Source organism: Silene latifolia, chromosome 9 (genome assembly GCF_048544455.1).
Source record: "Silene latifolia isolate original U9 population chromosome 9, ASM4854445v1, whole genome shotgun sequence".
NCBI classification, from domain to species: Eukaryota; Viridiplantae; Streptophyta; class Magnoliopsida; order Caryophyllales; family Caryophyllaceae; genus Silene; species Silene latifolia.
Window position 1 is genome coordinate 17,828,414 of NC_133534.1, and position 71,158 is coordinate 17,899,571.

At 41.1% G+C, this 71,158-nt stretch overlaps 5 protein-coding genes across 5 annotated transcripts; 2 read left to right on the forward strand and 3 right to left on the reverse strand.

The window, feature by feature from the left end:
* The first annotated feature begins 35,872 nt into the window (after window positions 1–35,872).
* Window positions 35,873–39,964, forward strand: LOC141599275 (protein transport protein Sec61 subunit gamma-1). Its single transcript, XM_074419250.1, has 3 exons — window positions 35,873–36,072; window positions 36,188–36,307; window positions 39,729–39,964. Exons 1-2 carry the CDS (start codon window positions 35,979–35,981, stop codon window positions 36,301–36,303), a joined length of 210 nt encoding a protein of 69 aa, XP_074275351.1. The 5' UTR covers window positions 35,873–35,978; the 3' UTR covers window positions 36,304–36,307; window positions 39,729–39,964.
* Window positions 39,965–40,175: 211 nt separating this feature from the next.
* Window positions 40,176–41,963, reverse strand: LOC141599273 (snRNA-activating protein complex subunit-like). Its single transcript, XM_074419249.1, has 5 exons — window positions 41,871–41,963; window positions 41,292–41,447; window positions 40,953–41,210; window positions 40,632–40,832; window positions 40,176–40,542 (listed from the first exon to the last, which is right to left on the reverse strand). Exons 2-4 carry the CDS (start codon window positions 41,322–41,324, stop codon window positions 40,704–40,706), a joined length of 420 nt encoding a protein of 139 aa, XP_074275350.1. The 5' UTR covers window positions 41,325–41,447; window positions 41,871–41,963; the 3' UTR covers window positions 40,176–40,542; window positions 40,632–40,703.
* On the reverse strand, window positions 41,871–46,686 carry LOC141599272 (uncharacterized). The gene is made up of 8 exons (XM_074419247.1): window positions 46,551–46,686; window positions 44,213–44,596; window positions 44,038–44,104; window positions 43,873–43,925; window positions 42,923–43,103; window positions 42,420–42,507; window positions 42,222–42,306; window positions 41,871–41,965 (listed from the first exon to the last, which is right to left on the reverse strand). The coding sequence occupies exons 2-7, from the start codon at window positions 44,410–44,412 to the stop codon at window positions 42,278–42,280; spliced, it is 618 nt and encodes a 205-aa protein (XP_074275348.1). The 5' UTR covers window positions 44,413–44,596; window positions 46,551–46,686; the 3' UTR covers window positions 41,871–41,965; window positions 42,222–42,277.
* A 1,221-nt stretch (window positions 46,687–47,907) lies between these two features.
* Window positions 47,908–52,508, reverse strand: LOC141599276 (mitochondrial import receptor subunit TOM20-like). The gene is made up of 6 exons (XM_074419251.1): window positions 52,237–52,508; window positions 52,058–52,136; window positions 51,187–51,356; window positions 51,042–51,089; window positions 49,595–49,675; window positions 47,908–48,350 (listed from the first exon to the last, which is right to left on the reverse strand). Exons 1-6 carry the CDS (start codon window positions 52,336–52,338, stop codon window positions 48,222–48,224), a joined length of 609 nt encoding a protein of 202 aa, XP_074275352.1. The 5' UTR covers window positions 52,339–52,508; the 3' UTR covers window positions 47,908–48,221.
* A 9,901-nt stretch (window positions 52,509–62,409) lies between these two features.
* Window positions 62,410–65,223, forward strand: LOC141600662 (uncharacterized). Its single transcript, XM_074420906.1, has 5 exons — window positions 62,410–62,527; window positions 62,621–63,261; window positions 63,393–63,653; window positions 63,751–64,292; window positions 64,494–65,223. Exons 1-5 carry the CDS (start codon window positions 62,410–62,412, stop codon window positions 65,221–65,223), a joined length of 2,292 nt encoding a protein of 763 aa, XP_074277007.1.
* Window positions 65,224–71,158: the final 5,935 nt, after the last annotated feature.

Here is a 71,158-nt window from a genome sequence, read left to right on the forward strand (position 1 = left end):
AAATCCCGAAAGATCGTCATTGATTATCTTGCTTTGCAGGCATGGGTGTACTCCTACTTCCCGAGCCTCGCGCCCAAGAGGACGGAGCCGCTGGAGAAGGCCTATCCCGTGGTGAGGGATTGGGTGATGTGCCGGACGAAGAGCAAGCATTCTTCTCACAACGTCTACCGGCGGGACGTGAACGCTCTTCAGCTGAGCAGCGTAAGCATTTCATATATATTAACTTGCTTCTTATATTGTCTTTTAATTGATCATAGGAATGATCCTTGTTTATCCTGTCACAGTGGGTGCCCAGACCTTGGGTGGAGTACGCTGGAGCGCCTCCTTTTGTGGCTGAGGTCCTTCGACCTAGGAGCTCGAGCCGGCTGTTGTTGAGGACGCCGATGGGTCATGTATGGTACTTGGGCGAGCGCTTGGCTCGTCAGAGCTCTCAGGATGCGTTAACGGTTCCCATCGACCCTCCGAGGACGATGTTCAGGGAGCCTACTGAGGCGGAGAGGGAGGCGGACTTGGCTGGTGCCAGTGGTGACGACCTTCTTCTCCTTGGCGAGGACTACTCGGCGTTCCTTTACGGGAGGTTGGCGTATTGTCCAGTAGTGGTGCGTATCTTTGTTTTGTTTTGATTTCATTTTCTTTTGAGAGCTGTGATGAATGATCATCGGTGGATGAGAACCATTTGTCTTTGTAGGAGGTCGAGGTGGCGGGCATCGAGCCCCCAGAGTAACCCGAGACCCTCGAGTACACTGACACGACCGGGAGGACGACGATCTCTGAGCTGTGTGACTTTGACGTAGCTGTGATGGATCCTAGCCTAGACGACTGGCAGCATCTGATTCGGAGGGTGAGCCTCTAACTTGTATAATTTTTGTGTAAGAAGACATTTGATTGAGTTTGTTCAATTATTGAGAACTTCTTTTTGAAAATGCAGGTTGCGCCGTCTCGGTTCGTGGCGTTGTGGAGGGTGGCCAACCGGCTGCGAGCTACTGCCGTCGAGGCACTTGTCGGCGGTCGAGGTCGTCAGGTATGAACCTCACGCCTAGTTCATTTTTGATTTTTGACTTTTCCGATTTTGCTTGAAACAATTGACATGAGCCAATTTATTGTTTACAGGGTGACCGCGAGTCGGAGCGAGAGTTGGCCCAGTCTCGGGAGGAGACGGCTCGCTTGTTGAGGGAGCTCGAGTTTCGGGATGCCGAGATTGCCGCTCTTACGACGAGGGTTGCAGAGTTGGAGGGCGTCCAGCAGTAGTTTTGTGTAGCTTTTGTCGTATTTTGCTCATTTGTATATTGATTTTGAACACACATTTTTTGGGCTTTGTTTGGGGCTCGAGCCCCCAGTTTGTACATTTCCTTCATTTGGTATATATACGATGGCCTGAGCGCCTTTGCTGCTGGATTGTGTTGCTTGTGCCTGCAGGTTAGTTTTGAACCGGTTTGGTAGGTGACGGTTTACGCCGTCATGCTGCCGAAGATTACATAGAAAACATGCAAGACACACATTCATATACACATACGGCCTTAAATTAGCGCAAAATGAGAGACTCAAGAGAATGCAAAAATGCAAAAATTTTGCCGGAAATGACCGGACGGTAGGGAGGGTTACCCCCTAAAAAAAAGAAAAAAAAGGAAATTTATAAGTTAGAAATGTAGAAATGAATTTAAGAAATTGAAATAAACGAATTAAAATGAAAATTATTTCCTAAAAACGAAAATGAAATTTATATAGAAAAATGAAAATGAAATGTATTTCCTAAAAAAATGAAAGTGTGCACATGTGGTAAAATGGCGAAATGTCGATGTCGTCTCGAAATGCGTGCCCACGGAATTTAGGAAACTTGAAACATGGTAATCTTCCCGTATTTACCAAAATAATAACCCGTAGGAATAGGAAATTATTCGTCATGGGATTAGGAAAGATCCAACACGGAAAATCACAGAAGTGCTGAGGAAGAGGTGTAGCATGAGCTGCGTCCCTTTGAAGAAGCGCAGCGGGTGCTGCGCCTGTTCCCAAGCTGCCTTGTTCTGACGGATTTTTGGAAACATCAATTAGTATAAATAGAAACGTCGATAGAGCTTTTATTCACATAAATCTTCCGTCTCTTCTTCGTCTAAATACATAAAATTCTCAAAATAATTTCTTCATCATGAATACTTTGGAGATCCGTTTGAAGGAATGGACCAACGAGTTTTCAAATATAGAGAAGCCTGATATGGGCTCTTATAATTTTGGGTCGTTGTTGAGTTTGAAACTCATCAAGGTTGTGAAACCGTTCTTGGATGCTTGCCTTGACTACTGGGACCCGAACTACCATGTTTTTGCGTTCCCTGGGGGTGATATTTGCCCCTTTCCTGAAGAAATTGCTGCTATTGGTGGATGGAACCCCGAACATTTACCTGCTATTCCCTCTACTTCTCAAGGGTATAAAAGCGAATTTAGAGATTTGCTCGGATTGACTAGACTTGAGGTTGACCGTCTAGTTACCTCAAAAGGCATGAGAATGTTGGACTTCATAGATCGATTTATCAACAGGGCCGACCCCACCGTTTCTCATGTTGCTAGGCGGAGGGCATTTGGCTTTTGCTTGTTGCATGTGTATGTCTTCCAAGGGCATGTCGATGAAGACTTGAGAGGTGATCCCTGTCTTCTGGGCCTTGTTGAGCAGATGGAGCTGAGCAGGAGCCCAGCTTGCTTATGATTAGGAGAGATTATTTTGGGCTTGGATAATAGGAAATCCAATCACGATCTGCCATACTTGGGGAGTCCCGTCATTCTACAGGTAAAAGACACCTTTTTCTTTTCTGTTTTCGTTTTTTCGTTTTTTTTTTTTTTTTTGATTGGTGTCTAATACCTGCCTTTGGTAGGTTTGGCTTATGGAACGGCTCCGATTGATCGAGCCCGCAGTTCATGCGCTTTCCTATCATGCTCGTTTGATCGGAATGAGGACGAGGTTGTATATGGTGGACTTCACCCGGGTTTGTGATTATTGGAAGAACAAACTAAAGAGTGATGATGGCCCGTTGATCAGGTGGGTCGTTCCGTGGTGGCATCTTAAGTCCGTCACTGGAGTGTCTTCTTTGGATCCCACTAGGTCCATTCGCATTCCTCGATTGGAGTTTATGGTGTGCATCTTCCCGGAGAGGTTGATGAGACAAGTTGGGCTGAAACAGACGATCCCTGGGCTTGATACCATCCCGCAGACTGCTATGGCGCTTACTACAGAGAGCCGAAGGGAATGGGCCCAAAGAAACATGTGGTTCTTGAATTTCTCCGCCAATGCTTTATGGGTGTCGGATTCTTATCTGAAATGGAGAAAGGCTAACACTTTGGAAGAGCGCGAGAAGCTGAGGAAACGCGAGCCCATCGACTACAAGGTGCGCGAGGGAGAGAAAGAGAAAGAGAAGCATCTGACAGAGGGAGAAGAAGAAGTCGGGTTTCAAGTCATTCGTCCTTCGAAGAAACCAAAGACTGCTCCTGTCGCAGAAATGGTGATTGGCAAGAGTGGAAAAGCTAGGCCTCGAGAAAGACCGTTGGTGATTAGGTCTGAAGTGGCGCAAGAGCGTCCGGCTCGAGGTCGTGACAAGAGGTATGACAAGAATGACAAGGGCAAGGGGAAGATGGAGGAATAGCCCGAGTCTCTTTATTTATTATTTGTTTATTATTACTATTATTGTTGTAATAAAAGGTGGGGTTTTTAGAATCCTAGCCTATTTTTATTATGTAGCGTACTATTATTATTAGAAAATTAATGAAATAAAAAAGGTTAAATGGTTATGAAACCGTTGTGATTTTCTTTTATTATTCTTGTCGAATTTCAAATGCAATGCAAATGTCCTTCTATTTACATTTTAGACATGATGGGTTGAATCCCGTGAAGGATTGCCTACGTATTCACTTAAAAAGCGAAATCAAACCCCTGCGCGTAGTTCGAATAAATGTAAAAGAATAATTGTTCTAAGCAAGAGCTTGTAATGAACTTAGAAAATAAGCATGAGCTTTTTGCCTGTTCTCAAGGTGCGAATTTAGTTTATTTGAAGATATGAGGATGACGAATTTGTCAAAATGCAAGAGCAAAGTGCCATTAGCTTATTTCAGCTTTGGCCAGGGGCCGTTTATTTAGTGCCACAAGAGCGACACGTGGGGTTACGCGAGGCGCGTTTTTGGTCCTATTCTAGGCATAGTATCGTTTCAGTTGGTCAAGGTTTGTTGGGTTCGAAAACTCATTCCCGTCTAGGTCTGTGATCCTAACCGCACCCCCTGGGAGTATGGATTTGACTAGAAATGGTCCGGCCCAATTAGGTTTGAATTTTCCCCGTGGGTCGACAGGTAAAAGAGCTCTAACCGATTTAAACACTAAGTCTCCTTCTTTGATGTTCCTTGGCCTAACCCTTTTGTTGAAAGCTCGTTTGATACGTGCTTGATATGTTTGGACATTATGCAAGGCGCGCAGCCTACGTTCATCCAGGAGGATGAGTTCTTCATATCTATCCCTCTTCCAATCGGCTTCCGGGATTTGACTTTCGAGTAAAATACGCAAGGATGGTATTTCTAGCTCGACTGGTTGTACAGCTTCCATGCCGTAGGTCAAATAGAAAGGAGTAGCCCCAGTGGGCGTCCTAACAGATGTGCGATACCCCCATAAAGCAAAGGGTATCTTGCTTGGCCAATCTCTATAGTTGTCAATCATTTTCTTGAGAATTGTGACAACGTTCTTGTTTACCGCCTCTACCGCACCGTTAGTCTGTGGTCTATAGGGCGAAGAGTGGTGATGCTTAATCTTATATTTGGCTAGCAATTGCTCGGTCTCAGCTTGGAAATGTGATCCATTATCACTAATGATCTCATGTGGGCAACCATATCGACAGATGATGTTGTTTTGTATGAACTTTGCCACATTTTTAGCTGTAAGGCCAGTGTAGGAAGCCGCTTCTACCCATTTGGTAAAATAGTCAATTGCTACTAGAATGAAACAGTGTCCTCCTGTTCCGGATGGGGTTATCTTCCCGATTATGTCAATTCCCCATGCAGAAAATGGCCAAGGAGATGTCATTGTATAGAGCAATGAAGGAGGGACATGTTGTACATTCCCGAAGATTTGGCAGTTGTGGCAATGTCTTACGTATTTGATGCAATCGGATTCCATTGTGGTCCAATAATATCCCAAACGTGTGATTTTCTTTGCCATCATGGGTCCACTCATGTGAGGACCGCATTCTCCGTCGTGGACTTCTTCCATCACCTTTCGTGCCTGTGAATGATCAAGGCAACGTAGGACTACACCAAGAGGTGTTCTTTTGTATAATTCCCCTTGCATGAGAATGTATTGGGAAGCGAGTAGGTGTATAGCACGCTGTCCCCTCTTATCCATATCGGGTGGATAGGTACCATTAAGCTTAAAATTTAGGATTGCTTGGAACCAGGGTTCCTGTGCGATTTCCTCTTCATCGGTGATTTGGTGGACGTAGGCCGGCTCTGACCGTCGTTCGATGCACAAAGGCATTTCCACCATGTGATCTGGCATGTTGATCAAAGATGCGAGTTTCGCAAGAGCGTCTGCAAATTGATTTTCCTCCCGAGGTAGGTGTAGGTAGGTTACGTGATCAAAGAATTGGGCAACTTGGTCTATCCTATCCTGATAAGGTGCGAGGCTTTCGCTTCGGATTTTCCATGATCCTGTAACTTGGTTGATGATCAGTGATGAATCTCCATGCACTCGGAGGTTCTTAATGCCTAAGCTCACTGCTGCTTGTAGTCCAATGAGATAAGCTTCGTATTCTGCTGCATTGTTTGTCACCTCGAAGTCGAGTTTGACAGCAATTGGCCGGTGTATGCTCGCCTTCAGGAGAAATGAGCAACACTCCTATTCCGAATCCTCTTAATTAAGTTTGATGCTCCATCGAAATACAGGTCCCAGGAGTCTACATCAGTTTGGAGTATATCCTCGTCTGGAAATGACCAAGTATCTATTGTTTGTGCGTCATTGATAGGATTTTCTGCGAAGAATTCGGCGACGGCGCGACCTTTTATAACTTTCAGTGGCACGTATTTGAGGTCGAATTCTGAGAGCATCAAGGTCCATCTTGCTAGACGTCCGTTGAGGACGGGTTTCTCGAAGAGGTATTTGACTGGATCCATTTTAGAATATATTTTGACGGAGTAGCTAAGCATGTAATGGCGTAGCTTCTTCGTTGCCCACACAAGAGCGAGGCATGTCTTTTCGAGTTGTGAATATTTGCACTCGTATTCCAAGAACTTCTTACTAAGGTAGTAGATAGCTCTTTCTTCACTTCCTACAGTTTGAGCCAGCATGGCACCCATGGCGGTTTCGGTTACTGTGAGATATAAACCAAGAGGTTGATCTCTTTGTGGCGGCATGAGCACTGGTGGTTTAGCCAATATTTCTTTGATTCGGTCGAACGCTTTCTGACAATCATCGTCCCACATGGTGTGATCTGTTTTCTTGAGTTTCTTGAAGATAGGCTCACAAATCATCGTAAGTTTCGATATGAATCGACTTATGTACTGTACTTTTCCCAGGAATCCTCTGACTTCTTTTTCTGTTTGAGGTTGTGGCATTTCGATCAAAGCTTTGATTTTAGAGGGATCTATTTCTATACCTCGTTGACTAACGACGTATCCCAGGAGTTTGCCATATGTTACCCCGAATGTGCATTTCTGAGGATTGAGTCTCATGTTGTACTTTCGTAGCCTAGCGAAGAACTTGCGAAGGTTCGCAATATGTCCTTCTCTTTCCTTGGATTTGACAATCATGTCGTCTACGTATACCTCAACTTCTTTGTGCATCATGTGTAACGCCCCGTAAATTTCGGACCGTTAATATGTTTCGAAAATAATTAATTAATCAAGTAAAATTTGACAATAATGTATTTAAAGTAAAAATAATTCAAAAAAATATAATTTTATTATATTTTGAAGAAAAGTATTTATTTTGATAGTTTTGAAATGTTTAAAAATAGTTTAAACCGTATAAAATCTTTTATTTCGAAATAAGGGCGTATCGGGGGGAAAATGACAATTCGTTTGAACGTTGGGTAAACGAATTTGGAAATGGGTCTTATGAATACTCAATTTTATTGTAATCTCGTGTTTAAAGACTTTGGACTTGACGGAATTTGCGTTTGACTTACGGATTTAATTATTATTGAAACGAGTCAAAACCGACTCGTAAAAATCCCGACTAAAAATCCCGCACTCCCTTTTCCTCTTTTCTTTCTCCCTTACGCGGACCACACTCCCTCTTTTCTTTCTTTTTTCTGGTTTTGTTCATATCATCATCATCATCAACATTTCACTAAAACACCATTTATATAAAATCAAGCCAAAAATCGACATAACTCACTCGTTTCTTGTCCGTTTTTCGCATAATTTACCTTTCCGGAATCCTCTCGTCGCGATCTACAACTTAGTATGTTCTAATTTCAATTTTCATTAAGTTGTTTTAAGACCAATTTTCGGTATTTTCGGTTTTATATGCTTATTATTGTGTTTTAATTGTTTATTTAGATGAAGGATTGGAAGACGAGTTCGGGGACTCGTATATTGTAGAGGATAGCGGCTAGTGTCGTTAGGGTTTGAGTTTTCAAGGTGTTAATTGCTCTTTTTCTAGCTTAAGGTAACATATTTCGAGTTACTCGACGAATTATCGTCACAATCTTTGTTGTTTTGGATGTTTTGTGATTTTTGGTTTAAGTAATAATTTTCACATGTTAAAATATGGTTGCATGCATGCTTAATTTAAGCCTTTTGGTTAGTTTAAGTTAGGATATTAGTAATGGAACGATTAATTAATGATTGGATGATGTTAAAACGAGTTAAAATGAAGAAAAAACGGAAAATTAAGAGGAATAGGGTGACGGGCAGCAGGCCGGCAGACCGTGGCAGGCCCACGGCTAGCCCATGGTTGGCCCGGGTCGGTCCGTGCTTGTTTCGCGGGTTTTCGTGCAATCTTGGTCTTTTCGGGCTAATTAATATTAGAATAGAATAAGTAACAAAAGGGTAGTAATTTGAATTGAATCAATCTAGTAATAAAAAAAATATGATAATGGTAAAATTGTGTTTATATTAATAGTTATCACATGTTAGGATAGTTTACAAAATGAATTCTATAGCGATAATTGTAATGTTTTGTTGATTGTGCCGAAAACTGAGCCTTAGTCCCTTTAACTGATGCGATGTCAGTTAATTGAGTGATTGGTCAGCCGCAATTTGACCCGTACCTGTCGCAGGGTTGGGGTTGCGAGTAAAAATTCGGTTGAATGATTTAGATAATCGGCCTTTTTCTTGTTTTAGGCCATTTATCAAGCTTTAGTTCACATGTATAGCTTATTGAATTTAAATAGCTTCTTATTTTGTAGTAATGACCCTAGATTCCCCTAAAGCCTTTAATATGGTTACTATTGTTAGATTTAGAAATTAGTATTGAATACTTATTGAGGATTCTGTTGGGATTGTATGCTGTAAATAGACATTTATATAGCCTCTCACATGATTGAATGTTAGCATTTAGGTTGGTAAGTAGGACTTTTGCCCTCTTATGGCTAAGTGGGTGTCGTAATTGACTTGTGTGGTGAGTCGTGTGTGGTGTGGGCTAAAGTATTCAAGCTGGGACTAGGTCCTAGATGAGTATTTCGGCCTTCATCATAGATAGGTCTTTATAGTCTTTGACGAGTATATGTTCACTGCTTGATAGCCTTTGTGTTCCTGACTAGTGGATTTATATCCAAGTTGGGGCATGACCTCAGGTACTTATTTTGATAGTATGGGGTCAGCTTAAGTACTAGCCAACCCTTCGGTGGTGTCCTTAGGGTACTCACTTCACTTTGTTTTAAAAAAAGTTGTGGGTCTTGGGTGCGGTGGTGTGTATCCGCATGTCTAGGTCTGCGCAGATTTTAGGCTAGGGTTGTGTTGTCTCTTGGCCATGTTTTCTTAATAGTAACCGCTGAGCCAAGATACCGGTTCGATTACCTTCCCTACCTCGTGGTATAGACTCGAGTTACAAAGTGACTATTGACCGTGCTAAGAACTTATGCCTGTCTTTGATATATTGCCCTTTCTTGTATGGTGATTTTATGAACTGTAATAGGTGAGATGTAAGCCTGTTACAGTTGATAAAGTTTGGATTACTATTTGTTATATGATTCACATGATAGTTTAGTTTGGTCAGTTTAGGGGTCATTTGTTAGAATACATGATAAGTAGATGGTTTATCAAATTGTTTACATGTTACATTACATGTTACATTAATTTTGACGATTCGTGGCTGGGAGGACTCGAAGTTACTCCCCACTGAATTGTGGCTTTCGTGTTTGTATAAAATGCGATTGACAGGTTGTTGATGCTTTGTTGGGGGTCACAGACGAGCTAGTGAGCAAGGAACCTTGGACCTAGTTTTGGCTATTCTATTAGTAAACCCTTTACACTTTTGATTTGTATATAATTTGAAGGGACATATGTCTCCCTTTTCTATTTTGGGTTTGTATCACTATATTTCCGCGTCTTAAGTTAGGTATGTAAATTAGTTTATCAGTTGTTGCAGGGTTTTTGACACTCTTCTTGAGTTGGAATTGGTTATGAATGGTTTAGTTAGAAATTTTTTGAAATTGCAGGTTTTTGGACTAGTTGAACCATTTACAAACATATCCTACCAGTTTTTCTGTAGAATTTACGTATATAATTAAGGCTAGATTTAAGGGTGTCACCGTTGGTATCAGAGCTTATTGCTCTAAACGCACGTTTGTGCACCCCACTTAGAAATCACTTGACCTTTAAATAATAAACTTGAGAGAAGGGTAGGATGGGTAGAATTAGGATTTTATGTGGTAGTCTGTTTGTGATTGCTAATTGATAGGTACTAATCAAATTTTTCCCTTTTGAAAGATGGCTCCGCCAAGAAGAGACATTGATGATGCTATTTTATTAGTTCTTACTCAAATTCTCCAAAATCAACAAAATCAACCAGCTCCTCCTCCGCCTGCTGAGGGTACTCCAGGCACCTATACTTGGGTGGCTAATCAGCTGACCCGAATCAACACTCCCACTTATGGTGGAGAGATTGATCCAGCTGCTCTTACAGAGTGGTTTAGGGAGTTGGAGAAAAGCTTTACTCTATATGATGTCAAGGAGGAACATAAAGTGAAGCTAGCCTCTCATTTCCTTGTACGAGAAGCAGACCGGTGGTGGTCCATGACCGGGCCTACCGTTTCAGCTGAACCAGGATTTGACTGGATACGTTTCAAGGAGTTAGTGGAGGCCCGTTTCTATCCTCAAGAGTGAAACAAAGACAAAAGTTGAAAGGATTCATGGAGTTGAAGCAAGGAAGCCTTCCGATTCGGACCTTCACCGATAAATTCAATGAGTTGGCTCATTATGCCACTAGATTAGTGAAGGATGACAATGAAAAAGCCTTCTTCTATCTTGAAAAGCTCTCCCCTAAGATCAAAAGCATGGTCCGTCGGGATTCCACTAGCTTTGTTTCAATTTATAATGATGCTTTGTGGGCCGAGAATTCATTGAAAGAAATTGAAAATGAAGCTCGTGCAACTAGTTCTAGTCTTGGCAAGAGGCCTTTATATCCCTCTTCTAGGCCCTTTACTCCTTCACCTAGGTTCATTTCATCTCCTCGACCCAAACAAGAGGAGATTTGTTTCTAATGTGCAAGCTAACCGGGGTGGTCAATCTTCAGCTGTTAGTGATAATAAAGGTACTAGAGACCGACTGTGCTATAACTGCAAGAAACCAGCACACCCTGGTAAATGCTTCATTGACCCTGTCATATGCTTTTCTTGCAACAAACCGGGCCACAAGGCCAATGTTTGCCCGGAGAGGAAGGTGACAGCTCCTACTGCTCCTATCACCCCAGTGAGGCCTGTGAGGCCGAAGGGTCGGATCTTTGTTATGAGCCGAGCTGAAGCTGAGGCACATCCTGATATCATTACCGGTACATTTTCTATTTTTGATGCTCCTTGTTTGGTACTATTTGATACGGGTGCCTCTTTATCTTTTATTTCAATAAAACTTTCCAATAAATTATCACTTGAATCATCACAAGAAGAAAGCACATCTATATCCTTACCCTCTGGTGATATCTTTTCCTGTTCTAAAATCTATCCGGAAGTCCCTATTTCTATTATGGGATCAATATTTCCAGCAAATCTTTTCCAATTTCCGCTTGAAGAATTTGATGTCATTTTGGGCATGGATTGGTTACATACTTATCATGCTCGATTTGAATGTAGAGACCAGAAAATAATTCTTACAAGCCCTTCTGGTCACCGTGTGTCTTATCAAATGGTAAAAAGACAAACCGGTACTAAACTAATTTCTGCTATGAAGTTTGTCAATGCAATGAAAAAGGGTCATCAAGCCTTTTTGTGTATGGTGACTACTTCTGATTCTTCTTCTCTGCCTCCTAAAGAGAACGTTCTAGTAGTATGTGAATTTCCCGATGTTTTTCCTGATGAGCTACCGGGAATTCCTCCTGAAAGGAAAGTTGAATTTGTTATTGATCTTATTCCTGGTACCGGCCCTATTGCAAAAGCTCCTTATAGGCTGGCACCGTCTCGAAATGAAAGAGTCAAGACTCACTGGATGATTTGATTGCCAAAGGTTTTATTCAACCTAGCTTTTCACCTTGGGGTGCTCCTGTTCTCTTTGTAAGAAAGAAGGATGGATCTATGCGATTATGCATAGATTATCGTGAACTTAACTGAGTTACTATCAAGAATAAATATCCTCTTCCTAGAATTGATGATCTTTTCGATCAGCTCCGTGGTGCTTCTACTTTTTCCAAAATTGATCTTCGTTCGGGCTATCATCAAATTCCAGTCCGAGAAGCTGACATTCCTAAAACTGCTTTCAGTACGAGATATGGTCATTTCGAGTTTACGATGATGCCATTCGGTTTGACCAATGCTCCAGCTGTATTCATGGATCAGATGAACCGTACTTTCAGATAACACCTTGACAAATGCGTTGTAGTGTTCATTGATGACATCTTGATCTATTCTAAATCTGAAGAAGAACATGTCCAACACCTTCGTGCTATTTTGGAGATTTTGCGCCGTGAAAAATGGTATGCTAAATTCTATAAATGTGAATTCTGGTTACCTAAAGTGACCTTCCTTGGGCATGTCATTTCAAAAGAGGGTGTTATGGTAGATCCTGCCAAAATTGAAGCCGTTGTTGATTGGAAAAGTCCAACCAATGTTTCTGAAATCCGTAGTTTCCTTGGCTTGGCGGGTTACTATCGGCGATTTGTGAAGGATTTTTCAAAGATTGCTAGGCCGATGACTCAGCTGTTGAAGAAAGAGTCTAAGTTTGTGTGGTCTGAAGAATGTGAAAATGCCTTCCAGGAATTGAAAAAGAGGTTGACTACCGCTCCGGTGTTGACCTTACCTGAAGAAGGAGTGGACTTTGATGTTTACTGTGATGCTTCTAAGCATGGTTTAGGTTGTGTCTTGATGCAAAAAGGGAAAGTCATTGCTTATGCCTCTCGTGACTTAGAGTTCATGAAGTTAACTACCCGACTCATGATCTTGAATTAGCTGCGGTAGTACATGCTTTGAAGATTTGGAGACACTACCTCATTGGAGTCCATTGCAACATCTACAACGACCACAAGAGCCTGAAATATCTCTTTACCCAAAAAGATCTGAACATGAGACAAAGGAGATGGTTAGAATTGGTGAATGACTATGATGCCAATCTAATTTATCACGAAGGAAAAGCTAATGTGGTGGCTGATGCTCTTAGCAGAAAATCCTGTCATTCTTTGAATTCTTTTCAGGAATTACCTCCTGAACTTGCTCTGGAACTTCAAAAACTAGGAGTAAGCCTTGTAAAAAGGGGCGCTCATCATCTTGATGCCATGTCAGCTGAACCTGACTTCCACCGTGAGATCCGTACTTGCCTTCCTAATGATCCTACTTTCATATCCATTCGAGCTAAAATTCAACTTGGGCAAGCTAAGGATTGTAAGATTGATGATGATGGGTATCTCCGTTATCATGGTAGAATCTATGTTCCGAGTGCAGCTGATTTGAGAAAAAGAGTTCTTGATGAAGCACACCTTTCTCCTTACTCCATTCATCCGGGAGGTACCAAAATGTATAAAGATTTTAGATTGCAATTCTGGTGGCCTAGGATGAAAATTGAAGTTATGGAGTATGTCAGTAAATGCCTCACCTGCCAGAAAGTAAAGATAGAACATCAAAAGCCCGGGGGTTTGCTTCAACCCTTGGATGTTCCTCTTTGAAAATGGGAGTCTATTTCCATGGACTTTGTGATGGCCTTACCCAGGACTTCCACTGGGAAGAATGCTATTTGGGTGGTTGTGGACCGATTGACTAAGTGTGCTCGGTTTATTCCCATTAGAGAGACCTGGAGATTAGAAGTTCTAGCTCGTACCTATGTGGATGAGATAGTGCGCTATCATGGGGTTCCTAAAGATATAGTTTCAGATCGAGACCCTCGATTTTGTTCTCGTTTCTGGACTGCATTACAGGAGGCCTTGGGTAGTAAACTATTAATGAGCACTGCTTTTCATGCCGCCACTGATGGTCAAACTGAGAGGACAATTCAAACTTTAGAGGATCTTCTTCGTGCCTGTGCTTTAGATTTCCAAACTTCTGGGAGAAATGTTTACCTTTGGTTGAATTCTCTTATAATAACAGCTATCAAGCTTCCATTAAAATGGCACCATATGAAGCTCTGTATGGTAGAAAATGCCGTACTCCTGTCTGTTGGGATCAAACCCAAAATGTTCCAATGTTAGGACCTGATTTGGTGACCGAGTCCATTGAACAAGTTAAGATCGTTCGGGAGCGGATGAAAGCCGCTCAGGACCGTCAAAAGTCATATGCTGATGTCCGTCGTCGACCACTTTCCTTTGAGGTTGATGATCAAGTATTCCTTAAAGTGTCACCTATGAAAGGGGTGAAACGGTTTGGCGTTAAAGGAAGCCGAGCCCTAAATATATTGGACCTTTTCGGGTGATTGAAAAGATTGGTCCGATTGCTTACCGTTTAGAATTGCCCCCAAATCTGAGCAAGGTTCATAATGTCTTCCATGTTTCTCAGTTGAGGAAGTACATTAGTGACCCTAGCCATATCATCCAAGAAGAGATTCTTGAATTGGAGCCTAACTTGGTGGTTGAAGAAAGGCCAATTCGGATTCTTGACAAAGCCAACAAGCAACTTAGGAGCAAAGTTGTACCTCTAGTCCGAGTTCTTTGGCGTTGTGGAAATGTCGAAGAAGAGACTTGGGAGACTGAAGCTTCTATGTTAGCTAAATATCCTGAATTATTCTCGTAAGGTATTCTTTTTCTTACTCTTTTTCCGAGTTTCTAAGCCTTGTATAATCATATTGGTAAAGATAGTATTCTTACTATAGAATTTTAAACTAAAAGTTTGAAAATGCTTTTATGATTTTCAATGGTTTTAACATTAGTGAATGTTGAATCTCGTTGTTGGTGACGTCCCAATAATGGGTTTTCTCATTTATTGGTGTAGAAATATTTTTATATCTTGATATGAATATGGATGTTCTTGTCTGATCAACAAGAGTATCACCGTTTCATTGAAAAGATACCTATATTTTCTTATAACTATAATTTCTCCTTCTAAGTTTCGAGGGCGAAACTTTTTAAAAGGAGGGTGATTGTAACGCCCGTAAATTTTGGACCGTTAATATGTTTGAAAATAATTAATTAATCAAGTAAAATTTGACAATAATGTATTTAAAGTAAAAATAATTCAAAGAAATATAATTTTATTATATTTTGAAGAAAAGTATTTATTTTGATAGTTTTGAAATGTTTAAAAATAGTTTAAACCGTATAAAATCTTTTATTTCGAAATAAGGGCGTATCGGGGGGAAAATGACAATTCGTTTGAACGTTGGGTAAACGAATTTGGAAATGGGTCGTATGAATACTCAATTTTATTGTAATCTCGTGTTTAAAGACTTTGGACTTGACGGAATTTGCGTTTGACTTACGGATTTAATTATTATTGAAACGAGTCAAAACCGACTCGTAAAAATCCCGACTAAAAATCCCGCACTCCCTTTTCCTCCTTTCTTTCTCCCTTACGCGGACCACACTCCCTCTTTTCTTTCTTTTTTCTGGTTTTGTTCATATCATCATCATCAACATTTCACTAAAACACCATTTATATAAAATCAAGCCAAAAATCGACATAACTCACTCGTTTCTTGTCCGTTTTTCGCATAATTTACCTTTCCGGAATCCTCTCGTCGCGATCTACAACTTAGTATGTTCTAATTTCAATTTTCATTAAGTTGTTTTAAGACCAATTTTCGGTATTTTCGGTTTTATATGCTTATTATTGTGTTTTAATTGTTTATTTAGGTGAAGGATTGGAAGACGAGTTCGGGGACTCGTATATTGTAGAGGATAGCGGCTAGTGTCGTTAGAGTTTGAGTTTTCAAGGTGTTAATTGCTCTTTTTCTAGCTTAAGGTAACATATTTCGAGTTACTCGACGAATTATCGTCACAATCTTTGTTGTTTTGGATGTTTTGTGATTTTTGGTTTAAGTAATAATTTTCACATGTTAAAATATGGTTGCATGCATGCTTAATTTAAGCCTTTTGGTTAGTTTAAGTTAGGATATTAGTAATGGAACGATTAATTAATGATTGGATGATGTTAAAACGAGTTAAAATGAAGAAAAAACGGAAAATTAAGAGGAATAGGGTGACGGGCAGCAGGCCGGCAGGCCGTGGCAGGCCCACGGCTAGCCCATGGTTGGCCCGGGTCGGTCCGTGCTTGTTTCGCGGGTTTTCGTGCAATCTTGGTCTTTTCGGGCTAATTAATATTAGAATAGAATAAGTAACAAAAGGGTAGTAATTTGAATTGAATCAATCTAGTAATAAAAAAAATATGTTAATGGTAAAATTGTGCTTATATTAATAGTTATCACATGTTAGGATAGTTTACAAAATGAATTCTATAGCGATAATTGTAATGTTTTGTTGATTGTGCCGAAAACTGAGCCTTAGTCCCTTTAACTGATGCGCTGTCAGTTAATTGAGTGATTGGTCAGCCGCAATTTGACCCGTACCTGTCGCAGGGTTGGGGTTGCGGGTAAAAATTCGGTTGAATGATTTAGATAATCGGCCTTTTTCTTGTTTTAGGCCATTTATCAAGCTTTAGTTCACATGTATAGCTTATTGAATTTAAATAGCTTCTTATTTTGTAGTAATGGCCCTAGATTCCCCTAAAGCCTTTAATATGGTTACTATTGTTAGATTTAGAAATTAGTATTGAATACTTATTGAGGATTCTGTTGGGATTGTATGCTGTAAATAGACATTTATATAGCCTCTCACATGATAGAATGTTAGCATTTAGGTTGGTAAGTAGGACTTTTGCCCTCTTATGGCTAAGTGGGTGTCGTAATTGACTTGTGTGGTGAGTCGTGTGTGGTGTGGGCTAAAGTATTCAAGCTGGGACTAGGTCCTAGGTGAGTATTTCGGCCTTCATCATAGATAGGTCTTTATAGTCTCTGACGAGTATATGTTCACTGCTTGATAGCCTTTGTGTTCCTGACTAGTGGATTTATATCCAAGTTGGGGCATGACCTCAGGTACTTATTTTGATAGTATGGGGTCAGCTTAAGTACTAGCCAACCCTTCGGTGGTGTCCTTAGGGTACTCACTTCACTTTGTTTTAAAAAAAGTTGTGGGTCTTGGGTGCGGTGGTGTGTATCCGTATGTCTAGGTCTGCGCAGATTTTAGGCTAGGGTTGTGTTGTCTCTTGGCCATGTTTTCTTAATAGTAACCGCTGAGCCAAGATACCGGTTCGATTACCTTCCCTACCTCGTGGTATAGACTCGAGTTACAAAGTGACTATTAACCGTGCTAAGAACTTATGCCTGTCTTTGATATATTGCCCTTTCTTGTATGGTGATTTTATGAACTGTAATAGGTGAGATGTAAGCGATTCTGATTGATAAAGTTTGGATTACTATTTGTTATATGATTCACATGATAGTTTAGTTTGGTCAGTTTAGGGGTCATTTGTTAGAATACATGATAAGTAGATGGTTTATCAAATTGTTTACATGTTACATTACATGTTACATTAATTTTGACGATTCGTATCGGGAGGACTCGAAGTTACTCCCCATTTGAATTGTGGCTTTCGTGTTTGTATAAAATGCGATTGACAGGTTGTTGATGCTTTGTTGGGGGTCACAGACGAGCTAGTGAGCAAGGAACCTTGGACCTAGTTTTGGCTATTCTATTAGTAAACCCTTTACACTTTTGATTTGTATATAATTTGAAGGGACATATGTCTCCCTTTTCTATTTTGGGTTTGTATCACTATATTTCCGCGTCTTAAGTTAGGTATGTAAATTAGTTTATCAGTTGTTGCAGGGTTTTTGACACTCTTCTTGAGTTGGAATTGGTTGTGAATGGTTTAGTTAGAAAATTTTTGAAATTGCAGGTTTTTGGACTAGTTGAATCATTTACAAACATATCCTACCAGTTTTTCTGTAGAATTTACGTATATAATTAAGGCTAGATTTAAGGGTGTCACATCATGTCATGTAAGAGTGTGGTTGCGGTGCGTTGGTATGTAGCTCCGGCGTTGATCAACCCAAACGGCATGACCGTATAGCAATAGGTTCCCCATTGGGTGACGAATGCGGTCTTATGCATATCTTCAATGGCCATCTTGATTTGATTATAACCCGCATACCCGTCCATGAAGGATAGTAATGCGTGGTCTGCAGTATTGTCCACCAATATGTCGATATGAGGTAGAGGGAAGTCATCTTTTGGACTTGCTTTGTTTAAGTCCCTAAAGTCAACACAAACACGGATTCTCCCATCCTTTTTGGGTACGGGTACTATGTTAGCTACCCAGTCAGAATACTCGGAAACTTTGATGAACCCGGCTTTGAATTGCTTGTCAACTTCTTCCTTAATCTTTAGAGCCCATTCTGTTCTCATTCGTCGAAGTTTCTGTTTTACAGGCTTGAAACCTGGCTTAATCGGAATCCTATGTTCGGCGATATCCCTGTCGATCCCTGGCATGTCCTTGTAGGACCAAGCGAAAATGTCCTTGAATTCATTTAGGAGATCTATGAAATCGGCCTTTTCGGTAGAGCTCAAGGTAGTCCCTATCCTAAGTTCTTGGGGTTCTAGTTCGGTTCCTACGTTGATGGGTTCGGTGTCCTCTATTACTGGTCCCCCTTCCCCTTCCTGTAATATTTCTTTGGCTACGTAGGGAGGTATTTCGGTCAAGTCTGGGTCTTGGTCATCCTCAGTATCATCATAAACAGAATTGCACTCGAAAGAACACAGAGAGTAAGCAGAACCTGATTTATTCATATTAAAATTTGAGTAGAGTTGAAACAAAGAAGCCAACTGATCCATGGTCAGTGGCGGCAAAGGGACAGTGGTTGGGGCATTTCCCGAACTACTGTGACTACTCGAGACTAAGCTAGGAGAAACAAAGGGAGTGGGGATGACGACAGGAGTAGACTCTCTAATGACTTCTCTAGACTCCGACTCTGACTCCGACTCCGACTCGAACTCGTCGTCTTCTGGTTCTCCTTTGAACATCTCTCCTTCTCCAGTGGTGAGCTTGAAGAGTCTTCCTTGATTGTTGGTCCATTTGATTGATTTTCTCCATCCTTTCTGTTGACTCACGCCGGTCTCTGTGATTAGCGCGGTAGGGTTGAAGTGATCGTCCTGAAGTATCATGGTAATGATCTCATCTTGCGCGGCCCTAACAAATCGATCTTCTCCGAATAATAGGCTAACAGCTTGTTCGTCTAAGCAAGGTGCTTGACGGGTTTTGAGGGTAGGAACCGTTTCTGGAGGGATAAAGTAGCAATCGTGAAAGATCTCGATTCCGGCTAGCTTCCTCTCGAGATAATGCCAAGGTTCGGGAAATCCGTGGAAGAGTTCTAGACTTCTTTCTTGAACAAAGTACCCATTTAAAGTAGGGAGATAGGGCCTCATTTGGACTCCTACATGTTTGCGGTTTTGAACTTGGGCAAGCATTTTTAGAACCTCCTCTTTTGTGGGTTTGTACCCTAGTCCAAGTGGTATCCTCTTTGAGTTGCCTTCCTTGTATGGTGCGAAGGTGTTCTTCCGAATAGGGTTCAAAGGCATTCCAGGGAAGTATCTCTGGGATTTGAGTATGTGGTTGACCACCAAGTTGGAGTAGGGATTATAGTATAAGGGTGCCAGCTCACTTTCTATGACGCTTACACTTTGGAAGCCCCCAAGTTCGTATACGGGATCCGCAAGGACTTGATTGTTCGACTGTTTTTCGATTATTGCCTTGATGGGTGACGAAGTGATCGTCACTACTTTGCCATTTAGTGGGATTTTGATCTTTTGATGAAGGGTGGATGTTACCGCTTTGGAAGCGTGAATCCAAGGCCTTCCTAGAAGTATGTTAAATGAAGCTTCAATGTCCACTATTTGGAAGTTAACCTTTCGTTTGATTGGCCCTGTGGCTATGGTTAGGTTAGCAAGTCCTACTACCTTTCGTCGTGTACCGTCGTACGCACGCACACCTTGATTGGTAGGGGTCCAATTCGACTCTTTTATGCCTAGCTTGTATGCCGTTTTGAGGAGTTTGACGTTGACCGCGGAGCCATCATCCACCAAGGTCATTGGCACATTTTTCTTTAGACAAATGACAGTGATGTATAGAGCAAGGTTGTGACTAGCGCCAAAAGGTGGCAAATCTTCGTCTGAGAAAGTAATAGGATTACTTAGCTTTGGTGATTCTTGGAAGACCAAGTTGACTACATCTTCAGGAATGGAGTTATGTGCTACGTTTAGCTTGGCCAAAGCTTGCAGTAAAGCTTGGCGATGTGGGAATGAGCTTGCTACTAATTGCCAGACTGAAAGATCAGCCTTTGTTTTCTGTAATTGCTTGAGCAAATGATCGGTGGGGTCATCTTCGTTGTCATTTGGTGTGACAACGTTAGTTGGACCGTTTTGAGTAGTGCTTTGATATGGACGACCCGAACGAGTTAGGTGGTCCACATCTTGGTCTTCACCATTTTGGACTATTTCTTTGACTACAGAGTTTTCAATGAGATACTCGTCCTCATCATCGTCGGCCCAAACTCCATTGATTGTATCTAGTTCCCTTATTCGCATGATATCATCTTCTAGTCGTATGATTTGGTCGACTAGTCTATCAACCACGGTGATTATTTCTTGCATGGTGGCATTTTGAGAGAAGATTAATGGCACACGTTCTTCGGGTATTGCGTTGGGATTGCGTACGGTTGTCACCACATTCTCTAATTCCCAAACTTGTCTATCCACACTCCTTGCCCATGTGATAAAGTCGGAAATGGTAGGGGAGATAGTAGAGTAGAACCCTTCATTCTGAATTGCATGGATTTCATTTTCGATGGGAGAAATGAGGTGTGAGCAATCTAAGGTAGATTCATCACTTGTGATCACTAGAACTCCAAGAGGATTCTGAGTGTTGTTGGGCTTACCTCCCGGTGGTATTGGCAATCGACCATCTTCAATCATGTCTTGAAGCACGTTTTTCAACTTGTAGCATTTTTATGTGTCATGCCCCTTGCCCCTATGGTATTCACAGTACGAATTTTCGTCCCAGAACTTGGATTTCCTTTCGGGTTCGGGAGTAGGTCAAATGGGTTGAAGTTTACCTTGCTTCATTAGCCTTTTTAGAGCGTTGGAGTAAGTGTCCCCAAGATTTGTGAATTTCCTTGGTGGGGTAGTTTTCTTGGATGGCTCGAGAAGGTTAATTTCATCGGTCTTGCTAGTAGAGCCGTATGAACGACTTGTGGACCCTTGATATCCTCGACCTACCGTTTTGGACAAGAGTCCTTTGCGGATGTCGTCTTCAATCCTTGTCCCTAGTACGGTTAAGTCCTTGAAACTTTTGATGTTTTGATATCTCAGATGGTTGGCATAGATTGGCTTGAGATTATCCACGAACTTCTCCACAAGAGTGGCCTCATCCGGGCGTTCAACTAGTTGAGTGCTAGTCTTCCTCCACCTACTTAGGAAGTCGGTGAATCCTTCTTTGTCATTTTGGGTAAGAACCTCTAGAGTGCGCATGTTGACATGGATTTCGGCATTATCCGCATATTGTTTAGAAAACTCGATTGCGGCATCCTCCCAAGTAGCGACCTTCTTATGATCCAAGGAGTAGAACCATTGCTTTGGGATAGTGTCAAGAGATGAAGGAAAGATCCTTAAGAACATCTCGGGTTTGATGCCTTTGATAGACATGTAATCCTTGAAGGCACGGATGTGGTTCAAAGGGTTCTCGTGCCCCTTGAATTTAGGAATATCCATCATATTGAAGTTAGTTGGCAATTTGGAATTGACGGCCTCATATTTGCGATTGTTCTCCCTGTAAATGTCATCCCCCTTAAGGTACATCAATTGCTCCTCTAAGTATTGGAGTCTTTTTTCAGCCACAGTCATCCCCATGAAAGGATTTTCATCCCTGGATTCCTCATCGGAGTTACGTAGTACTTCATCTTCCTGAGGAGGTAGTCTTCCTTCTACGGCATAGATACGGCCCTCGATGGCCTCAAGGCGGTCATAGGTTTGTTCTTGGGTAACTTGCATTTGGGCTAGCGCGGCCAGGATTCGATCATTACCATCTTGAAGTTGGTGGAGGTCTGTTTCATCACTGGATCTAGGCATCTTGCGAACTGGATAAGAGATCGAGGACGAATCAAAACGCGATCGACCATTCTACACACTTGCTAAAAGGAGAAATGTTTTGACTCGTGAAGTGGGTGTGTGCCACTTGTGTTGAGTGAGCTTTGAAGAAAGACAAGGTTTTTGAAAATGTGTGTCCTAGCCAACTGTAGTGTAGTTGTAGGAGTGGACTTGAAGTGAGGTTTTGAAATGGGCTTGTGGCCCGAATTTTGACACGACAAACGGACAGAGTTTGGACCGGATTTTGCGCTAATCTAGGCCTATTTCGAAATTTTGATTAAGAAAAGGTTTTGATTTTTTTGAAAAATCGTCATGGTTTTGTTTAGAAATGGTGATCACGTAAGGTATACATATTTATACAAGCATTATAACGGGATGCTGAGTGCATTTAAAAGGGATTTGGTTTAAGGGGTGGGTTGCCATACCGAACCATCAAACCCGAAGTCTGTGGAGAGGCTCGTGCCAAACAAGAGTAAGGCCGATTCCTAGTCCATTTCCTCAAGTAGTGAAGGCCCTTGATACAAACAAGAGTAAGCACCATGGTATGGATGACGTCAATCGCTATTCATCCTTAGGCCCAAATAAGAATTAGGACCGTTTAGACGGGACGATTGGTCGAATGGGTTGGGTTGGGCCTAGGAAGGCCGAATAAAACGATCTAGGAAGACCGAGTTATGAAAACCGACAATTGTCTTGTACAAACTTATTCCCTAACCTTGTTCAAGTTTCACCCTTAGCTACACGTAAGTGTATCCCCAGCGGAGTCGCCAAACTGTAGACAGCGGGGGCCCACGGGGGCGCTTGGGACGGAAAAGAGAAACAAGCGTTTGCATTTTTGTATGGAGTCGCCACCAATTTTTATGGGAAATTGGAACCGTTCGAATACCTCATGTCATGTCAAGACATAAAGTAAAGACATGAACACTAAGCAATCGTTACCCTTAGCATTCTATGTCTAGAATGACTCTCGTGGATGCCAATGAACACGGGTGCTCACGGAGATCTGGAGTAAGGGGTGAGGGTACGTATTAGGAAGCTCTTTTGATCGAACACCTAATCCCGCCCGCCTCGATAGCGGCCTCTACTAATGATTAGGGAAGTTATTCGTACTTGATATATCGTCGATTATATGCATGCAATGCAACATCCATAGATTAATCCTAACATGTGAAGATTAAACTAAGTCGGTGAGACAAGTAGTTTATCATGCAATTAGGTCGAAGTAGGATTTAATGCTCAATTACATGTGAAAACATTCAAGCAATAAAAGAAATACAATAATTATAAATTACAATAATGAAAATTACAATAATTACAATGGAATAGGCGATTTATGTCGAAAATACCTTTAAAACGGATAATTTGAGAAAAAGAATAAAAGAAAGGATTAACGAACAGATCAGAAGGTGATAATACGAATAATAGTCAATTATACGTAAGCTAATTAATTAAGTCAAGGCAGAAACGGAGTTCAGGGACAGAACTTAGCCAGGAACATGCGCAACAGAGCTGCGTCCTTTGGAATAGGCGCAGCAGACGCTGCGTCTGTTCCTTGGCTCAGTTCTGGCTGTGAAGCCGTAATTGCAAGCCGTTAATACAATTTGGTGATTTTAGGGATTGATTAAATTATGTACTCGGATGGAAGTGATTAGCATGTTATTCAACATATGAATGAGTCATAAAAGCAATAAAATATGAATGAGGCGGATACAAACGAATTAATACAAGATGGAATAATGACAGAAGTGAAAAATATTAATGAGTCAAACAAATCAATTCAATTGATTAGGTTAGATATGGTGGATTAATGACGAATATGCAATGAACATGTGAATAAACAGATGAAAACTATATCAAAGACGAATTCCAGAAACTCAACATTGATGAATTGAATCTCTACAACCCGGAATTGAATTTAATGACGAAAACCCGCAAATATTGGTTTATTAGGGATTTAAGCCGAATGAAAATAATTAAAACATATTAATGATGATGATTACAATATACATGTGAATTTATTATGCTATCATGGCGAAGAATTAACAAACAAACAATCGAAATCAAATAAAACAAGACGAATTACAGAGGACGAGGAAGAAGAAAGGAAGCAGGAACTGCGGCAGCCTCACGAAGAGGCGCATCAGGAACTGCGCTTCTTCGAAGAGGCGCAGCGATTCTTGTCGCGCTTCTTCAAGAGGCGCGGCGATTCTTCGCGTCCTTTCTCGACGCCCGCATCTCACTGGAAATCCGTAAAAAGAGGTTTTAAACAAAGGGTTTTAGAAATCGGTTTTAAGAGGTATTTTCGACGTAAACCTTACAATGATGATACAATAATTAAAATATAATAAATAAAAGAGAGATTTACACCCTCAGACTTACATGTTGACGAAACGAGAAGGACTAAGATATCGATTAGTGATGCTCGACGCGAATGCAAAGAAAGTGCCCTCGTAAGAGGAAAACGATTAAGTTGATTGATTAAGTTGATTAATTAATTGTGGAGTTGGTCAAATTGGTCGGTCATGCAACGGAAAGGCTGGTACTCAGAAAGATCCGAGCTTACGTGGTCGAATGTTCAAGCACGTAGGCGCCAAAAAGTAAGAACAAAGTCTAGAATGCAAAGGGAGAAGAGAAGGGCGGACACTCGCGTGAGAAATATGAGGAGCGAAGGCTCCTATTTATACTAATCACGTGAAGGAATTAGGGTTTCGGAGATTCTTTGGAAGTGAATCTCGGAAAGATATGAAAAAGATACGAGAAACATGCAGAAAAGGGCCTGGGAAGAGGCGCAGCAGCCACTGCGTCTCTTGGAAGAGGCGCAAAGACCTGCGCGTTTCCCAAGGGGTTTCCTCCTGCGGAAGAAAGATTTCCGTGTTTGAGTTATGGTAGGACGGAAATAATCTTGTTTTCCTTAATATATTATGTGAATATTACGGGAAATTGCTTACTAAAAGATAAAATTTATGAAATATGGAATAGAAATATCCGGAACATTCCAGAACATTCCGACTCGGGATTTAATGGTTATCAGAAAATGGAGACGGTTTTAGGCCCGGACTCCGAATGTACTCTAATTACTGCCAAAACGACCGTATCGGGACGTAGATGACAACTAAGAGGTAGACATTAATATTTGAGCAATCACTTGACGATAATCTTACGAATTGTCACAAATCGTTCCGCGAATCAAACATGCGGCCCAATCATCACCGGGTGGTTTGCGAGGGGTGCAGAAATGAGGTATCTACAGCATGATAAATACGTCTCCCGGAATAAGCTTAAGATGGATGCCGCGAAGGTCTATCTTAAGGAGGACGAAACGCGGGCAATGGGGCTGTTTGAGGCTGAGAAGGATGGCACGCCGAAGGGATGGATGCCCCCGACGCAGATCGTTCTTCAGGACGAGCCGCTTTGCCACGTCGGCCTCATACCGGCCCTCAGCCAGGGTGAGTAGGGTCGGTGTGAGGTCCACCTTTGCTTTTATGCTTCTGTATTTGAGCTTTGTTTTACTTCTTTTGTTTAACTCTTGCTTTGTTTCTTGCAGACCGGTTTGGCCAGGATCTGTCTGTGGAGATCCTCAAGAAGTTGGGACTTGACAAGGACGGGGAAGTTGTTGAGCTGCATCCCAAGGTTGAGCCGCGTGATCGTAAGCAGGCCCCTCACAAACTAATGGAGCAGGCGTTGAAGGCTATGGATGTGACGGTAACTCGGGCGGAGATTGGCGGACGTGTGCCGCGCCGAAGATAAAAGACAACGTCTACGGCGGCCACGGCGTCAACTCCAGCTCCATCTTCAATCCCCGTGGTCCAAAAGGAGCAGGTGGTCATCAATGTTGAAGAAGAGGAGGTCACCGTTGTGGAGGGTCCTCCTCCTTCAAAGAAAAGGAAAGAAGCAATGCCTGTTACCGCTGCTACCGAGGCAGGGGAAAGAAGGACTCAGCCGGCCCTCCATCCAAGAAGGTCCAGACTGGTACGGATCTAACCCATGGCTCGGATTTAGCCGGTTCTTTAGGAATTCCTGATGATAGGCTCTCTGACATGTCAATGAATGTTGACATGAATGCTTTGTCTGAGTTTTTTGTAGATCCGCCGTCGTCGGCCGTCGTTCTCACTGAACGACAATTGGAGAAGCGGCCTAAGCAGACGGGTGGTAAAAACGTCACCGTCGACTCCTCATCCCAGAAGGTTTCCCCCGCCCAGCTTGTGGCGGAAGGCACGAGGTTGTCCAAGAGGCTGGCGAAGTGGAATGAACTGGCCGGCGCTCACATTATGGAGCAAGAAAAGGTCATGGCTCAGGCTGCCCCTGCGCTTGAACGGCTTAGGCTTGAGCTTGCCGCTGCTAAGAAGGAGGCCGAGAAGACGAAGAAGGACTTCCTTGCTGAGCAAAAGCTTAAGAAGGAGGCTGAGAAGCTGGTCCTGGCCGAGAGGGCCAAGGTTGAGGCTGCGTTGGCCGATGCCGCTAAGCAGCGGGAGGAGAAGACCAAATTCCAGGGTGGTTATAATACCATGGTTGAGCAGAGGGATAAATGGAAGTCTCTGCATGGCACCGAGGCGAAGGAGCATAAGAACACAAAGGCTATCCTTGCTCTGAGGGAGAAGGATATTGAGACGCTTAAAACCGTCATCATTCCTGACATGTGTGCCCAGTACCGGGACCAAGCTGAGGATGCTGCCAGGGATGCGATCAAAGTGCTCCTTCCTGAGGGTAACTTCCCGTGGAAAGATTTTGACCGGCTTCTTGATGAGAGGGCGACTGCTGTAGAGGCCAAGGCGGCGAAGGCTGCTAAGGAAGCTGAGGCCAAGGCGGCCCATGCTGCAAAGGTGAAGGAGGCCAGGGAGGAAGCTGAGAGGGTTAAGGCAGATGAAGCTGCCAAGTTGGCTTCTGGGCCGCCCAACGCTGGTGATCTTTGCCCTCTGCCGCCGGTGGCGGCGAAGCAGAAGGCATAGGGAGACGGGCGGTCGTCACCGGATTCACCCGGCATTTCGGACAGCTTCAGCTGTTCGGGGGCCAACTATTGAGTCTTTCCTCCTTGCCATCCTTTTGGCGCTTCAAGTCTTATGTCTGTAACCTTTTGTTGTACCTTTTGTTTTTATTAAACTTTGGTAGGTTGTGTTTAGGCTATCCCTTGTGGGGACGGCCGTCATCTTTGTTTTGCCTCACCTGTAAACATTTTTCAATAAAGTCTGTTTCTTTGCCCCCGGCTTGGCCGGGGTATTACGTTTCAACATATCGAGTGCTATTTCGTTTTTACTTCCGGCTTAGCCGAGGCAGTTAGAAGGCGCATCTCAATTGTACTTAAACGTTTATCAACATGTTGACATGTTGGTCGCTTCCTCCTCCGCGCACGGTTTTAGCCGAGGCGGTCAGATTTGCGCTTCACAACCGACGTTGTGAACATGTTAGCGTATCGGTCGTTGTGTTCCCGTTGGGGTTACGGCGCGACAGCGTTCGTATCTGTAGACTATATTGATCGCTTCCTCTGTCAGGCCCTCGGTTGGACGAGGCGGCTAGATTTGCGTCTCAACTGTACTTATACGTTCCTATTAGCGTATCGGTCGTTTTGTCCCCGTTGGGGTTACGGCGCGACAGCGTTCGTATCTGTAGACATATTGGTCGCTTCCTCTGCCGGGCCTTCGGTTGGCCGAGGCGTCTAGATTTGCGTCTCAACTGTACTTATACGTTCCTATTAGCGTATCGGTCGTTGTGTCCCCGTTGGGGTTACGGCGCGACAGCGTTCGTATCTGTAGACATATTGATCGCTTCCTCTGCCGGGCCTTCAGTTGGCCGAGGCGGCTAGATTTGCGTCTCAACTGTACTTATACGTTCCTAAGCATGTTGGTCGCTTTCGCGAGTATCAACTGCACTTTTAGTGACTGCACGGGCTTGGCCGTGGCGTCTGCTTTGGCATGACTTATGGAGGGGACAAGTACTTTGATGGAAAACTTGGATCATTCTTCATAAGGTAAAAATCATGCGTTGGGGTGCCCACAACGGTTTTGGACACCTCCGCCGCTATACGAAGTATTTCCTTAGGTTGTCCGTGTTCCAATGGCTCATTAGAGGAACACCCTCCATGTCTGTCAGCCGGTATGTACCCGGCCTCATTTCTTCAACCACTTTGTAGGGTCCTTCCCAGTTGGCCGTCATTTTTCCATGGATGTTTCCTTTAATGGTTGCGGCCGACTTTCTAAGGACTAGATCTCCCACTCTTAAGTCCCTTTTGTGGACCCTACGGCTGTATGCTCTTCTTATTCGGTTTTGATACACTGCCAAGTTGAGCCGTGCCGTGTCTCGACTTTCTTCGACCAGGTCTAGGGAGGCTCTCAGGCCTTCCTCATTTTCGGCTGGGTCAAAGGTTTGCGTTCTGAATGTCGGCACCGATGCTTCAATTGGCAGGACGTCTTCAGACCCATAGACTAGGTGGAATGGACTGTATCCCGTTGCCTCTTTCTCCGTGGTTCGAAGTGACCACAGGACGTCGGGTAGTTCATCAGTCCACCTTCCTTTTAGATCTTCAACCTTCTTCTTTAGCCCGTTGAGTATCGTTTTATTGGCTGCTTCTGCCTGCCCGTTGCTCTGAGGGTGGAAGACAGAGGAGTATGCGAATTTGACGCCGAGTTCTTCCAACCAATTCATCACCATGTCGCTCCAAAATTCTCGGCCGTGGTCAAATACCATGACTTGGGGTAGCCCAAAACGAGTTATAACGTTCTCCCAAATCACTTTTATTACGGCCGTCGTGGTCTTGGCAGGTACCGCGACAGCTTCGACCCATTTGGTGAAGTAGTCAACGGCGACAATTAGGTACTTTCTTCATCCGGAGGCCGTCGGAAATGGCCCTAGTAAATCCATCCCCCACTGTGCGAAAGGAAGGGGACTAAGCACCGGTTGCAGGTCTCGGGAAGGAGCATGTATTATCGGAGCATGCATTTGACAGTTCTTGCACTTCTTGGTCTTAGTTCTGGAATCCTCAAGCATGGTGGGCCAGAAGTAGCCGGCTCGGAGAGCTTTGTGGGCTAGCGTTCTTGCCCCCATGTGATGTCCACAGATGCCTTCGTGAATCTCTGTCAGTATTAGCTCCGCGTCGGCTGGGCCGACACATTTCAAGAGTGGTCTTATTACGGACCTTCTGTATAATTCTCCTTCGAACACTGAGTACCTTGCGGCGATCCTTCTTATCTTCTGGGAGAGATTGCGGTCCTCCGGTAACTCATTTGTGAGTTTGTATTTCATTATCGGAGTCATCCACGTCGTCTCGGCTTCGATGTCGCCCACCATGCCGACGGTCTCAGTGATGCTTTTAGCATTCCTGATATCCACCAGCACGGTTCGACTGACATTCTTGATGCTTGAACCGACAAGTTTTGAGAGAGCGTCGGCTCGGTTGTTCTCAGACCTGGGGATGCACTGAATTTGGAAAGATTTCAATTTTGAGGTGTCAGCTTTTACCTTTTCCAGGTACCTCACCATCCCGTCGTCTCGAAACTCATACTCTCCTCTGATTTGATTAGCCACTAAGAGTGAATCTGTCTTCACCACAACATGCTCCGCCCCGGCAGCTCTAGCTAACTCGACTCCAGTTATCACCGCCTCGTATTCGGATTCATTATTTGAGGCCGAGAAGGTAAACTTCAAGGCGTACTCAAACTCGTCCCCGTTTGGGCTGATGATAAGGATGCCGGCTCCTGAGCTGTTCGCCGTGGAGGAACCGTCGGTGTATACTTCCCACACACCGGGGTGTGATTCTTCTTGATATGTGCACTCGGCCAGGAAGTCTGCAAGCGCTTGCCCCTTTATCGAAGGCCTTGGTTTGTACTGAATGCCGAAGCCGGATAGCTCCACCGCCCATTTGATAAGTCTGCCTGATTTTTCGAATTTTTCTAAGGCTTTCTCCAATGGCTGGTCGGTTAAGACCATCACGGGATGTGCGTCGAAGTAAGGTTTGAACTTCCTTGCGGCAACGACGACGGCAAAGGTCGCTTTTTCAATCAGTGGGTAGTTCCTTTCGGCGGCCAGCAGTGTATGGCTGATAAATTAAATTGGGAGTTGCTGCTTGTTTTCTTCTCTGACGATTACGGCACTAACCGTGGCCGAGGTAACTGCTAGATATAGGTATAGCGTCTCCCCCAGCATTGGCCTGGACAGGGTCGACAGTGTCAGAAGGTGAGCTTTCAGTTGCCTGAAAGATGTGCTCTGTTGCTCGCCCCACATAAAGTCTTTATTTCCTTTCAGCACTGTAAAGAACGGTGTGCTCTTATCGGCCGACCGAGAGATGAAGCGGGCTAGTGCCGCCATTCTCCCGGTCAGCGTCATAACCTCTTTTCGATTCCTCGGCTCTGGTAGGTCCAGTATTGCTTGGACTTTCTCCGGATTGGCATCAATTCCCCTGGCACTGACAAGTACGCCGAGGAACTTGCCGGCCCGGACACCGAAGTTGCATTTCTTTGGGTTGAGCTTCATTCTATATTTCCTTAGTGAACAAAATGTCTCGCTCAAATCGGCCAAGTGCTCGCTGTCAGACTTGCTTTTTACAATAGCATCGTCGACGTAAGCCTCGATGTTTCGCCCTTTTTGATCTTGAAACACTTTGTCCACCAGCCTAGTGTAAGTTGCGCCAGCGTTTTTCAAACCGAACGGCATCATTTTATACATGTATGTGCCGTGTATGGTGATGAATGCGCACTTAGGCATGTCTTCTTCGACCATGAATACCTGATGGTACCCTGAGAAGGCGTCTAGCAGGCTCAGCATAGTGTAGCCTGCCGTTGCGTCTATTAAGCTATCTATTCGAGGCAAGGGATAACAATCTTTAGGGCATGCTTTATTAAGATTTGTAAAATCAACACACATCCTCCACGCCCCTGATGACTTCCTCACCATTTCACCATTTGCTAGCCACTCAGGGTAGGTACAAGGCATGATAAAGCCCGCCTCTAGTAATTTGTCTACTTCGGCTTTGATGGCTTTATCCTTCTCGGCTGAGGAGTTCCTGATCTTCTGCTTGACAGGGCGAGCGGTGGAGAGTACGTTCAGCTTGTGAACGATCACCTCTCGGCTCACGCCTGACATCTCGGCTGCTGAGTATGCGAAGACATCTTTGTTCTTCCTCAGCAGGTCTAGGAGACCGGCTCTGAATTTTGGCTCCAAGTCGGCACCGATAGTCACGGTGCGCCCTGGGTCAATTTCCACTTCTTCGGTCTGGGCTCCTTCGACCATGCCGATGTTGGTATCCATTCGTTCGCCCTCCTGTTGTAAGGATGGGCTCTTCCCTTTTTCTTACTTCTTTGCCACTTTGAGGGATTGCATCTTGCACCCTCTGGCAGATACTTGGATGTTGACGATTTCATCTCTTTCGTCCTTTGAGACGAGCTTTTGTGCATCCCCCCGGTCCGAGACATACATTAATGTCAGGGCCCGGATGGACATCACAGCATCGGCCTCGCTCAAAGTGACCCGGCCTATAAGAACATTGTAGGCGGACGAACCGTCGATCACCACGAACTTAGATAAAACATTCTTAGCCGCATCGGCTTGGCCGAACATCACCGGCAGTTTGATTGACCCTGTGGGTACAGCCGGCCGGAGAAGTCTGACTGCGGGTTGGTGCAGGGGCTTAGGTCTTCAATCTTCAGACCGAGATTGAGAAAGCATTCCCTGAACATGATGTTCGTGTAGGCGCCTGTGTCAATTAGGCACCTCTTGACCAAGTGGTTGACTATGTCCAGGTGGACTACCAGCGGGTCGCTGTGTGGGGCTACGACTCCTTCGTAGTCCTTGTTGCCGATGGTTATATCGGGGACGGTGGAAGCGGGGATCGCTGTGGTGGGCACAAAGTTGATGGCTTGGTAAAGCTCATTTAGGTGCCGTTTGTGCCCATTAGCTGACCCACCGTTCTCGTTTCCTCCGATGACAACCTGGATCACTCCCATTCTCTGGAATACTGATTTTCTGTTCGCCACGTCGGAGCTTGTTTCTCGGCCTCCAGCTACATACTTGCTGAGGGCCCCCTTTCAGATCAGCTCCTCGATGGCGTTCTTCAGATGCCGACAGTTGTCGGTCTTATGGACGGGTTGGCCGTGGTAGTCGCAAAACTGGCTAAGGTCGCCGTCCCCCCTCGTCTTGGGGGGCTTTGCCCATTTCTGCCCTTCATTCTTGCTCAGGGCAAAGACCTCGGCCGGTGATTTGACCAGGGGGGTGAGACCGTTGTACCGCTTCGGGGTGTATGGTCCCGAACTCCCCCCGGCGCCCGCCGAGTTCTGTTTCCTGTTGAATATCTCTGGCCGTGACCTATTAACGTCACGGCGTCCTTCATCCACGTTGTCCCGGCGGCTCCTCCTCTCTGGGTGCCCAGCTTCACTGTGGCCTACCCAGGTCTTGTGATAGTCCTCCACCTTTACGGCTCGGTCGGCCATCTTCCTGGCGGAGTCTAGGTTGAGATCCTCGCACTTGATGAGCTCGTTTTTGAAATCGCCTTTCGGTAGGCCTTTCATCAGTGCGAAGGCCGCCAGTTCAGTGTTCAGCTCTCGGATCTGCTGAACCTTAGCATCGAATCTCTTGACGTAGCTCCGGAGGGACTCGTCCTCCCCCTGTCGGATAGTCAGGAGATCTGATGTCTCCACAGCCCTTCGCTTGTTGCAAGCGTACTGGGCTATGAAGTTGTCCCTTAGGTCGGCATAACAGTATACCCAGCCATTGGGGAGCCCCTTGTACCAACTCTGTGACATGCCATGGAGAGTCGTTGGGAAGACTCGGCACCACACCTCATCGGGTTGCTCCCACACCGACATGTATGACTCGAAAGCCTCGGCATGGTCGGTGGGGTCGCTATCCCCTTTGTATGATAGGGGCGGCAGCTTCAGTTTAGTCGGCACAGGGACGTCGAGGACATAGGTACTGGGGGGCTGTCTGACCACGTGTCGAATGACACGCGGCGATCGAATCCTCGCACCCTTAGTCCGGCTTGCCTCCCTCTGTCGGGAAGGGCTTCTCATTGTCCGACTTTGGTGAGTCGGACTTCTCTCTTCATTTCTTCGGGGGTGGCCTCGTTGGTGCCGCGACGACGCTGTCCTCCCGCGAAGGGGGGAAGGACTTTGGTCTGCCACTGGCAACACGGGCACCGCTGGCGTTTTAGTACGCCCAACTTCTTGCATCGCTTCGGTCAGGTTGTTCGGAGTCACTTTCGGGGTCCTGGTCAGCTTTGGATGCGTGGCCGTCACCGTCGTCGTGACGGGGGTGATCGGCGTGCTACCCATCAGGTCCAGGAATAGCTTCAGTTTGGCTGCATCGACCACATGTCCCATGACAGTGACTTGGTCGGCGGGCAGCGGTGTTTCTGGCTCTCTTGGCATCCCGTACTTCACCGGCTCAGTGACTCGGCCGGCGGGGGACTGCCCGATCTCAGAATTGGGGAACGTTTCATCCTGGTAGAATTCAGTTTCTACACTCACAAGTTCTGGCTGTTTTGACATCTTTTTAGCTCTTTGAATGGGTTTTGGGTTTTTGTAAGGGAAATGACTAGCTTTTAGTATTGTCTCCACAGACGGCGCCAATTGTTCCGCGTGTAATTTCGGAGCAGTGTTGTGACCATGTGAGCTTGTTGAATGACGTCGTTGCTCGTCTCTTCCTTGTATTCTATCCTGTAAAGATAAACAAACTGAGGACTCGGCTTGGGGCCAAGTGTACTCACTCCGACGCTCAAGTTAGTAAACTTAGAGAGATAAGTTGTATGTTACTTGGCAAAGTATATTGTAGAGAGATAAGGGAGTTTATACCAGATTATGCGATTGTGAGTTTATTAAATAGTTTTCGGATCCTTTTCTCAATGAGAGAAGTGGAGTATTTATAGACTTTCACCTTTTGTCACGTAGTGGCCAAGTGGCCAAGTGGCTGAGCAGGTGGAAAGACCGTTCTACCCTCGGCCGGGTGACCTATGGCAGGCCGGCAGGCCTGGTTGTCTTCATGCCGAGGGAGCTGGAAGTGAGTACACAGATATGTCTCTCGGCTGGCTAGTTGCCGAGACCGAGACCCAAGTGACAGGCCGGCATGCTTCGTCGGCTAGGCCGTCCTTCTTGTTGGCTTGTTGTCTTTTGGCTTTGACCTTGGTCAATATATTGACTCGGTCAGCGGGTGCAGAATATGCCCCATCAGCACTATTTATGGTCGTATGGAATTTGATATTATTCTTCATCTATAAGACAAAATATAGTCATGTAAGATCTTGTTTGATAGATCTTGTTTGATTTATCTAAAAAATGCTATAAGGATATCAATTTTTTATAATTTTTAATAATGTGTAACTAAATATATTCACGTTGCAAAACGTGTATCCATAAGTGTGATAAAACAACTGTTACCTTTGGTTTAGGGGATGTACTTTTTCACATACGGATTTTACTCTTTCACATACGTCTTTTACGATATTACCCTTGTCATTTTTTTTTGTCTTCTTTGCCCAATTCATTTTTTTTCATCTCCCTCCCCTTCACCTCCGACAACCTAACACCCGTTAACCCACCCTCCGACATCTGGTCGACCCTTACTCCGGCCGGCCTTGCCCCTTCCCCGGCTACAATTCCACTTCCAGTTTACACCTTTTTAGTCAAATTACAAGTGCTTCTCAATGGTTTAACAAGAAACAGATCGAAAGACAAATCAAAATCCCCATTGTTCATGTATGCCATTTGTGTTACTGCAATTGGTGCTTTTTCATTGAAAATAATTGATTATCACGTGGAACACTATAGAAATAAAAGGCCTACTATTGGAATCTACGCTAAATAATTCTCAAAGTAGAAACCGGTTACAATTGACTCACAGACAGGCAGCCTCTCGATCTATTAATAATTGATAAGCAACACGATGTTTCACTAATTGAAAATTTATGATCCATTGTTGAAATCTTTGGAGTAATTAGATTCGATTTTACGGAAAAATGTAAATTTTAGGGTTAATTCATTTAGGTTTAGTAGAAAGGGTATGATATGGAAAGTTAATGAAAAAATGTATGTGAAAGAGTAAAGTTCGTATGATATGGAAAGTTAATATAAAATGATTAAATAAAATGTGATGAGGAGTAACATTAAATCATTGTTGGAGAAACATTTTTGTAGTAAATTGAAAAGTTGAGGAATTGTGAGTTGGATGTGTGAGAAGTGACAAGAGAGAGTGGGATGGAGAAATGAACTACTCATAGTTGGAGATGGTCTAATTTACCCTTATCATTTTAATTTACAAAGAGCTTTAGTAAGAGCTAGGAGCAATTGTATGGCAAGTGTGTACTTTGATACAGAGTATTTGATTTACTTTTACACACTTCTCTTTATTTCAACACAAATTCTCATTGAAGACATGGCATATCCGTAACAAGCTTGTGACGGATACCACTTTACCTCACAATGTACCCATTTTTTCTCTCTCTGCAACACTATTCATGTGGTCCCCTTTCTCCACTAACCCATTTTGTTACCATTTTATCTCACAAAATATCCGCCACAAATGGTAACCCGTCACAAGGGAGACCAATTATTATTTCAATCACTTCTTATTTTTTTCATATGAGAATTATCTTGGTTAAAATTCTCGAATAAATGACAAGCATATATAAGTATGACTTCGCCTAAGCAATTCATAAGTTAAACTCAACAACATCAAACCATTAAGAATTTTAAAAACAAAACTACACTATGTAGGGAAGCCCTAATAATACTATTCGATAAGCCTTAAACTCATTCTAAATTTGAATACAATAAGCCTCGATTAGGATAACAATATATGTGTTAACATGGAAATAGGTCAAATATGCTCCCTTACACATATAGAACAAAAATTTTGATTAATTCCTAAACAAGCAGACGTCTTCATTTTATCACTTACCCCGTTTTAAGTTTAAAATAAATATTACAAAGTACTGTCTTAACTCTTGAATAAGAATACGTGTATTTTTTTTTGTGGAAAAGGTGCTACACCTACAAGCTCACAAGAACAATTTTAATGCAAACGAGATGTAAACCCAAATTATCAATACAACTTCTCATATGTACACCAACTAACTAGTTAACGTAATTGGAATTTCGTGTTTTGACTCAAATCGGAGACTAAACACGGTCTTCTTATTAGAGTCGGGCTCACCAACTCCCGGTCACCCTAAAGAGTAACTACACAAACGAACCTCGTAAAATCATCCACAGATCTACAAATCCGAAAAAAAAAACTCCTACTTCTCTCTCCTCTCATCCCAAAAAAAAGCATAACAATGGATGCCCTAGACACTGTATTCGATCCTTTGAGGGATTTCGCTAAGGACAGCGTTCGTCTCGTCAAGCGCTGCCACAAGCCCGATCAAAAAGGTACTTCCTTTTTTTTTTAAAATTTGATTTGATTTGATTTTCTGCATTTTTTCTCGAGAAATTGTGTTCTTTGTTTGGTAATTTGTAATTGATGATCTTATTTATGAAATTGTAGAGTTTACGAAGGTGGCGTTTCGTACGGCAGTTGGATTCGTAGTGATGGGATTCGTCGGATTCTTCGTCAAGCTCATTTTCATCCCAATTAACAACATCATTGTTGGATCTACTTGATTCGGTAATTACTCCCTCCGTCTCCGTCAATTGTGTAATTTTTATTATTATTTGCGACGGATATTTTAATTAAAGGTAAATAAATGATTGGATCGAGATGGTGGGAGTGCTACTGTGGAGTCTATTAGAGGGATACTGTTTTGTTATAGTATGATACGGAGAATTATTGTTGTTGGAAGACATTTTGTTTTTGGTCTTTGATGCTTTGGGTTGATTATGCATCGTGAGTGGGCGTGTAAACGTTGGTGATACTCCGTATTTGTTAGTGTTTGTGTATAAGATACGACAGTCCCATCTGTGTTGTTGAGGGTGCTAGAATGATTTATCTCGTAACTGTCGTAGATCCCATCGTTAGTTGGATTGGAGTTGGACACAGTAATTGTTCAAAATCTTAAGCATTTTGTTTCCATTTTTGTCATTCCCTCATATTCCTTACGTTTTGCCCTCATCCTAATGTTTTATTAACTTCGCTCCCCACCAAACAATTTCGCCCTATTAAATTGGTAAAGGTCGTATAGTTGATACTTAGTAGTGACTAGTGAGTTAACTGGACAATTCTTACTCTCTTTTTTGAGGTTTGTGCATGTAGAAGCTTATGTTAGCTTCTTTAATCTAAGTGTTTCGGGTATGAAAACGGGGTTCTTGTGGTTGGGGTGTGCTGTCCATCTCAACCTCTAGACATACACCAGATGGCACCGACGATGGGCTGCAGGGCGAAACCTCCAACGCCCAAGTCAGTATCATGTACATGGCTATATATTTATGTATATATTGGAGAGAAATAGTGAAGATTGACATATGAATTACCCTCCTTTACCTTTACTCTAAGCGGAGTATATAAAGCGGTAAGATAATGAGTGACATCATTAGGATGATGTCATTTGTGTGACATCGTTAGGGTGATGTCATTAGTATAGTGGTTCATTTGTCTTATAGAAAGAGGTCTAGGAGGGATCATCTGTGGGTCGCTCAGACCCATATGAATTGTTCGGGCTTCGGGAGCCATGCGGTTATGCTTGGAGGATTTATCTCCCATCAATTTGCCCTAGCGGAGTATCTGGTATGGTATGAGTGTCCGAGTGTCCGGTGACATTCACCGTCGAACTCGTTAACATAATAGTATCATGTGCGCATAAACTTGGTGCATAAATCCGAAAGGAATTGAGGCGATTGTTTTCCACATGAATGAACAAATAATCATAAGTAATCTTCTACTTTCCCAAACAAAGAGCTCCGACCGTTGATTAAATAATCTTCGGCTCATCAAGGACGAGAACCTCGTTAGGGTTGGACCCCTAGACGAGGATAAATAACATAACCTTCGGAGGGATGTGACCCAAGCCCGGTAAGCAATAGTTAGGTCCTGAGTAGGGAGTAAGAACTAATAGCGGTTGGAGGGATGTGACCCTTGCCCGATGGATAGGAATATGACTTGGAGAGGGCGGGCCTCATACCACGATCGTCCTGCCCTATCGAAGGGAATCAAAGGGACTTGGAGAGGGCGGACCTCGTGCACCAAAATCATTCATGTCGGAGGGATGTAACCCGTTCCCGACGGATACATAATAGCTGGAGGGATAACCCGTACCCGGTCAGAGGAACATAACCACAAGGCCCCCAAATCCTGAGCGGTCTATATGGGTTCTGCGAGCCTAGGATGTCAAGTGGCTCCTCTTAGACATCCGTCTTTAACTAGTTATAGACGGATGACACATACACACTATACTAATGACATCATTGTAATGATGTGATACAAATGACATCTGCCTAATGATGTCACCAATTATCTTACGCCTTTATTATATACCCCACTTAGAGTAAAGGTAAAGGATGACAATTCATATGCCAACCTCCACATTCTCTCTAGGTCATATATCTTTCCAACATATACATAGTCATACACCTAATACTTTGTAATAAGGTATCTCCCTTATCTCTCCAATTTATACATAGTCCGGAGTTCACCTTCAGCACGCATGCGGTACCCCGTTTTCATACTCGAAACACTAAGTATGCACGTTTAAGATGATAATGTTTGGGCTGTTGAAAGAGCTCAAGTAATTGGTTAAGTCAGAAGTGGTGAAATGTACCTATTAGGACCCTCTTGGCATGTTTGTGTTATGTTTTCTACAGTAGTAGGATTTGCTGTTGATTATGTCATTATAGCCCGATTGCAGTTATGCATTCTGATTATGGTGAAAAATGAGGATAATTATAATTTAGATCGCTGGATTTTTCTTTTTATGTCGAGAGCTGGTTGTGGCCAATCTTAATATTCCGTTATTTATTCTGATGTGTAAATATGTCAGGATTTGACCAGATGCGCCAATGTGCTTGACTTTTCAGATGTGGCTGTGTAAAGAACTTTAAGACCGTAGGATTTTTGTTAGGCTCTTTTTCAAAAGGATTGAAGTTTCTAGATTTCCTCATTTTCATGACTTGCTAGTAATTAGTAAAAAGATGGTTGCGAATCACGTGTCTCTTCATTTTACCCTTTCACTAACCCATAACTGGAATTGATACTACTGTTGCCTTTTAATTTCGCATCACACAGATGACAGAACAAAAAGAAAGATGCACACTTGCTGAGCTAATGTTACTGTGTCTTAGTTCCAGATAAAACCCCTTCCCAATCCAATAAATTTTATGATTATGTGGTAAAAGTTCTTTCGAGTTTCTGCTTGTTGATGTGCTTATGCTATAGCATCATGTGAAGATGATTCTATAAATTTATATATATTTGGGATTTGGCTATGATTAATTGATTATGATGTTTTGCTCAAACAAGTGAAGGTTATCTATGATAGCGAGTCATGGTCTCATGGAGATGCCCATGGGAATTTGCTCTTTGCTGATTTGAGTTATATGTAACCTAAACTTTTTACATACCCTTGTTTCTTGACTGCAAATATAGGCTTTTCTTTCCTTTATAAAATGGAGTGGAGTCACAGACTCACAGTAGTTTTCTTGTGTGTGCTCAAGATTAGCAAATAGGAGCCTGGGTGTTATTAATACGGAAGTATGTAAATAAAATCTACGGAGTATGTTTTTTAAAGCCATGCTGCCATGTCATTAAGATGATATCAAAATTAAAAGAATACATCATTATAAGACATGAACATGATTCAACCTTTTTAGAACAAATCGCTCACATTTAAATAAGACGCCTCTTGCATACCTTTATTATATGGCCTTTTTAAATACTCGTACTACCCTTCGCGAGGGGTCTATCAATAGCAGAATGAATTGGTGATAGCATGTGTTTGATGATGAAGTTAGTTTTTTTTTTTTTTTTTTTTTTTTTGTGTTGAGACAGCAGTGGTGGAATAGCTGCTAGATAGTTAAGTCTCTATGTTAACTTTTTCATGGCGTATCTCTCGTCTTAGTTATTAGAAAATTGAAATTCATTTTTCTTCTTGGTGCAGATGATCGATTGCTTATCAGTAACGTAGAAAGGCACAACTGCAGAGAAGATTGGTAGTGAAAATCGAAATTCACATCTTCGAGATGACTTTGAAATAGACATTACAGGATGTATTATTCGCCTTTTCACGAAAGACTAGTGTTCTTGCGGAAAATTTGTACTGTTGTTTTTTAGATTTCATATCAGACCAATACTTTGTTACTTCGACATCCCTTGTAGTTTATTGTCCTATTCTTATTTCTTAGTGGGTTTCTCCTTGCAAATCTCTTACTAACAAAAAATTTGCATGATTCGCCTTGCTAGCGTTCGATTGACAATCTAATACAATCTAATACTCCAACACAGGTTTTCTCCTTGCCAAAATTACTCCGGCGCTCATGATTTAAACAATGAACACTCACATTGAGAACCTAATACTATACTTCTCACTTCTATAGAGGGCTCAAAGGACAGTCAAAACTTTACATTCCCTGAAGAGTGAAGACGGACAGATTTTACAGCTCTACAATACATGATTACCACAATTAGCAGTAATCCGGAAGATAATCATACACTTTGAAGTTTCTATATAGCAATTCCCCATCTTTTGAGTAATGAAGGAGGAAATAGCAAGTATCACAAAAGTAACAAGGGTTTTCCGCAGCCAACTTATCATCCAACGTCACCTTTGTGGCTTTGAAGATATTGCAGACATTGCACTTTTTCAGTATCCTTTTACGCTGATATACAAGCAACGGGTATGCTGCGCGGTTCTGAACGTCTTCGGGGTCAATCAGTCTCATATCTCTGATCACGACCACATGTTTACAGTCTCCCTGAAAAAAATAGCTTTTCATTAATAATGTGGTAGATCCTAGATGCACTCTGGTTTGTGGAAGTCGAGACAACAATGTAACAGACTCACAGTAGGAATGGCAGTGAGTCCTAGATCATGGTTTGCACCCAATACTGGAGTGGCAAATCTGGATACTATTGTTTAGACCCCGGTGGATCCGGATCCTATGGCCGTTGAACTCACTTCTAATTTTGCGATCAAAACGTGACGAACATATACACATTCTGGATCCAGGGGTCCAGATCCAGGCCGGGAGTCACAGATCCAGATCTGGATGCAAATATCCAATGGGTTAGTGTCTTAACCCTGAACCCTTGTACTCTCTACATTACAAGATGAGAAATAAATTTGTTCGGTTGAAACAATCCACTATGTATGACCAACATTTACCTGATGACAGTATAGATATCCAGCACCAAGACGAAATCCCAAGTCACAAAATCGAGTCTTATCCATGTCAACTGATTTAAAATTAGGTAATTTTGATAAAGGCTTTTTCTCCAAAAGAACTTTACGAGCCTTTCCTCTACCAGATAGTATACACTCCCATTTTGCAAGTGCCTCTCCTTTGGAATTTTTAAGCCAGTCTAAGATTGGCTCGCTGTAGTCAATAGCTTTGGGATCTCTCATATCGTTGCAGAAAAGCTCCTACAACCACAGTAACTTTTTAGTTTTCACAAAGAACCAATAATTCTTGAAATTATACAAACAAGAAGAATCGCCACTTACTTCTATGAGAAAATATCCGGATGGGTCATACATAATGTCGGGATGTTCATCCTCGTTCTCCTCTCATCGCCTTTTGCATAACCACATCATCAAACAACGAATCTTATCCCTCGATTCGATTAGGGCTCGACACCCAAGAACAAGAAATTCCTGTGTCTGCAAAATCACAGAAATGTAACATGGCATTTAAAAAAGTTCCGAAACGATAATTCAAAAACCAAGGTTGTATCGTACCCCCTACGAATAAAACTCAGTTTTAAAAGTAAAAGGCTTGGCAGTAAATCTAGGAATCGGTTGTTGCTGCTTGCTTGATCTCAGTTTTAAAGGTAACCTTGAAAACTCAGCTTCTAGCGCCAAGCAATGTTGATAACAACATTATGTCATGCTAAAAATAACCCAACCAAATATTTTCTTTTTTCTTTTGTTGAAAAGATCGGGGTTGGGTAATAATGATTTGTCCATGAGTAGTAGTCATTCTTTAAAGAAGGCAGAAACGAACATTTTCAACATTGAACTCGCAAGTTTCAAATGATATCCGTAGGCTAAAAAAAACTAATCAAAAAAGAATTACGCATTAACCTTTTTCCAAGATTGTTGGTGATGATAAATCTCGACGCACAGAACTACTTCGGATACTGAATTGGTATATCTCTAGTTGTCTTTGAACACTTGAACTGCAAAGATATTGGGATAAAACACATTATTGACACAAAACTGTCCCAGCTTACTCAAATATGCCATGATTGCCATCAAAGTGAAGTTAACAAATTAGTTAATCAAAAATTCCACATAATTCAGGAAACACAGATTTTTCAAAAACTATTTAAAATACTCCATATAAATTCGAAAACTCCACATAAAATTCAAAAACTAATTCAAAAAATCCATATAAAATTCAAAAACTCCACAAAATTTCTCTTTTGTGCACACCTGGACTGGCCACGAAGATGACTCAACACATTTCAGAGTTTCCACTTTTCCGGAGGTTACGGCTGCATTGCCCTTTTTCCTATAACTATAATTTCACCAACCAGCAAACATATCAACAACAGATTAGATTACATACAAAGAAATATTGATTTATAGGTAGTTAAGTTTTCAGTAGATCAGATCAATCACATGACATACTTGAAGGAATGAAGTTCCACTGATGCTTTATCCTCGTCCCTTCTCGCCTTATTTTAACAAGATGATCCACTTTTTTAAGATAGGACTCCTATCATTACAAACATCAACATGAGAAACAAGAATAAGAATGAAAAAAGCGCCGATTTGAATGATATACGTGACATATTAAAGCTACATCCTTCAAAATTGAAAACATCATTTGAAAATGCAGTGACTCAAGCAAATAGTAGAAGCTTTACTCCAATCAACCAATATGAGTCGTGAACCATATAGATTAACAAACCTACCCAAGCATACTAAGAATACTAAAAGGTACCACACAGAAATTACCCTAGTCACAAACGAAAGGAGATTGGTATGCCTCCAATACACAGATTAAGAGATGAAGACCAGAATTAGACTCTTGCAGGCAATTTTATGTTAAATTAGAGGAGCAAAAACAAGGGAGAGAAGAAAAGAAGAGTTGAAATGGTAGCTAGAGTGTGAAATACAAGGAATTATACATCAACAGGTTTGTCTTTTTTAGAAGCATTCATTGTACTCAATCTCTTATTCTTTGATTTAGGCTTTTTTTCATCCCTTTTTTTCCTTTTCTTCAAGTTGGCAACAGTGCTCTCTAAGCCATCTGAGGACTCACATGAATCTAACGTATCAGAATCCGGCATCCTTTGATCGTCTTCAGTACTGATAAATAAAACAAGAAGATTAGTCCAAAAAAACATTACTCACAGAGTCACAGGGGCGATCATTAGCTATAAGATTTTCACAACTAATTTCACCAGGCACTAAATCAGAATATGACAATACTCATTTTAATTAACCTTTCTTACTTGACAACAGAAAACGTTATTTAAAATATTTGGTAATTAAATATGGAGAATTACGAGGATAGCAACTACATGGCCTCCAAACTAATAATGCTCTGGCTGATTCACTGAAAAATTTCATTTGATCATTTGGAGTTGATTCACAAGACGCTTCGAGTCTTCGATTTGCCTTCTTAGTTTTTAGAAAACTTATCATTGCAACTACACTGCCCCACTTCCCCCTCACTTAATACGATACACCCATCAATAGCACTATGTTATATATAAGGCCATGGGGTAATATTGTAGTTCTTTTGCTTATAATAAAATCTTGATTTCCCTCTTTACTCAACATAGTCAACAATAAATCTGTTTATTCTCTTCTCTCAACTCTCTCATTCTTCTCCATTTTATCTGCATTTTTAAAATTTTTATAAAATTGCTTGTCATAGATCAGGTTAACCAGTCCTGAAATTTTTGGACCTAGTTTAACTTTTCACTAATTGCTCCTAATCAAAACATCTACCAATTACTTCTATTAGAGAATTGAATATTTCAGAAGACAAAAGAGCAATATTTACGTTGGAATTCTTGGTGGGGAGGGGGGAAAAAGCATCCAGGTATATAAGCATCAGAAATCTACTAACCCTGAAGGGCAAAGGTTTTCTGGTATGTCCGATGTTCCAGCCTCCTCACCACCCTGCCAGGAACGAGTCAAAAAAATAGTCACAAAAGATAATATCTTCAAGAGTAACCAGTTCTTACAAAAGAAGATTAGTGTTGAATCACAGAAAAATTTCAAAAGAGCATACGTCGAATGCAATCTTCATAGCCTCAATGACCAAATCTTCATCGGTACGAAGTTTAAGCTCATCCACTCTGAATAGAAGACATCCAATAATTAAAAAACAACACCAGCGACCATGTGAGCATAATCGAAGAAGTAAAAAAATAGAGAGCTCGAGCCATTTATCTAAAAAGACATACGATATATCTTCTTCGAGATCAAGAAAACCAGAAACCAGTTCAGCCTTCAAACACTCCAATTCATGGAACACTTGAGACTCAAAGACAGGAACCCTAGTGAGTGGGCTCACAAGATCCGGCACAAAAATGGGTCCTCCACGAGGAAGCGCGGATGAAAACTCTTCATCTGTAGCTCGCTGAGAAGGTTCTCCCTCCTCCATTTTCTACAAGCAAATTTCTCGGCAATAAGACGCCACTTCCCAGCTGGAGCACCTTAAAATTGCTGATTGCAGCTAAATTTAAAGAGTTACAGGGCGTCAACAAACATATGCACATTTCCTTCTTGTCTAATTTGAGAGTAAGGTTGCGTATTGTTTAACATTGTGGTCACCAAATCTCCCTGAGCTACAAAGCAAAGGACACAATTATGGTTCAAGCTAAATAGACCTCAAAATTCACCAAACTACTATGTGTATATATTTTATCATCCTGTAATCACAATTCATATAGAAATGTAAGATGACAACGTCTGCACACGAACTTTATAATTTTGCACTTGGAGGACAAATTCATATCCAACGTTCCTCATGTTTAGTCATGAGCTAAGGCTGCACTATTGAACAAGAAGAATCGACTGCCACGTAAAAAATAGGAAAATATCAAGCACCCACACAAAAGCTAATACTTCAAAAAGCACTCCCTCCTTCCGACTCACAAACACCTTCCCTTTTGAATTAAGAAGTATGAGTAAAAAAAACCAACACTTGTGTTTCGGTTCTTTTTTGGCACCTCAAGGACGAATACTTTACAGTCTTCCTTCCGACGCAAAAAAAAAAAAAAGTATTCACATTTCAAAACCCACTTCGTAATTCTTGTACATATAGTATAAACTCGTAAAGGGAATTTGTGAATCAAACGGAGTAATTGATACAATATGACAATAGCAGCAAAGAACAAATCAAACGACACATCGTCTTCATGAAAGCGGGAATGTTAAACATGAGTCCCACATTGATAGAACGGAGTACAATGGGGAAGGCGGGGGGGGGGGGGGGGGGGGGGGGGGGGCGGGGCGGATCCAGGATTTGACTAAAGGGGTGGCACACTAAAAAAAAAATTGCGGACAACATTTATACATTAAAATTCTAACATCGTCAATACATAGTAATATAGTCATAAAGAAAAAATATACCAAGGAACTCTAAACCAAATACCAACAAACCCAAGTGCATTATTCTAGAGTAAATATCCATTTTCGGCGATATATATAATGTACCTCACATCAGCGTAGAATTATAAAGTTGTAGCGGACAAGAACAGTTAAAACTTGAACACAACCATATAATTCACATTAATCTTAGATAATAAATAAACCACAACAAAATTAATGCAATGAAGAGGCGAAATACCAAAGACGATGTGAGTATTATACAAACTAGAGGAAATCATTCAAGTCCTTTGAATCATTAACTCAGCCCGATTGTTACCATACCAATCAAACATAGACTAATAGCACAAAGTTAGATGCAAAGGGGTTGTTGTTTGAATCTCTTGGTTTGGTGGGTAGTTGAATAAATCAAAAGAAAAACCAGAAAAATACAGCATCATTAGCTAAATCTTAATAAAATCACACGACCAAAATCAATACATATAAATTACTTATTAAGTACACCTGTCAAGTCTTAGCCTTCATCAACCATATGCTCGCAAAAATTACAATGGAGAAGATAACGATGTGATTTTTTGTGACTTCCGAGTTCGGACTCCCAAAAGACTAGGAGCTTAATAGGTAATTTACTAATTGACTATCTGCCTACAATAGCTAGCAAAAGACGAGGAGCTAAATATGTACAACATTTTTTTACTATAGTTAGCAAAAGACTAGGAGCTAAATCATTGAATAAGAGTATAAGACCCGAGGGAGGCCCTTTGTGAAAATATCAGCACATTGGTAGCGAGACGGGACGTGTCGGACATGAACTTCACCGAGGGCTACCTTCTCGCGGACAAAGTAAATGTCGAGTTCAATATGTTTGGTACGTTGGTGATTGACAGGATTCCCGGAAAGATATATGACACTTATATTGTCGCAATACACAATATAAGCTTCTATAATTACCCAATGTACAGAAATTGAACTCAAACAAAGTATCCTACAAATCGAAATTAATTGCTAAGTGAGTGATTGATTTAGGGTTTGAGAAAAATGAGATAATTAACCAATCATCTAATCTAAACTAACCCAAATCTACAATTACACAAATAGATAAATAGATTAACAAACTAATAAGAACAATTAACAAATTAATCAATTAATCAAATGCTCAAGAATCGAATTTGGGGAAAAAAAATTACTTACCCACTATCCAGGGCGGCACTACACTACTACAGCAGGTGGAAGGCTAGAGGTGAGGAGTAAGCCGGCGGTAAGGTGGGAGGCGGAGGTGAGGAGGTGGCCGGCGGTAAGGTGGTTGTATTTTGGATTTGTTTTATTTGTAGAATGTTTGTTTCTGTGGTATTCTATCAATATTCTATGCGCCTTTCCTTTTTTTTTTCAGATTTTCAGTTTTTTTTTTTTTCTTTTTTTTCACCCGCAAATCCGGGCCCTGGGGGAGGGGGATACTATATACCTAGCTAGGCCTAATATGTTAGTTTGTGTATGAGATTTGAAAAATATACGAGAAGGGTGGATTTGGATGCCAGAAAACCAACACAATAACCTACGATTATTGATTTATGCATCCATCTTTCCATTGTCTTTAATTCAAGTATTGATGATGGTGAAACTATAATGTAGAATAGTTAATTCAAGTATTGTTAGGGGTGATTATGACTATAATGTAGGAAGTATGTGGTACTTCCTCGGTGTCTATATATGTGTATGTGGTTTTGAGTTACGGTATTGGTGTTACGCTACAAATTCAACAATTTGGTATTGTGAGGAAAATAATTTAACTCGTACAACTAGATTCGAAGGAGAAATATGCATTAATAAGAGTTCTAGATTACTCGGTTTATTTTGAATTTAAGCGAACTTTTGGGGATGTGATAACGATGTATATGACAAAAAAACGAAATGTGCCATTATTCCGGTTTAAAAAGATGAAAAAATCCGGACCATTTCTTGATTTATGCATATCATCCTTAAGCAGAAGTCAGTCTATAGTTCCAATTTTATTAGATGTCCTTGCAAACTTGACAACCTTATGATACACGGTAACGCGGGCGATGCCTCAGCACGCTCATAGTTAATTTTCGTTGAAATTACTTGAAAATGTTCTTGTTTTCTACGAGATATTTTCCTTGTAAGTTTGTATACTGTTTTTGAGCATCCGAAATATTCCCTCTTTGCTGTTTCTGCACATTGTTTCCGAGCATCCGAAAGATGTCGTTGGCTGGCCTTTGGGGATGCATTGTCCTATCCTTCGACCTTCGCAGGTCTCTCTTCTGTATCATCTGGTTTACAAATCTACTAACCGACACAAAATAGCTTACAAAGTGAAACTTGAACTTGTTGCCAAACTTACTTCACTGCTCATGATGGTACCTAGCTAAGCGTATTATGCTGTTTCGTGTATGAGATTTGAAGAACGTTCGAGAAGACTGATTAAAATACCAGAAAATCAACACAATTTTGCACAATTCTCGATTTACTAACAGTTTATTTGAACTCGTCGCAATTCAACGAAAGTTGATTAACACAAGCACCTTGAAGATTCCAAGGTAAAAACGTTTGTCGATTATTTGGATTACTCGTAAGAAAAAAGGAATACACATGATTCTGGAAATACCAGTATCTTCTTGCATCAGTGATAAATCTAAACACCAAAACAAGTTCCATCGACAACGAATATAAAGCTACAATAATCGAATATAACAGCAACTACTAATGAAATAGGAGAAAACCATTGGACATCATCTAAGCCAAGAAAAACTCGTCAAAATAGCTTTAATATAGCCCATGTATAGTTCCCAATGAACATCGGCCATCATCTCCGATCATGTGTAGAACTCCCCGCATGTATGGGGATTACATTGGAGGTTGAGGTGGCATATTGTTCTTCGCAAATCCTATCCATACCACAATACCAACGGCAAGACACATCCATCCCATCACATCATAGGCGAAATCACTTATTTCGTTCTTGTTTGTCGACTTCTGAAAAATAAAATCAGAAGCGTGTCAGGTTATAGACAGTTACCCAAAATGAGTCCAGCACGAATAATACACATCAGATTAAGATATTTGGTGTACATCTAAGAAAAAAAATTAGAAAGAAAAATTAACATACTGACATACATATCCAAAATTTGATGTATCTTCCGAATTTCAGATAGTCCATAAGTTTTGAAGGTATTTCCGAAAATGGATCAAAACAATACCATTAATTTTTTGTTAAATAAAGTAATTCCTTAGTCCCAATCATTTTTAAAGCTTTTTTTTTCAAGTAATTTAATCAAAGGTAAACAAATTATTGGGAGAGTGTACTCCTTAACGCCATAAATACTTTTAATACTGGTTAACACTTGTATTTTGTACTACCATTGCCACTCAGAAAACTTGATCTCCATGGCCACAAAATCCTACAAAGTACAACCCTAGACCACTTTGATATACCGTTCCAGAAAACACCCTCTAACTTGTCTCATTTACTCCCTCAGACTTTGTTTGGATAGGGGATTTGGAGGGAAAGGGAGGAGAGGGATTTGGAAGGGAGAGAAAACGGATCCCTCCATTGCCCTCCTTCAAGGCAAATTATTTCCCCTCTAACAAATGAATTCCATTCCCCCTCTGCTTCCCTTCCCTCTTTCCCCCTCACCTTCCCTTCCCTCCATTTTTATATCGAAACAAAGGGTCAATACCTGGCCCTATTCCTACTAAAATAAAACGAGAACTTCTCATACTATCTCAAGATCCCTAGTTTAATAACATACTTTAGTGGGAAGAAAATTGCAAGGGCAATGTGGTACTTAAAGTTGAGGGTAACAATGATGTTTTGACATTGTTTCTTAAATGGGGACTAAATGGCAATATATATCTTTAATGAAAACACAACTAACATGCACACTTCCCGGAAGTGACGGAACCCACAAACCCTTGGAACGGGAGGGATCAGCCAGCCCTGGCCTCAGCAATATGGTAATCCATAATCATTACAACAACAACATTACCCCAGTGCCTCAATGGCTCCCGCAAATTGCGGGGTAAGGGGGGGTCAGATGTACGCAGCCTTACAGAGGCTGTTTCCGAATGACCCAAGATGAAAATTGCATCGAGAACTGCTACTTCACAAGAGAAAGAACCGCAACCACTTTAGTAGGCCATTTTGCTTTACTCCATCATGTAATCCATAATCATTAAATCATTAATATTTTAACAGAGATTTAAGAGTAAAGAAATACCGTAGTGGGGTTAAAAGATGAAGGTTCACCCATGCCCAAATGTGGGCCGCCCCTATGGATCTCAGCATGCAGTTGTGGGGCCTACAAACAAGGTAAACAACTCCATTAGCAACTTATTTAGTTATTTAATCAACATAACAAAAGAATAAGTGAATCACGCAAGAAATTTAGTTGAGATCAACTTCAAGCCCAACACCCATTACACCAAGGAATCAAAAGATTGTAAAAGATAAATAATTTGCCCATGACCATGAAACATCGAACATACAAGTATACAACTTTGTTGGTTTTATTTGATAATGAGCTATTAAAGAGATAAGAATTATAAATGGCTATTAATATCCTTGGAGCTTATACAATTAAGATACGATTCCCATTTCCGGTTAAGGGTCAACGAAAAGAGCCTCTTGACTATTGTAAGGGAAAGGAATTATAAGTCTGACATCCTTACTCCGCAAGCTGCAAGAGTGCAAGATACAAGACCCAAGTTTCAGGATATATGTGATGGATTGTTTCTAGTTAATTAATAATAATAATAATAAATGACAATCATCGAAGAACGCAATGCATCTACTTCATCAGAGCATCTGGTACTTCCTATAAAAGTGCCACCCATTTTTATGACCACGTATGTTTGCTCAAAGGCTCAATATATCTTTTACTTGCCATGTTATTGTAAGGTTTGTTAAAGAAATAAAACAAAAGAGATAGAACGATTTAGCTTCCGCCAATAACCATCAACCATTATCTCTGCTTATCGAACATAGCCACCATGCTCCATTCCTCCACCTTAACCACCAGTCCGTTCACAAATATGAAGACACTGATAGTTGGATCCAAGTAACATATGTTTATCCAAAAAAAGAAAGAGAGGGGGCAAAGGGATAGAATCTATCTATGCCGTGCATTTTCGTGAATAACTAATGTCATGATCTTAACTAGGAAATCCATAACAATGGGAATTTCGCACTTTGGTAGTGATAAACTGACGTTAGTGAACTATAACTATGAAACACAGATGTTCGAAACAAGTATCACCACATTAGAAAAACGTCAATTATTGTTAGACATAAATCAGTATTGTGAGTAGGGAACTCGCAAAACATATGATAGGTGCAGTTACTTAATCACAGGAACTCAGCCACGGTTTTTTCGTAGACCTAATAAGATATAGGCACGTGGTCAAGTGTCAAGCTCAACTAATTTTCGAGAAAAAAAATTCTATGGCCCAACTAGGAGTGTATAGTGACTATACACATCCTGTGCCATATGTGAAAAAAAAAATCAAGAGACTGAGCACCATAGTTCAAAGCCAATACACTAGAATCAAGAAGCTCTTCTCATCTTGGCATTGCCTGCTAAAATTAAAAATCAATGGCTTACCTCGAAAAACGACAAACAATTACTTAAATAATCAGTGATTCTTAGTCACGAGATGGTTGTGTACCTTTGATGAAACTTCCAGGGACTTCATATACAATTCGTTAGTCGGATCCTACAATCAGAAAGACAAATCAAGCTAAATCATATAAATCCAAAATTATCAATGAAATAAAAACAGACACAAGGTCAAAGATTTGCATAAATATTACCTCCTCACTAGCTTGTTGAAAGTAGATAGCCGCTTTCTGAAAGTAAGGTCTAGCGGCTTCTTCATCAGGAGTTATGAACCCATGAGTAGTAAGTGCATTCCCCAAACACCACATTGCATCATGTTTTTTGGGATTAATCTCTAATGCTTCCTCCAGCTTTGACTCCGCCTCTTAATTTAGTCAATCACATCATCATTCCATGAAATCATTACAAAATTAACATAGAAGACAAAATCGAAAAATCACATTAAAAATCATGGTAGTATGAAACTTCACCCAATAAATCACAGTCTTAAATCAAAATAGCCCAAATTCAAACAATGGTCAGTAAGTGCAACCCCAAACACCACAATGCATCATGTTTTATTTCGGGAAGAATCTCTAATGATTCCCCCAACTTCGACACCGCCCTTCATTTATTTAGCGAATCACATCATAGTCATGAAATCATTACAAAGTTAACATACAACCCCATATCGAAAAATCACATCAAGAATCATACTAGTATACTTAACTTCATCCAACAAAATCACATATCTTTAATCAAAACAAACCAAAACCCAGAAAACCCATAACAAAAACTAATCTTTTTATCCATATAACCAATCATATCACCAAAATCAAACAAACCCAGAAAAATAATCACACTAAATCTACTAAAGATCCTACCTTTTTCTTTCAAAATCGAAATATCTCAACAAATTCCCTCAAAAACAGCAAGTCTTTCTTAAAACCGACCGTAAACCGTTCCAAAAACATGTGTCTAGCTCTAATTAATGCTCATTACTAACCGGATATATGACCTAATTCCTAAATAACAATAAATTCCCTAAAAATTAAGCAAAAATAAGATGAAAGTTAGGAAAGAAACCTGAAAGCATATTTTTGGATTCAGAAGGGGACTGGAACTGGGATAACTCAATCAAAGCACCTCCCCATCTTGTCAAATTCTATGCACCAATCAATCAATCAATCAATCAATCAGTCATTAAACAAACATAAAAATCAGTAAAAAAAACATAGAAAGAAAAAAGAAAAAGAGAGATATACATCGGCATCAAGAGGGTTTTTGTTATAGGCAGCTTCAGCAGTTTTGCGAGCATGTTCATAGAACATAACACGATCTAATTCATTACCCATACCCATGTCCATCTTTTTTTGACTGTAAATTAGGGTTTTTTTTTGTTGATTTTGGAGGTTTTTGAGGTGAAAATATGAATGAATGAATATATGAATGGAATTAGGAAGACGGCTCAAGGTTTAGTAGGCAGCCAACACCTCGTTTGTCTTTACAAACAAGCCAACAAGGTTTATTCGTAGACTTTGAGGAGTTGGGAGGCTTGAGAGGTTTAGGAAAGTTTGGGTTTGGAACGGGTTTGTTATTCGAGTGGATTCTTTGACTTAATTTAACTCACAATAAAACATACTATTGACATTCTCTTCTCGTAATAAACTCAGGTTATTTTTAACCTGTAAAACCAGGTTAAAAACCAAGGGCTTCCCATTACCACCACTGCACCACCCTTCCAACCACCACACTCTATCTTTCTCCGTCTACATTTACCAGCCATACACACCACCTAGCTCGCATTTACACCCTTCTCAACAACAATTCACCACCACGGCCTACCACAACTCGTCGCCATCATCTACTCATAAAACAAAAACACCACCATTTACGCAACCACCACCACTATCGAGAGCCAGGATCGATTCGTGCATCCTGATCGACGTGCCTTGCGGCCTTGCCTCATCGTTGTCATCTTTGTTCCCCTCCATCAATGGTCCATGTAATTTCCCAGAACCCTAAACCCCCAAATCAATTTAGGGATTAAGATTAATTTGGAGTTTTGGAATTTGTGCATTTTCATGGTCAAAGAAGAGTAATTACAAAATGGAAGAAAAAGAGAAGATATATTGACTAGTAAAGAAGGAATTGAAGTTCAGGCAATCAGGCCCTTCTAATTATGCCTTGAAAACCAGGAGAAATATTTGAAGGATCACAAGATAACACAATAGCAGTAGAAAATTACAAACGCCTATAATCTCCTTTTTGGATCAACATTCGTGCAATATTCCTCATAAAGGGGCATGTCTTTTTGTTCAAAGTTGAGGTAAACGACTGGGTTAATAATCAGCCTGTTGGTTTTTCAATTAGAACCAGAATAGATCTTGGGCGAGGTGGTGGTGGTTGTGGTGTTGGTAATTGGGTGACGATAAGGGTTGGGTGGTTCATGGGTGGGTTTGTAAGGAAAATGAGGGGAAGTGACTTGCTAAGTAGGTAGCCGGTCACCGATAATATTATGAGAAGAGGGGGTCGATAGTGTGATTTATTGTGAGTTAAATTAAAGTTCGGAGTATTTTGAGAAGGTCATCAATAGTTTGGAGTATTCACGTTAAATAACCCTTTTTTTTATTTTGTGTATATCTTTTGATTTTATTCAGATTCAAGTTGGGTGATAGGACTGTAGGGTTTATAGGGCGGTAAAGTTCTGTACAGGGGTGGACCAACCTGATAGCAAGGGGTGGCGGCCGCTACCCCAAACATAAAAAAATCGCTTAAGTGTATGAATTTCTGTTGTCCCAAATATTGTTGAATAATAGATAAGTATATATATGCGCATTATATATGCAAGAGACATCAAGTGCCGCCATTGATTTGCGAGCTGATGGTGTAATACCCCGTATTTTATATAATATAATTAATTAAACGGATATTAGTATATATTAATTATTATATATATTATTTTACTAATTATGTCGGGATAATAGTTGAGTCGAGTTAATTGTTTAGTCGTGTTGATATCGTAAGACCAAGTTACTCGTGAACTTGTTGAGACGGGTCTAATTGAATGATAACTTACCCATACCCATGACCCATATCACGTTACCCATACCCATGACCCATTTACCATCTAACTTAACCTTTTAACCTAAGTTTAACCTAATTCTACCCTAACACAAAACACCACTCCCTCAAACCGTCACCCTCCTTTCAGCAACACCAATCCCCATCTTCACGCAATTCGAGAGGGAGTGAGAGGGCGTGGACATTAACGGCGCAGCAGGGAAGAGATAGGGGTGGTTGTCGACACTCATAGGCGGCTCCGGCGGCGGTGGTGGTGGCAGGAAAAGGTAAGAACACAACCCTTCTTCTCGGTTTTCACTTTCTGGCAGTTTTGTTGGTTGTTTCGTGCCCTAGAGAGGTGAGGCTGGTGGTTGTTGATAGGGTAAGGGAATTGGGTGGAAAGGGACGAGTGTATTGGTGGTGGTTAGGGAGGTTTTGGGTGGTGGTGGTGGTTGTGAGAGGCGGCAGCGACAGGGGTAACCAAAACAGGTTTGGGTTACGGTTTCAAAGCGAGTTTTAGGATTAGTGGGTTTAGGGTGGCACCACCGTGGACTCGGGGAGGTCGAAATGGTGGTGCCACGGTGTTTAGGTTCGTGGGATGACGGCGAGTTGGATGGTGGTTATGTGGCAGGGTATGGTTGTTGGTTGCGGTGGTGGTAAAAAGGAAAACAGTGGGTGTTGGTGGTGATGCGCGGTGAACCAGGCCAAATGCCAGCCCTGGTTCGACTCGCCGGCGGATCGATCGACCAGGTGGTGGTGGTTCTTGGTGGTGGGGACGAAGTGGGGTCAGGTCTGGTGGTTGTCGTGGTGGCTAGGTGGTGCGTGAGGGGTGTGTGAGTGTGTGAAGGGACGGTGGTGCGTGAGGGGTTATTCGAGTTGTTGTTGAAACGGGTTTTCATAGTTAATCGTTATAATTCGTTAATGGGTCGTATGTTTAACTAATTAATTTAATTCCGAGTTATTTAATTAATGAAAGACGGGTTTAAGTCGGGTTATTGAATTGTTTTATGTTCGAGTCGGGTTTTCTTAAAATGTTTAATTAGATTCAATATTTTATCTATCATAGTAGTTATTTAATTTAATTCCTGAGTCGGTTAAATAATTCAAGTCGGGTTTTGAGTCGGGATGATTTAAGTGGGAAGTTACTATTTCGGGAAAGTTTCTATTTTGGGAAATTCTGTATTTAGTAGTTAGTAATTATAAATATTATAATTGTTTTAGGTGACGGATTTGTGAAGGATCGATAATCAAATGCATTGCTTTGTTTTCTGGACTGCTTTAACTGCGTAATTGGATTTGCTGGCACTTTGAGGTAGGGAAATACACTTGTCCTATTATCATCATTGATCGAATTGTGTTGACTTGATTTCTGGATGTTGACTTATGTTATGATTTATATATACGGGAAAGTGATTGACTGAATTGATCGTATTGAGTATGATATCACAACATTGATGAGTGGCATGATTTCATTCATTTGATATACCTATTGTGTTGCATAATTACTGTTGAGCATCTCATATGCATCGGAGTTGGAGGATGGTGTGGTGGTGACGAGGTTGTGATACGATGTGATGTTGTGATAAGGCCCAGGCGGGTTCTGCAGGACTTGCCCTGGTGTCCTCAGCTGCGAGCTGGCAGATCGACTTCGGTCGATATATAGTCTACCGGGGATCGGTATGGTGGGCGTTCGGGATGTGTGTGATGAGTTGAGATGGAGATGGAGGTGAAGGAGGAGCATGCATATCATATTTTATTGTTTCATTGTTTTCCCTACTCAACCTCGTGGTTGACCCTGTGTATTCGTGAACACCTGTGATGAACCATAATGGGGAGCAGATTTGACAGGTACTAAAGATTAGCTGACTTGGGAGCTATGGGATGCGTGGGGACTTGGTCAATCTACCTAGAAGTCTAGACCACATAGAAGATTTTATCACTTAATTTATTTTCCGCTGCGAGTTGTATTTATCTTATATTGAGTTTAGTTGGATAATTTGTAATAAACATGTAATCGTTAAGTTTTAATTTAAAGTACTTTGGTATTGTTGTACTTTGTTATTCACTACCTCGGGAAACCGAGATGGTAACAGTCCGGTTTATTAGGGAATGTCTTGCTAAAGGCTCCTTCATAAACCGGGGTGTTACAAAGTGGTATCAGAGCGAACGATCCTCAGGCCTAAACCAATGAACCCAATGAACGTAGGATGCGTCTAAATAAAATGAACCCCTGGGAATAAACTGCTAGGAGCTCACAGTGCGGTTAAGAAGGCGCCCTTAATGCGTGCTCTTTTGCCCTCTCAGTTTTGAACCAGGCAACCCAAGAGAAAACGAGTGAATGGGGTAGTTAGAAGGAAAACCTTGGATATAAGCTAGTTGATGTATACCTTGAGACCTAGTACTGAAATTATGATATTTATCTGGATGGATAATCAATGAAGCGTTGGATTGTGGTAATCGTGAGCGTGAGAATAATTGCGAATTTATGATATTTATCTGGATGGATGTGAATGACGTGTTGATAGTGCTATTATGTCTAGTAATATGTGGTTATGTGATCCCGAAGCCATGCTAGTATAGTATCGTGATAGTAATGAGCGACACCATTGAATTGCTTGTTTCTCGTCGTAGCAAACTTGATTAGATGTAAGGGGTAGGTCGGGATGCGAAAGGATTTCTATGGGGTAGATGTTTACGTATATACAAAAGTGCGAGATTTAAGTTAGGATGAGTTAGTGTCGATAGTATGGTTGTAAGAGGGTGGAACATGGAAAATGAATGATTTAGTGTTGAGATCCGTTTTGTTTGATTATACTCTGTAATTGATCTTGCTGTCATTTCCTTTCTGTTAATTTCCTATGGATGAAAATTTTATGAGAAATAACCTCGTGAGTTAGTGTTCTTTTGGCGTAGGTTTCATGCTTATAGGGTATACGGATTAAGAGTAATAAATGTTTTAGTGGGCTGTGGTCGGGAAGTTCCTGTGCAGTGATGTGTTGACCAACGGTTTTGTAAAAATCCTCATTTAATTTGTGTAAATGATTTTTGCATAATTCCAACTCCATCGACTAGAGGTTTCGCATACGTTTCCAAATTGATAAGCCACGAAAATTCTTGATGTCTCTATATTAAATGGTAAGCTTTGCAAACTGACCCAAGTTTCGGACCAATTGCTGTCACATACTTGTTTGGACCAACTGAGTTGTAAAATTCTTTAAAAATTGAGTTCTTAAACTTTCGACCTCATTCTTTTTATCACAAATTATTAACTCTCTGTATGTTATGAAAAGTAATCTAACTCAAGTATTCGTTGGACGGTTATTCAAGTGTGATTTTTGAAAGTTACAACGTGAATCATGACCTGTAAAATGTGCGTTCTATGCTAAGTTTTCACACAGTTGTTTGATTAATTCATGAGCCTTAGTAAGGAGGAATTATAATGTTTTATATGATGATAGTAGCACGCATGTTCAGTAGTCATATATCTTAACAAGTGATAAAATTAAAACTTAGTTGATAACATTGTCGGCATGATAGCATGAGTAAAATTGAATAGCTTAATTTGATTCTTAATCGAGGGTGAAATGTTTATACGAGTCCAGTTGTTTGCATACTTTGTATACATTTGGCATGATGTAATGTCTCTGGGTGTGCATCTTATTCGTATAGTGGTCGGGTATACATAAACATAAAACCATATTATCATATCTTGGTAAATTTGGTGGCGTTAAATGTCCTAATGTACTCGCATGAATATTTACAATAATGATGTTAAATATTTTACGGGGACGATAGTAATGGTTATGTCTAAATGTTCCCACATGTAGGATGTCATCTGGGTCCTAAGGTCCTTTATGTGAGTCTGTGTGCCTATAGTTATACTTATTGCCTTCATTGTATTAAATTATTTCAAATCGAACCTAAAACCTATAACATGATAATAAACAGTGTTGTTATTTTTGTTATTGAATATGTTCGTTATTACAATGTCGTAAAGCACTAAAGTGATTCTTGCAAATGCATGGGTATGATATAAAGGAAAACTGTTTGATATAACACGACAATTGGCATATTTATATTCTCGTGTCGTTACTATCAATTATATTAACATGAAGATTGTTATGATAACTATGTTGACAATTATAATAGGACAACCCTTTGATGATTCACATGATATGCATTGGTTTAAATGATAGTCGTTATAGTTACATTTAATTGAGTCTACGGGTTGCCTAAGTATTTAAGTCGTGCAAATCAGTGAAGTTTCCAAGTTGCTAATCTTCTACTATAGCTAGAATTCTACAAAGTATACGATGGTGAATGAATGTGAAACTATTTATGCGATATCGGTTGTTTCTTTGAAAATGAGTGGTACTAAGTTGCTGGACACAATTGAACGATATGGTTGCTATGATGTCAAACACATGTGTGATATGGAAGTAATGTTTTGTTGCTATGAATCATATGTTGTTACTTTTATTAGCAAATACGTTTCAGAATTTATATCAAACAAATTGACTAATTCGTGTTGTATGTCTGACGAGTCAAAAGGTTTTGATTACGTGTTATGTCTTCTAGGGTTTCAAGGTGTTAAGTAGTGCTTATGTACCGCATGTTTTAATACTCCTGGTGATTTATTAGTGGTAGGGCGGGTCAATTGTTCGAAATTAGTAATGGTTTTGACTTGGGAGAGGAATTTGGTGGAGTCAATGTTAGATTGTATGTTGGTTTACGTGTATTCTGCGGTTGATATTCCTAAAGTGGTTGTTTCCTGGTAGATAATGCGAATCGTGATGATCCTGAGTTGACCAAAACCCTGGTATTACAACGATTACCACGAAAACTTGTTATATATCTTTCGCACACTTAAACCTCGAGGATGAATCCCTTGTCTTAACACCCTTGTGTCTAAATTTGTTAACCTTCCATTTTGTAGGATGGATCCCTACAATGTACACCCGCAAGACTGTTACATGTCACTTGATGCTGACTTTAATGAGCATTGTGAGAGACTTTGCACTGCCATGGACATGTATGGCCATAATGGGCACCCTGAGTATTTAACTAATACTCAGTTAAGAGCGTATACCCTTATCGATTCTATCCCTGACTCTGGCATACTAAAGGACAGCAAACGCTTCTATATGAGAGAGTTGACCACCCATTGCATGAGGCTATTCCGTGACCCCAATTACTGCGGCGGGGCCAAATACCCGCCCGAGCATACCTTCGACTTTATAGAAAGCGACCGAGATACGAATTTTACGCTAATGTACCGATGCCGAAAGTACGTTGAACCACCCATGCCGGACTTCGGGGAAGAGGTGAACCAGAAAGGGAATGACATAGAAGTCACCAGAAACAGAGGAAGCGCGACCTAAGGATCGTTAGGTTAGGGCTAGTAACCCCATGATCGGTCTGTTGTGAAACCGTGTAAACCTTTGGTTCCTTCTTGTTGTTCTTTTAGTTTGATGTTGTGTTTTAAGTCAAGCATGAACTAAGTAATAAGTATTACTTGTTGACAATCAGTTAATTTCATAATAAAACCTTGTTTTCAACTCTAATGTTACTGTGCAATCTTTTGGTCATGTGTTCTTTTCTGTTACATGTTGTTGACAGTGTTTTGTTACGTTGGAATATGAAAGTTGAGAAGAGGTTACGAGGACGTAACCATGTTTTTAGTTGGGTAGGATTGTAAAATCTTAAGGGTTATGTTCCACTTGTGTATAGATTGTGGTTTTGATCAAGTTGTAGATCGTAGTTTGTTCAAGCTGATGTTTCGCTGATGTTTCGTTGCGGGGTACCCATACAAATGAGTCCTCTATGTTGTGTAATTAAAACGCTCTTTGTTATGGTGCTCGATAGTTTGCATGAGTTTATGAGTGGTGTTAGGTTTGCATGAAGTAAGTTCCGGGACGTAACTTTCTTTTTAGGAGGGAAGAATGTAACATTCCGTTCCAACCGCTTGAGTCCATGAATCCTTGTACTAGAAAATCTGTTTGGTAGTTGAGCGAACTTCGGGACGAGGTTCATTTTAAGGGGGGAAGACTGTAATACCCCGTATTTTATATAATATAATTAATTAAACGGATATTAGTATATATTAATTATTATATATATTATTTTACTAATTATGTCGGGATAATAGTTGAGTCGAGTTAATTGTTTAGTCGTGTTGATATCGTAAGACCAAGTTACTCGTGAACTTGTTGAGACGGGTCTAATTGAATGATAACTTACCCATACCCATGACCCATATCACGTTACCCATACCCATGACCCATTTACCATCTAACTTAACCTTTTAACCTAAGTTTAACCTAATTCTACCCTAACACAAAACACCACTCCCTCAAACCGTCACCCTCCTTTCAGCAACACCAATCCCCATCTTCACGCAATTCGAGAGGGAGTGAGAGGGCGTGGACATTAACGCGCAGCGAGGGAAGAGATAGGGGTGGTTGTCGACACTCATAGGCGGCTCCGGCGGCGGTGGTGGTGGCAGGAAAAGGTAAGAACACAACCCTTCTTCTCGGTTTTCACTTTACGGCGTTTTGTTGGTTGTTTCGTGCCCTAGAGAGGTGAGGTGGTGGTTGTTGATAGGGTAAGGGAATTGGGTGGAAAGGGACGAGTGTATTGGTGGTGGTTAGGGAGGTTTTGGGTGGTGGTGGTGGTTGTGAGAGGCGGCAATGACAGGGGGTAACCAAAACAGGTTTGGGTTACGGTTTCAAAGCGAGTTTTAGACGGTGGGTTTAGGGTGGCACCACCGTGGACTCGGGGGGAGGTCGAAATGGTGGTGCCACGGTGTTTAGGTTCGTGGGATGACGGCGAGTTGGATGGTGGTTATGTGGCAGGGTATGGTTGTTGGTTGCGGTGGTGGTAAAAAGGAAAACAGTGGGTGTTGGTGGTGATGCGCGGTGAACCAGGCCAAATCACTGCGACACTGGTTCGACTCCACGGGCAACGATCGCCGGTGGTGGTGGTTCTTGGTGGTGGGGACGAAGTGGGGGTCAGGTCTGGTGGTTGTCGTGGTGGCTAGGTGGTGCGTGAGGGGGTGTGTGAGTGTGCGAAGGGACGGTGGTGCGTGAGGGGTTATTCGAGTTGTTGTTGAAACGGGTTTTCATAGTTAATCGTTATAATTCGTTAATGGGTCGTATGTTTAACTAATTAATTTAATTCCGAGTTATTTAATTAATGAAAGACGGGTTTAAGTCGGGTTATTGAATTGTTTTATGTTCGAGTCGGGTTTTCTTAAAATGTTTAATTCGTTCAATATTTTATCTATCATAGTAGTTATTTAATTTAATTCCCGAGTCGGTTAAATAATTCAAGTCGGGTTTTGAGTCGGGACTGATTTAAGTGGGAAGTTACTATTTCGGGAAAGTTTCTATTTTGGGAAATTCTGTATTTAGTAGTTAGTAATTATAAATATTATAATTGTTTTAGGTGACGGATTTGTGAAGGATCGATAATCAAATGCATTGCTTTGTTTTCTGGACTGCTTTAACTGCGTAATTGGATTTGCTGGCACTTTGAGGTAGGGAAATACACTTGTCCTATTATCATCATTAATCGAATTGTGTTGACTTGATTTCTGGATGTTGACTTATGTTATGATTTATATATACGGGAAAGTGATTGACTGAATTGATCGTATTGAGTATGATATCACAACATTCAGTAGCTGGCATGATTTCATTCATTTGATATACCTATTGTGTTGCATAATTACTGTTGAGCATCTCATATGCATCGGAGTTGGAGGATGGTGTGGTGGTGACGAGGTTGTGATACGATGTGATGTTGTGATAAGGCCCAGGCGGGTTCTGCAGGACTTGCCCTGGTGTCCTCAACGCGAGCGGTGGCGAGATCGACTTCGGTCGATATATAGTCCACGGGGATCGGTATGGTGGGCGTTCGGGGATGTGTGTGATGAGTTGAGATGGAGATGGAGGTGAAGAAGGAGCATGCATATCATATTTTATTGTTTCATTGTTTTCCCTACTCAACCTCGTGGTTGACCCTGTGTATTCGTGAACACCGTGATGAACCATAATGGGGAGCAGTTTGACAGTACTAAAGATTAGCCGACTTGGGAGCTATGGGATGCGTGAGGACTTGGCCAATCTACCTAGAAGTCTAGACCACATAGAAGATTTTATCACTTAATTTATTTTCCGCTGCGAGTTGTATTTATCTTATATTGAGTTTAGTTGGATAATTTGTAATAAACATGTAATCGTTAAGTTTTAATTTAAAGTACTTTGGTATTGTTGTACTTTGTTATTCACTACCTCGGGAAACCGAGATGGTAACAGTCCGGTTTATTAGGGAATGTCTTGCTAAAGGCTCCTTCATAAACCGGGGTGTTACAGATGGCTAGGAAATCTAGCCAGCAAAGACAGCGTGAGATGAACTTGAGAGGACGGAGTATCCCTGCTACGTCTAAAGAGTTGTCTATCACGGTAGAGGATGAAGAAAATATGGAAACATGTAACCCTAATGAGGTTTGCTCAGGACCAGATGTTGATGAGGAAGGAAAAACCAAAAAGATTAATGATATTGTGGGCATCCCATAACTTGTAGTGGAGACTGATGAGGAGGATGAAACAGAAGAGGAAATGGACGCAAGCGAGGAGGAGGAAGAGATCGTATGTGACAGCGTGAAACAGGGGACTGAAAACCCTGAACATGACAAGAAAACAGAGTCTGATGAAATGTTGCAGATTCAACTAGAGGATGTTGAGGACGAAATTGAGTACTGGAAACAGGCTGTTATATGTTTTATTTTAGGTGCCAATCTTCCCTGGGAGATTGTTGAGGGTTTCATAAGGAGGATATGGACAAAATTCAATATTGACAAGATTTCATTTATGCCAAATGGGATATTTTTGGTTAGGTTTAAAACCATGGAAATGAAAGAAAACGTGCTAAATTCTGGTCATTACTTATTTGATATTAAACCTATGATTGTTAAATCATGGGAGAAAGACTTGGAAATGAAGAAGGACGATGTGAAATCAGTACCAGCATGGATTAAGATTCATAAGCTTCCACTTAAGTTCTGGGGCAAAGGTTTGCCTAAGGTTACAAGCATTGTTGGCAAATTTGTCAAGTGTGATGTGGCAACGGAGGAAAGAACCAGACTAGGGTATGCTCGGGTAATGGTTGAGTTGTTGGTGGATCAACAACTGCCATCTAATGTTTCATTTAAGATGAAAATAGAGGTGTGGTTCAGGTGGACATTGAATATGAATGGAGACCTCTAAAGTGTAAGACTTGTCAAGGTATGGGTCATGAAATAGAGCAGTACAGGAAGGGAGAACAAAAGAAGACTAGTCATCAACCTGTAAAGTAGGTTTGGAGACCAGTTACTAAGAAAGCTGTGACTGCCATTGAACCTGTACCAGTGAGGCAAGTCCCTCAGAACCAAGTCAGACAAACACGAGTGGATGTGAGCTCTTCTGCAGGCTTCCACACACCAATCAAGAGACTGGTTAAGCTAAACACTCGTGAGGTGGTAAAGGATGGCTACAGTACAAAAGCATTTGGAGCATTCTCATATAAGGAGGTAGCTGCTTCTCCACCTAAAAAGAGTGCTGGTGAAAATGGTAATGCTGTATCCCCTATATTGTCTAATGGATAGGATAGGCTTTTGGAACGTGAGAGGGATGAATAGAGTAGGAAAGCAAAGAGATATTAATTGTTTTTTGCAGAATAATAATATAGGTTTATTTGGTTTACTAGAATCAAAAATAAAGAATAAAGCTTTTAATAAGGCTGCTAGTAGTTTTTCTAATTGGTGCATCACAACTAATAATGGTTATCACTTTAGTGGACGCATTTGGGTGATTTGGAACCCCAATCTTTTTAGAGTACAAGTTTTGGAGTATAATGCTCAGTATGTTCACTTGAAAGTTGAATCTCTGGTGGATAGGAGGGTTTTCTGGTTAACTATGGTTTATGCCTTCAATGGTATTCATGATAGAGATTCTCTGTGGGATAATTTGAGAAGGCTTGCTAGTCTTGTTTCTAGACCATGGGCAGTCGCAGGTGACTTCAATTGTGTTCTATCTGCTACAGAGAGAGTGGGTGGGAATACTCTCTCTGGTGAGATGGAACCATTCAGAAGGTGTGTGGCAGACTGTGGAGTGGTGGACATTGCTGCAGTAGGGGCATTGTACACATGGAATAACAAGCAAAAACCTGAAGAAAGAATATATAGTAGGATTGATAGGTTTTTAGTTAATAAGGCCTGGTGTGACAGTTTCACTGATTTATATGCACACTTCCTGCCAGAGGGGCTTTTTGATCATACACCATGTATAATAAAGAGTACTAATCAAGGTCAAGGCAAGAGATGTTTTAAGTACTACAATATGTGAGGTGGATCCAAGAAGTTTCTACCACTTGTGAGAGGACATTGGGATACTGGTTTGATTGGTACGCCTATGTTCAGGTTGGCTAAAAATTTGAAGAATCTGAAGCCTGTTTTAAAGAGTTTGAACAAGGAGGGTTTTAGTGACATTGAGAATGCAACAAATATTCTGCAGAAACAGGTGGAGGAGATGCAAGGAAAAATTAATCAAGATCCAACTAATCTGCAGGTAATCTCTGATGAGTATGAAGCTACTCTGAAGCTACAGGAGCTAATCAAAGCCAATGAAAGCTTCCTATCTCAGAAAACCAAGCACCAGTGGATTAAGGAGGGGGATGCTAACATTGCTTATTTTCATGGCATGCTAAAAAGAAGGAGGAATATGAATAAGGTTGTTATGGTAGAGGATATGAATGGTAAGATGTGTGATAATCAAGAACAAATCCAGGAAGCTTTTATTGAATACTATCAAAATTTGCTAGGATCAAGTCAGGAAACAAAGAAGATTCATAAGAGAATTATAGGTCAAGGACCTATCTGCAATGATGAGCATTGGAATAGCCTTCTGAAACCAGTAACAGGATTGGAAATAAAAGAGGCTTTATTTAGCATCCCTGATATTAAGTCTCTTGGACCAGATGGCTATACAAGCAAGTTTTTTAAAGATGCTTTGGGTGAGATAGGAGGTGATGTTAATGCAGTTCAAGATTTTTTCCAACACAAGCAGCTCCTTAAACAACTCAATGCTACTAATCTTACTCTCATTCCTAAGAGTATTGCCACATATAGTAGGACCTATTGCTTGTTGTAATGTAGTGTACAAGGTCATATCAAAGTTACTATGTGCTAGGCTTGCTGAAGTATTGCCACATATAGTAGGACAAAACCAAGGAGCTTTCATACAACACAGAAGTATTCAGGAAAACATTCTTATTTGTCAGGACTTGATTAGGTTGTATGAAAGAACTCATGCTTCCTCAAGGTGTATCAAGATTGACTTGCAGAAGGCACAAGACTATGCTTATGCAATGCATTACTAGTGTTACTTTTTCCCTGTCTGTAAATGGTGAGATGTTTGGGTATTTTCATGGCAAGATGGGTTTAAGGCAGGGGGACCCTTTTTCCCCCCTGATCTTTACATTATGCATGGAATACCTTACTCGTACTCTGCAATATGCTGCCTCCAAGTATGATTTCAAGTACCATCATTTATGCAAAAAACAAAAATTAACAAGTTTGATGTTTGCTGATGATGTTCTCCTTTTTAGTAAAGGGGATGCCACTTCAATGATGTTACTGCTACAGTCTTTTGCCACATTCTCTAAAGCATCTGGGCTGAAAGTAAGTGCGCCTAAGTCTAATACGTATTTCAGAAATGTACTTGAGCAGGTTAAGCAAGATATCCTACAGGTTTTAGGATTTATTGAAGGGAGAATTCCATTCAAATATCTTGGTATGCCAATACAAACAACGAGACTTAAAAAACAAGACTGTGAATGTCTAGTGGACAAAATTTGTTATCGTATTCATGGTTATGGAGTAAGAAAGTTTTCTTATGCAGGGAGATTGGTCATTGTGAGGAGTGTGCTCAATTCATTGCATTCATACTGGGCTTCAATGTTCATTATTCCCAAGGGAATTATCAATAGAATTGAGGCAATATGTAGGAATTTTCTATGGGATAATAGTGCAGACTACAGAAGGACACCTTTTGTGGGATGGGATACCATCTGCAGACCAAAAGATGAAGGAGGACTAGGTCTCAAAGATCAGGAAACTTGGAACAAGGCCATGGTTGGTAGGCTTGTTGACTGGGTAGCTGCAAAAAGGGATTCAATATGGGTGCATTGGGTACAACATAACTACCTTAAGGGTCAAGAATGGATGGACTACAAACCTAGTACGAATTCAAGTTGGGTCTGGAGGAGAATCTGCATGGTCAAGGAGGATATGGTTGCTGGTTACATCAATGGCAAATGGGATGTTCAACCAGATGGCTATACACCAGCTGGTTGTTATGAATGGTTTAAAGGAAATAGGCCTCGAGTTAATTGGTGCAAAGCAATCTGGAATGGGTGGGTAATACCAAAGCATCAATTCCTGGGGTGGCTCATTGCCCATGAAGCTCTGAACACCACAGCTAGGCTAGCAAGCTTTGGGTTGGCCATTGAGGATAAATGTTATTTGTGTGGTTTATCTGAAGAAACCATTGAACATTTATTTTATGATTGTGTTTACAACAAAGGGGTCATCAGGGAGTTGAACAAGCAGGCTAGGTGGGATTATCCTATGAGGGATGTGCTGAATTGGTGTGTGCAGAGGACGGGAACAGAGCTGCAAATGGGAGTACAATCAGCTATGATGATGGGTACCACTACTACAAAAACAGGCAACCACAACGGCCCTTTAACAACGCTTATTCACGAAAATCATCAAAACACGTTGTAGAATTTTTTCCGCGAATTTTACCAAACTTAATGACAACGGTTATGCGTTGTTAACCGTTGTTATTTCTTTTAACAACGGGTCATACTTAAACAACCGTTGTTAATAAAAAAACTAATAACAACGGTTAAATTTTAACCGTTGTTAATGGTTTGGCGCCAAATTAGTGAAAAGTAATCACAACGGTTATATTAGAACCCGTTTTTAATACGTTTTAACAACGGTTGTAGTCTCAATAACCGTTGTTATTAATATTATGAAAATCTTAAGAACAACATATTGCTTTATTCTGCTATACGCTACAAACACAAACACAAGCTAATACTGCTACTATATCATCCTCCATTCCTCCCTGATCGTCTCTCTGTCTTCATCTCCGTCTTTGTTGTCACGTCTTCTCTCCTCATCGCGTGTTTATCAATCGGTATATATATGTTTCTTAGCAACGCTTATTTCGTTTATTTGTTTGCCTATTATTGTATTTTCCGAATTAGTTGCCTATTATTACGAATGTAGAATAATGACTCGAACTTGGATGATTGATGCAAATATGAGTGACCGCACCTATAAGGATGGTTTAGCTGAATTTTATGAATTCGTTTCGAACAATTTGAAAGGTTCTTCTAGTATTGCATGTCCTTGTGAAAGATGCGGTAATATTAGCTATATGGCTTTTCAGGACGTTAAAATACACCTAGAAAAGTGGAGATTTAGTCGATCCTATACACTTTGGATTTTTCATGGGGAATCATTAGAGGAAGAGAATAACTCGGAAGAAGATGATGTTGAGGTACACGAAAGGCTAACTGATGATCCTGAGTTTGCCGAGTTTTTGAGTTGGAAGAGTTGGAAGTAGAGAAGTTGAATGTTGGGTCTATAGATAATGAAGAGAATGATGATGATTCCATTGCTTTTGAAGATGTAGGTGATGACACTAGTAATTGGGATGACCTTATTAACAACATGTATGAGAAGTTGTGTGAGTCTGAAGCACCTCTTTATCCTGGTTGTAAGTTCACAAAAATGTCGGCTGTGGTGAAGTTGTATAATATCAAGGGGGCAAATGGGGTGAGTGACACGTGTTTCACTAGTTTTTTAGCCTTGATAAAGGAGTTGCTTCCAGATGGTAATGTTCTACCTGTTAAGACATATGAGGCGAAAAAACTAATAAGAGGAGTGGGTATGAAATATGAGAAAATACATGCATGTCCAAATGATTGCATATTGTATCGGAAATTATATCAAAACTTAACCAATTGCCCTAAATGTTTGGAGTGGCGTTATAAGGATAAGGAAGGGATCCCGGCTAAGGTGTTGTGGTATTTTCCATTGATACCAAGAGTCATAAGGATTTATGCGAATCCCGATGATGCAAAAATGTTAACTTGGCATGAAACAGGAAGAATAAATGATGGAAAGCTAAGACACCCTGCAGATGGTATGCAATGGAAATCGTTCGACGCTAAGTATCCCGAGTTCGGCAATGAACCTAGAAACTTACGTCTAGCGCTGTCCCACGATGGAATGAACCCACACGGAAACATGAGTAGCCAACATAGTACTTGGCCAGTAGTGTTGGCTATTTATAACTTACCTCCATATGTGTGCATGAAAAGAAAGTATTTGATGTTGTCGTTGTTAATTTCCGGCCCTAAACAACCTGGAAATGATATAGATGTATATTTGGAACCTCTTCTAGATGATTTGCGATTGTTGTGGGATAGTGGGATAGAAGTATTTGATGCATATAAGAACGAAACTTTCAATTTGAGAGCGATGTTATTGTGTACAATAACTGACTATCCGGCTTATGGCGACCTTTCGGGCACACAGTTCATGGGAAAGAGGCTTGTCCATTGTGTGGGGAGGATATCGAGTCCGAATACTTGAAGTCTTCTCGTAAGTATGTGTATATGGGAAATAGGAGGTTCTTGTCTCATGACCATTGTTATCGCAAGATGCAGAAAGCATTCAATGGAAGACAAGAACTTCGTCAACCTCCTAGAATTTTGAGTGGGCATGAAGTTTATCAGAAAGTAAAGCATATTGAGATAGATTATGGGAAGAAGAGCGGCTCTAAATTGTCTACTCGTGGGTATAAGAAAAGATCCATATTTTTTGATAAACTTCCATATTGGCCGACGGAGGTCGGCATTGCCTCGATTTCATGCACATTGAGAAAAATGTCTGTGATAATATTATCAATACCCTTCTGAATGTTCCTGGTAAAACAAAGGATAACGCCGCAGCTAGGGAAGATATGAAAATGATGGGTATTAGGCTAGAGTTGGCACCACAGAAGAGAGGTAATCGTACATTTTTACCGCCAAAGAACTTTTACCCTTTCACGGAATGAGAGAAAAGAGTTTCGTGCATGCTTGAATGGAATTAAAGTGCCACATGGTTATTCGTCGAACATCAAAAGCCTAGTGTCGATGCAAGACCTAAAACTCACCGGTTTAAAGTCACATGATTGTCACACTTTGATGCAACAATTACTACTTGTGGCTATTCGTTCCATTTTACCCGAAAAGGTAAGATATGCTATAACTAGATTCTGTCTCTTCTTCCAGTCCATATGCGAGAAAGTCATCGATCCCGATGACGCGGATTCATTGCGGGACCTCGTTGTAACCTCTCTTTGTCGGTTGGAAATGTATTTTCCACCCTCTTTCTTCACTATCATGATTCATCTGACCATTCACTTGGTTAGGGAGATTTTGTACCTTGGGCCCGTGTACTTGAGATACCAATATCCTTTCGAAAGATTGATGAAAGTCTACAAGGACTATACATCTAATCGGTATCGTCCAGGAAGGTTGTATTCTTTGAACGCGCTATTTTAGACGAAGCTCTTTCATATTGTTACGCTCATCTCTCCCCGAAGGAGTTGATTGGCGTTCCTAAGAATCGTCATAGTGAGTGGATGACCGGAAAAGGTATTAGGGGCCGGGTTGAAAAAATTGTGACACGTGAAATGTTGCATTTAGCACACATGTATGTGCTAAACAACGAAGATGAGGTGCAACCTTATATTCAACAACACAAAGATGAGCTCAAATACGATCACCAAAACAAGACCGAGAAGTGGATTGCGAACGAGCATACGAAGACGTTTCGAGAGTGGTTTAGGAATATTGTCTTACGAGTGTCTCGATCAAACTGGTGATGACATCTCTCCTAGGTTACTACGTCTTGGTTTAGGTCCAAATGCCAGGGTCACCTTTTACAACAGTTTTGCCATTAATGGATATACTTTTTACACCGGCGAGCAAGATGAGTTGAGCACAATGCAAAATAGTGGTGTGAGTTCGGAATTTGAGGCAATGCACTTTGCTACTTCAAAAGATAAAAAGCCTATTTGGGGAAAATGCCTTTATTATGGTGTTATTCAAGAAATATTGGTACTAGATTACATTGATTTCACAATGCCTTTGTTTCGATGTAATTGGGTTGATAACAACATCCATTGTGTCCGAAAGGATAAGATGGGATTTACGTTGGTCAATCTGGGTAAGGTTGGCAATAATAAGGATGATCCTTTCATAATGGCATCCCAAGCTAAACAAGTGTTCTATGTCACCGATCCTATGGATAAGAAGTGGTCTGTTGTACTGTCTATAAGGAAAAGAAGGAGTAGTCCATCCGATAATGATGATGATGATCGGGATGTCGTTTTTGAGGGAATGGATCAGTCTACCACCGTATCTTATTTCGACGATGTTGACACTGATCATGAGGACACCGAAAGCATCTATATGCGTGATGACCATGGTGAAGGTATTTGGGTTAACGAAGAAACTATGACATCCAAGAAACGTCCCCGATCCCGAGATAGTTCATCGGGACACATACAAAGATATATGCATGCATTTGGTGTAAGTTGTCTTATTTTCTTGATCTTATTATTAGATGTGGATGGTGTTGAAATTCTTGAATAATGTATTGTTACAGAGTTTTGACTGTAATGGAATTACTGATAATTTTTAAAAAAAAAGAGGTTCAACAATAACAACGGTTATATTTAAATTACCCGTTGTTAATACTTTCAACAACGGGTGTAGTACCTCTACCCGTTGTCAATTATTTTTTGACATATTTCATTTTGGCGCAAATTTGGTGAAAATATATTACAACGGGTATATGTTACCCGTTGTAATAAACTTTTGACAACGGTTGACTTTTATTGACCCGTTGTTATTAACATATAACAACGGTTCTTCTTTGAGCACCCGTTGTTAATAGTTTGTCTTAATAAAAAACTAATATAGAAACCCATCCAGCATGCCATACACAAACTA

Excerpts from the sequence above, each read along its gene's own strand:
- LOC141599275 (XM_074419250.1), top strand. The coding sequence starts at position 35,979 with ATGGATGCCCTAGACACTGTATTCGATCCTTTGAGGGATTTCGCTAAG. Across the intron at positions 36,073-36,187 it reads CCACAAGCCCGATCAAAAAG|AGTTTACGAAGGTGGCGTTT; the intron begins GTACTTCCTTTT and ends ATGAAATTGTAG.
- LOC141599276 (XM_074419251.1), bottom strand. The coding sequence starts at position 52,338 with ATGGACATGGGTATGGGTAATGAATTAGATCGTGTTATGTTCTATGAA. Across the intron at positions 51,357-52,057 it reads ATCCAAAAATATGCTTTCAG|AGGCGGAGTCAAAGCTGGAG; the intron begins GTTTCTTTCCTA and ends GACTAAATTAAG. Across the intron at positions 49,676-51,041 it reads CCCTGGAAGTTTCATCAAAG|GCCCCACAACTGCATGCTGA; the intron begins GTACACAACCAT and ends CCTTGTTTGTAG.
- LOC141599272 (XM_074419247.1), bottom strand. The coding sequence starts at position 44,412 with ATGGAGGAGGGAGAACCTTCTCAGCGAGCTACAGATGAAGAGTTTTCA. Across the intron at positions 44,105-44,212 it reads GATCTCGAAGAAGATATATC|AGTGGATGAGCTTAAACTTC; the intron begins GTATGTCTTTTT and ends TCTTCTATTCAG. Across the intron at positions 43,104-43,872 it reads GAAAACCTTTGCCCTTCAGG|TACTGAAGACGATCAAAGGA; the intron begins GTTAGTAGATTT and ends TTTATTTATCAG.
- LOC141599273 (XM_074419249.1), bottom strand. The coding sequence starts at position 41,324 with ATGTATGACCCATCCGGATATTTTCTCATAGAA. Across the intron at positions 41,211-41,291 it reads CCGGATATTTTCTCATAGAA|GAGCTTTTCTGCAACGATAT; the intron begins GTAAGTGGCGAT and ends CTGTGGTTGTAG. Across the intron at positions 40,833-40,952 it reads GATATCTATACTGTCATCAG|ATCTGGATCTGTGACTCCCG; the intron begins GTAAATGTTGGT and ends ATTTGCATCCAG.
- LOC141600662 (XM_074420906.1), top strand. The coding sequence starts at position 62,410 with ATGGCTAGGAAATCTAGCCAGCAAAGACAGCGTGAGATGAACTTGAGA. Across the intron at positions 63,654-63,750 it reads CTGGTGAAAATGGTAATGCT|AATAATAATATAGGTTTATT; the intron begins GTATCCCCTATA and ends TGTTTTTTGCAG. Across the intron at positions 64,293-64,493 it reads TTTTTAGTTAATAAGGCCTG|GTTGGCTAAAAATTTGAAGA; the intron begins GTGTGACAGTTT and ends GCCTATGTTCAG.